This window comes from Gordionus sp. m RMFG-2023, chromosome 4 (assembly GCF_954871325.1).
Source record: "Gordionus sp. m RMFG-2023 chromosome 4, tfGorSpeb1-WG-v2, whole genome shotgun sequence".
NCBI classification, from domain to species: domain Eukaryota; kingdom Metazoa; phylum Nematomorpha; class Gordioida; order Chordodea; family Parachordodidae; genus Gordionus; species Gordionus sp. m RMFG-2023.
In genome coordinates this window covers 4,287,701-4,359,789 of record NC_088778.1, presented here as the reverse complement: position 1 = coordinate 4,359,789, position 72,089 = coordinate 4,287,701, and the positions used below count along the sequence as shown (strand labels likewise).

The 72,089-nt window shown below is 27.6% G+C and overlaps 3 protein-coding genes across 4 annotated transcripts; all 3 read left to right on the top strand.

The window, feature by feature from the left end:
* The first annotated feature begins 8,015 nt into the window (after positions 1 to 8,015).
* On the top strand, positions 8,016 to 11,926 carry LOC135928245 (N-acetylated-alpha-linked acidic dipeptidase 2-like). Its single transcript, XM_065464649.1, has 3 exons — positions 8,016 to 8,131; positions 10,391 to 10,534; positions 11,746 to 11,926. The coding sequence occupies exons 1-3, from the start codon at positions 8,058 to 8,060 to the stop codon at positions 11,924 to 11,926; spliced, it is 399 nt and encodes a 132-aa protein (XP_065320721.1). The 5' UTR covers positions 8,016 to 8,057.
* A 305-nt stretch (positions 11,927 to 12,231) lies between these two features.
* LOC135928244 (putative N-acetylated-alpha-linked acidic dipeptidase) lies at positions 12,232 to 20,166 on the top strand (the record flags this gene model as incomplete). The annotated part of the gene is made up of 9 exons (XM_065464648.1): positions 12,232 to 12,366; positions 12,589 to 12,778; positions 14,551 to 14,737; positions 16,087 to 16,292; positions 16,536 to 16,682; positions 18,246 to 18,313; positions 18,512 to 18,685; positions 18,855 to 19,104; positions 19,512 to 20,166. Coding segments are annotated over 9 exons (1,965 nt in total), but the record flags the coding sequence as incomplete, so codon positions are not given.
* A 15,918-nt stretch (positions 20,167 to 36,084) lies between these two features.
* On the top strand, positions 36,085 to 69,143 carry LOC135929174 (tetratricopeptide repeat protein 17-like). 2 transcript variants are annotated; one of them, XR_010572502.1, is made up of 26 exons: positions 36,085 to 36,216; positions 36,255 to 36,520; positions 36,564 to 36,672; positions 39,047 to 39,163; positions 40,315 to 40,424; positions 41,019 to 41,172; positions 41,629 to 41,768; positions 42,198 to 42,370; positions 43,078 to 43,160; positions 47,824 to 47,990; positions 49,257 to 49,448; positions 49,642 to 49,770; positions 50,854 to 51,139; positions 57,328 to 57,408; positions 57,856 to 58,083; positions 58,235 to 58,373; positions 58,882 to 58,955; positions 59,803 to 59,968; positions 60,557 to 60,642; positions 61,101 to 61,173; positions 61,591 to 61,720; positions 62,902 to 63,286; positions 64,248 to 64,421; positions 64,781 to 64,924; positions 67,726 to 68,767; positions 68,916 to 69,047. XR_010572502.1 is itself a non-coding variant. In XM_065465707.1 (25 exons), the coding sequence occupies exons 1-25, from the start codon at positions 36,115 to 36,117 to the stop codon at positions 69,066 to 69,068; spliced, it is 3,861 nt and encodes a 1,286-aa protein (XP_065321779.1). In that variant the 5' UTR covers positions 36,085 to 36,114; the 3' UTR covers positions 69,069 to 69,143. The 2 variants fall into 2 exon arrangements, 1 of the variants encoding a protein (XP_065321779.1); XM_065465707.1 differs by lacking the exon at positions 67,726 to 68,767 and having other exon boundaries at positions 68,916 to 69,143.
* The last annotated feature ends 2,946 nt before the right edge of the window (positions 69,144 to 72,089 follow it).

The window sequence follows — 72,089 nt, the reverse complement described above, 5'->3', positions numbered from 1 at the left end:
CGCCTTCTAATACAGATCTATATAGTTGGTCTGATTTCCAGCCTTAAATGACTTACTTTACGCACTGCAACAATTATCTAATAATTCCGATATTGACTCAAAAATTTTAGCATTTTGGGTAGGGGATATCATTACCGATTGGAACAGTTGCAATAATGGGAACGACTATTCAAATGATTTATTGAGTTATGCGTCTCCTGATATGCGTAATTTTACTGATCCATCCATAGATTTTAAATCATCAACTTCAAATGATAACATTTCACATACAGTGAATGGTAAATCTGAATGTAAATTATCAAGTTTCTTAGTTGAGGCAATTAAAAAGCATATCGTCGTTTTAGCTTTTACGATCGTATCAACTGCGAATTTCGTAGATGATTAAGCATATATGTATATATCATTTTTAGGAAAGATATTATATTATTAAAAATGGTGTATTATTATAATGTCATTTTATTTTATATTAAAGTTAAATATAATAAAACCAATAAATGATGTAGGGCATTAAACATTATTTTATTAAAATATTATATATCTTCTTATTTTTATCCTTATACACAAAATAAAATTGTTTTTTGAATAGCCTCTTAGCTTAATCAGTAAATGTATATGTCACCTATTGTATAGATCTAAGTTCTAATCCTAATAGGATCAGTACTTTCTGGTTGTTAGTAATTTTTACTTTGACTTGTCACTTTCATTTTCCTCTCATTAATAATCTTTAAGAATAAGTTATACCTTTAAAATAAAATCCATTTAAAATCTATAGCATATTTTCCATTTAAAAAATTTAAAAAAATTTATCTAAGATAAGAGCATGAAATTTGTTTCCCAATTATAATGTGAATTAATAATATCCATCAAAAAAATATACACGCCAATTTACTTCTGATGTCCATTATGCATTATTTTGGCCCACCGACCCACTCATGAAAGGCAAAATTTTTATAAGGCCAGAAAAATTCGTGGATTATTTTGGACAATAAAATTATATCTTAAGTATCTATTTATAAGTAAACGTCTTATTGTTTAACCTGTGGCTTTATTTACAAAATCAAGCCAATAAATCGGCTATAATTTAAAAAAATATGAAGTGTTTTGATGATAACGTTATGATATATTTTGAAAAACATATGTAAGTGAATGCGATGATAAAAAATAAATAGCTAATTCGATAAAAAGGTATGTGATATTTTTAAAATTTTATTTATAATAATTATCACTATTTGGCAATATCTAATAAATCATCGCTGCGAAGAACCAGCTGTTAATTTGATAGCGTTAAATAAACCCATACTAGTTATTTAATTATATGTAAATTAAATTTAATATTATATAAAATGTAATTATAATAACTTGTCTTTTAGAATGGAACATTAAAAAATTGATGAAATAAAAAAAGCAGACGATAATATAATTTATAAAAACTAGTGCTAAAAATGTTACTTCAAAAAAGGAGCGCAGGAACACGCGTTTTTGACTATTTAAAAAGTAACCCTACTCTAGGCACGTTTTTCGCAATATTTTTTACTTCCAAACAAGCAACGATTTATATTATACAGCTGTTTTTTTATACAAATGAATCTTATAACAAGCCATTTTATTTTGGAGACATTACAAAAAAAAAGAGAAAAACTATTATAAAAATAATAACGAATTCGAAAAAATAAAATAATGTATTGTTAAAATAATTATCACTATTCGCATTATCTTTTAAATCCTCCCCCGCGAAAAATCAGCTGAGATTTTGAAAGCGTTAAATACAACGCTCGAACCTAACGCGTTTACTATATATTCAGCCGTATTTATTTTCATAATTTTACATAATCGTCCAAATTTATAATTCAAAATCTTTATTTAAAAAATGAAAAATGCCAATATATTTTTATTTATTCTATTTTAATTACTCGTCTTTCCTCTAGTAAACGATTATTAAACTGCTGGCTGGGGCTGGCAAATTTATTTTGAAAAATAATATGGAAGTTAGACAAAATTTGGGAATTTTAATTAAAATATGTTAGAAATTTTGATGACAAAAACTTGTTATCTAAGAATAATAAGGGGGGGGGGTGAGGAGATGGCAATAAAAATCCCTTCCTATTTATTTAATTATATGTAAATTAAATTTAATATTATATAAAATGTAAAAATTATAACTTGTCTTTGAAAATGGAATATTTAGAAGTTAATGAAATAAAAAAGCAGACGTTATTAGTTAATAAAAACTAATGCTGTTATTACTCGTAACGTTGGCGCGTTACTGGTTATTCAAAAAAGTAACGGGTTACTTAACTTAAAAAAAAATTAACTATTATACACAATGAAAATTTTTCCCTATATATGTACTATAAATTAAAATTATGCAAAAAATATTATATATCATTTTATAACATTTTTTTTGTATACATAATTTATAAAATAAAATAATACAAAAATCTATATATATAATAGCCATATTCAAGAAATGAACGTTTTCGTATCTTGGTAATGTTAATTTTTTTTTGTATCAACTTTCATATCTTCATAACGTTAATTTTTTCACTTTCCTATCTCATAATGTTAAAATATTTTTTTTCCATCAACTTTCCTATCATCTTAATGTTAAATAAATCGAGGGCTATTATTATCTCGCTAATGTTAAAACTTTTTTTAAAAATTTTTTTATGGCAAAACAGAGATTCGACCTCGCGACCTATCGTTCAGAAGGCAAACGTTCTTCTTACCATTGAGCCCCCCCACTTCAATATTATATTTTGATATATTTGTGTATATATATGAAGCTTTATATACTTTGCGCATGCGCCTAATTTTGACGTAATTTTTGAATTTCTCACCAATATATTTTTACCGTTATTCAATTAATTATACCGCCAACAATATTGGAATCTCTTGAAATGACATTAGCTACCCATTTTTATCATGCTTCCTTCATTATTGATTAAAATTTCATAAAAGTAATTATTAAAATTTAGATCTATTATATTTAGCTATTTGACAAACAAAAATAAATCTCACAATACACCCTGACATTAGCTACCCATTTTTATCATGCTTCCTTCATTCTTGATTAAAATTTCATAAAAGTAATTATTAAAATTTAGATCTTATAACTATTCTTTAAATTATATTTAGCTATTTGACAAACAAAAATAAATCTCACAATACACCCCAAACAATATTGGAATCTCTTAAAATGACATTAGCTACCCATTTTTATCATGCTTCCTTCATTCTTGATTAAAATTTCATAAAAGTAATTATTAAAATTTAGATCTTATGATCAGGCCGAGCCCAGGCCTGCAATAAAATTTGTTTTAGTTCATCTGACTCATAGTTAATAATAAAAAAATTCCCAAGCCCAGCCCCATAATTCATCTAAAAATACAATCAGAATATGAAAGTCGCATAGGCCTTGGTTTTTTGATAAGGCCTGGCCATGTCTGCGAAAAAAATTTCCCGGCCAATGTTATCTCTATTTTAAATTTTACTTAATATGATATCTATTGGAATATAAAATTAAATTTAAGAAATTGTTATTAAATTACAATAAAAAATAAATGAAAATTATATAAAAGTTGCATTGGACTTGGTTTTTTGATCAGGCCTGGCTATGTCTGCAAAAAAAAATATCAGGCCAATGTCTATATCCCATATTTAAAATTAAAAAATTTTCAAGAATCTCTATTTTAAATTTTACCCAGATATTTCTAATACCCATAATGCTCGCGGGTTACATTGCAACAATTTTACCTCTTTTTCTCTTAAATTTTAATATTTTTATAAAATATATTAATAAAGCATATTTCTTATCATATACACCTAACTAATTAGTAATTACCCACAATAGAAATAAATGGAATATTAAAATTAAATTTAAGACATTGTTATTAAATCAAAATAAAAAAAATGAAAATTTTATGAAAGTTGCATGGGACTTGGTTTTTTGATCAGGCCTGGCTATGTTTGTAAAAAAAAATTTTCAGACCAATATCTATATCCCATATTTAAAATTAAATTTTCAAGGATCTCTATTTTAAATTTTAGCCAATATGATTTCTATCACAATTTAAATTTTGATATTTCTAATACCCTTAATGTTCACGTGTTACATTGTAACAATTTTACCTCTTTTTCTCCTAAATTTTAATATTTTTATAAAATATATTAATAAAGCATATTTAGTATCATATACACCTAACTTAATAATTACCCATCAACCCGTCATTCTAATTAAATTAAGTTAATTTTATTAAAAAAAAGTTTCATATATATACAAATATATCAAAATATAATATTGAAGGGGGGGGGGAGGCTTAATGGAAAAAAGTTTGTCTTCTGAACGATAGGTTGCGAGTTCGAATCCCAGTGTTGCCATAAAAAATTTTTTACATTAACGAGATAATAATAGCTCTCAATTTATTTAACATTAAGATGATTGATAGGAAAGGTGATAGAAAAAAGATATTTTAACATTAGGAGATAGGAAAGTGAAAAATTAACGTTAAGATGATAGGAAAGTTGATAGAAAAAAAATTAACATTACCAAGATACGAAAACGTTCATTTCTAGATTTAGGAATTTTTTTGTGTTACCAGTTATTTGAAAATAATATTTAATTTTTATTCTTTGTAACGTTAATAAATAGAATACTATGGAAAATAGACAATCTCCCAAACAATTAAAGGAAAGTATCCGCAAATTACGGAATCACATAAAATCCAAATATAATAATCCTAAATTAGTTTCATTAACTACAACTCATAATCCTAATTCAAATTTATATCTCCCAATTGATTTATCAATTAAAACTGCTATGATTAGCGCATGCATAAGCCGTTTTCATCAAAAAATTAAACAAATCTTCCCTACCACTTACACTTCTATTTTGGGAAATAGAAAAAGATTAAACATAACAAAAGAAGTTTTATTTTCCAATAATTTAGATAAAATATTTTTATTTTAAGGAAAGTGGTCGTAAAGTGCGAAGTCATATAAAATCCAAGAAACCCAAACCTATAGTAGCTTTAGTACCTACACCTCAAAGTATTAATTTAAATAAACCTTTTCCTATTGATATATCAACTAAAACTGCTATGATGCGGGCATGTGCTGCCCGTTTTCGTCTAAAGCTTAAACAGATTTTCCCCACCACCTATACATCTATTCTTAAAAATAGAAGTAATTTAACACATTTTAATACTAATGATATTCACTTAATAACTGAACATACTTGCGGGCCTATGAATATCAATGTCAATTTTGTTTTTCCATGAATTTCATAGCTGAGAGACCGACCGACGGTAAATTCACACAGTGCTGTCATAAAGGGAAGGTTATCCTTACCCAAATACCATATCCTCCTTATTTAAAAAATCTTATATCAAACCCTCAAGATAAGTTACATAATAATTTTATGAAGAACATACGTTCTTATAATTCAGCAGTAGCTTTTGCATCGATGGGCGCAAAAATTTCGGAGCTTACAGGTAGTGGCCCTTATTGTTTCAAAGTGCACGGCCAAATATATCACCGCACATCTAATTTATACCCACCTTCTAATGCTTTGCCTACTTATGCCCAGTTATACGTGTTAGATACGACACAGGCTATAGATAAGCGTATACACCATCCAGCAAATAGTAAATGTAATAAAGATATTATGAAGCATACCTTCACGCGGTGGGGAGTGAACATCAGACTAACAGGAGCTCTGGTAAATAATGATAGTATTTAGGGTGCTAATAAGAGATATTGTTTCATTAAAAATAATATTCCCCGTCATTTTTGACGGGTTATCAACTAGTAATATATAATATAAGATATTTTTGTAATATTTTTTTTTATATTTAATTTAGAGTCAGGCATTGTTTTTCTGGCCAAAATGTTGAGTTAGCCATTTTTAAAAATAGACTCAAATCGAGGTTTTTAATACTAATACTTTGGAGATGGATTTTTTAAAAATTTTATTTTATAATAATAAGTTAGAAAAATACATTTTTAAAAAGATAGAAGGATCTAATGTTAAATAAAATAATCATGATCCTCAATTTAAGAGAAAATTATAAATCGGGATAAATGGTTCAAAATTAGGATCGAATCCAGGATCGTCGATACTTTGATCTCTATCCTTTAAAAACTCTGTAAAAATTATTTGAAAATGGTTAAACATAATCTCTTCGAATAGTTGTAATACATAGGAATTTCTATGGAATTGAAAGATTAAAAATTTACAAAATGTATTGGGATATTCTATAGAATAGCAATATTAAGAAATTATTAATTATTTATTTTAATTATATATGTTTTAGATGGTCATGACAACAAGTTTTACATTTATTGATAATGCTAACATCAATACCAACAGAATTTTATTATTTAACCTGATATTTAAAACTAAAATCTATGCACAATTCTCGGGTATACCTTTGCTTTGCCAAACTCTTTTTATCTCAGCTCGAACTGTTGTGCGTAAAAGTACGTGCAGCCCCCCCCCCCTCCAACGAGTTTTTCAACAAACTTAATTTATTCCATTTATATGGAGATGAAGAATACCTAGCGCAGACGTGTTGAATCTTTAGCTGTAAGTAAAAGCGCTTTAAATCATGTATCACGTGATTTTATAAAAAAAAAATTAAGAAAATTAAACAATTTATTTGAATGTAATTAAAATAATAAACATATAAATAAATTAAAATTATAATTTTAAAAGAAAACCAAAAATTATGTCATTTAAACATTTTATAATTCAAATGAATAAAGTGATAGAGAAATTTATATGAATAAATATGAAAATATTAAACATTTTTTCATATAATATATTTATGTGAATTTAAAATTTAATTTAAATTTAATAAAATTTGACATCTAAAATAGCAATATTCACATAAAAATAGCGCTATTATTATCTCCCCAGTTCGTTAAATATTAGTCTGTAGATCCCTTCATATTCATAACTCACTCAATTCGGTGAATCTGCATAGATTAGTCTTTTGGAACGCAAAAATCTATGACTATGATTTTACAGAATAATCTTTTTTGCAATTAAATTGTTATATCTTGAAAGATAAATATTTTAAAATTTGTCAATATTTAAGGGAACCACGATCATTTTGGAATTTAAAAAGTACCGTACCACCTCTTATAATAATAATGCATTGCTTTAAATATATGTTCATAAAGTTGACCCCGCCATTTTAGATTTTCAGGTTCGAGTTCGATTTTGCACCCGTCACCGTTTTTGAGATATTCAAAGATTTAAATGGGCATCTCAAAAACGGTGATAGTACAAATCAAACTGAAAAAAGGAGAAAACTACAAATCCATCGGAGATAAATCATCAAAGATCTAAAATGGCGGGGCCAACTTTACGGATTTTTTAAATCAAAAAACTTTTTTTTAAAATAATAATAAAAAATATACCAAAAAAGTTTTCCGTGATTTCAATTAAGTTAAGCGTTATTTAATAAAATTGGCTACAAATCCATCCGAGATAAATCATCAAAAATCTAAAATGGCGGGGCCAGCTTTATGGACTTTTTAAATCTAAAAACTTTTTTTTTTAATAATAATAAAAAATATACCAAAAAAACTTTTCCGTGATTTCAATTAAGTTAAGCCTTATTTAATAAAATTGGCAAAATTGTGAATTTAAAATTTTTTTAGAAATAGGAAAAAAAAAAATTTCTTTTATTTATTTTATTTTATAAATGTTTTTGCATATTTTTACTGTATTTTACTTTTGTCTAATAATAAATAAATTAATAAGTCAAGATCAAATCGATTCAAAATCTATTAACAGCGATGAAATTAATCAATATGTTCTGGATAATATAAATGCATCGAACATTGAATCATATATACGGTAATAAGTATTTTGTTTATCCTCCATTTTTTTAAAATCTAATTCATATGTCGTGATGGCATATGCAATCAATGGGGATTCGATATCTCTCAATTTTAAATCATCTTATTAAGGCTAAATTTTGCATTTGAAAACAAATTCTGGTTTGGCCAATGTATTCCAGTATATGCGTAAGTAACTAAATTATGAATCAATGACCCTAACGGATGGGGGGTGTACTACTATTTCATACAATTTTCCTGGGGGAAATATGTACACACTTTTAAGGTAATTCCTTCATATATGAAAATTTTGTGTAGCCCCATGATGGGGGTATTTTTATTTAAAAATTATTTTTTATTTTTAAATTTAAAAAATTAATTATTTCAAAATTTCGTTTTTCGCATAATTATTTTATTTATTGTTCACAATCCCGTTTTTGTTTTTATTAATTTTTCCCCAAAATTTATGAGATACTTGCATTTATTTATGTTTTAAAACCAATTTCCTTCCTAATCATGATTTACTTTCAATGTCAAACATTGCCCCAGATATCAGAAACCTGCAGGCCCGGCCCTAAGTTCAGCCCCGAAAACATGGAATGGGCCTTATTTTAGTCATTTTTAAATATTACCGAGTCGGTACAGGTATAAAAATTTAAAAAATACCCGGGCCGGGCCAAATATCTTAAAGCCAGATATCTTAAAGCCAAATATCTTAAAGCCAAATATTTGAAATCGCTTATTATTATCTACAAAACCGTTGGATTGTGCAAATGGTACCTCTGTAGGTCTCTGCCAGAAAATGTTAACGAATAAATGACTAAAATAAATGGGACGATAAATGAACATTTATTTTGGAATAAGAGCAAAATATATTTTTATAATTAAATATTGGTTTCTACGAATCATGAAAAGCTAAGTATTAAAACACAATTTAAGAAAAAAAGAAAGTTTTAAAAAAAAATGAGAATTAGATGTTACAATATATTTTATTTTAAATAATTTAGTTTGCTTTCTAAAGTGTATGCTAAAGAAGCTGTTTTAGAAGAAAATTTAGCATCTTCTTCTGATGATATTATTCATGTTATTGATGAAGAAAATGAAATATGTTTAGTATATAGAAAGATGTACATTTTTCTGATGTTTTTGTTTCTCATTGTAATATTAATTAAGAAGATTAATGAGTAAAATCGAGCTGAATTTAAATCTTGAATTTAAGCCTGATGAAAAATTATTAATAATTTATTAATTTTTTCTTAACAATGGAAAAAAATAAATATTATAAATTTAAAGTAGAATTTTTCAAAGGAAATCATAAAATTCACACTCTTAAAGTTTTTAATTTTATTTAGCCATTTGGACCGGGGTTATATGGCAAATGTTTTGCTCTTTTGTGAAAAAATTTTATTTTATAGAATAAAATTAATTGTATTGTAACACAAAATATTAAAAGAAAATTGTTCTACCTTTTATACTGTGGGCACTAATTTAGGATTAATTTAAAGTTGTGCTTTTAACTATTTACCGAAATCGTGGGGTAAGATGGCAAGCTCTTTGGAGTAAGATGATAAATGAATATCAAATTTAATTCATTAAATCTAAATAGAAAATTTTGGTAATTTGATACGTAACTCCACAATAAAGATAAAAATTAATAGATAATTCCTGGCACATATAAGATATGCTCATTTGAGACAATTATCGCATTGTGTCAAATCTTCGCGCATTTTAAATGACAATATTACATCTCTAAAGATTTTACAATCCCCTCTTTAACATGATCCTTATATATTTTATAAAAATTGAAGCATCAAAATTAACTAAAATAACCATACCTCCTACCCTCTTTCAACCTCTATTTCATTCTCTCCTCCCTATGTGGCAAAAGTGCTTACTCTCATAATTAAATAGTGATTCAGTTATAGACTCTTCAGCTGTTTCTAGATATAATAAGCGTTTTGGGTTATCACTATATAGGAATAATGCTCTCAAAAATGATTTCCTATATAGAAAGAAACCCATCTTTACAAATATAATCGGTAAAAATATTATGGTATAGCGGGTAGATTCCATCTGCAAAAAACCTATTTAAACTTTTTTAAGGTCGTTGTCATGGGAAATTATTGCTTCACAAATTAGCCATTTTACCTCTTATGTAAACCCATGGGAGATTTATTAAATGACTCTAGTAATTTTAGATGCTAGAAATTTCGGACCAAGTTTTATCTAGTTTCTTCTGTCATTCAGTGATTGAACAGAAAATCTATGTGAACGATAATCCTTAAAGGTCTATTTAGTGTCAAGTCTGGCTCAAGTCTTAATATACGCTCATATTCTATTTTTGCCATATTCTTTCATTTCTTCACCGGCCTCATCTCTCCCCTTTTCCAACAATCGCCAACTTTTCTAGTTTTTGGGTTCAAATCATAATATGTTTTTATCCTAAATAAAGTTTTCTCAAAATATGTGCTTAAAAAAACTGAACCTAATTAGTTTTCCTTTTTTAATATTTTTTACTAATACAATTTTTTTTTTGAATTATAAGTGATTTCAGTGAAAAGGTTCATGTGGCAGGAACTGTAGGGCAGAAATATTCGGCTGAAGCTATTTACACCGAATGGCTCAATTTCAAGCTCGATACAGTCAAAATTCAAACGTATCATGTCATGTTGACCTATCCTAATGAGAAGTTTCAAAATAATGTTTTTTTTTATCCTAATTTAAAAATTGATGGATATACGGTTAGTAAAAAAAAACAATATATATTAATCTTAATTGAATGAAAATTTTGTTAATATTTTTTTTCCACTTATTGAAAACGATATAACATAATGTACGTTATATTATAATATATCCTTGGGATTTCATGAATTTCCAGTAACCAACTATTTGACCACCTAAAAGTTTTATTATTACCGTAATTTTTAGAATTTGCTTTGAACTTTTATATTTAATATTATTTTTTTTCAAGTAATTTAAAAGTTAAAAAAAAATAATGCTCTACGTAAAAAATACGTTGAAGTTAACTAGGTTGTTAAAAAGCCAGATTTGAATCGATTTTTAAAAATGAACGTTAACATCTTAACCAAAATAGTATTATGTAACCCTAAAAATTTCGGCAGCAGAACAGTTTGGATGTCTATTTTCCGAATCTCGAGGCTTACATAATAATATATTGGCCAAAATCTTTATCGGGTCATTTTTAAAAATCCACCTAAATGGGGCTTTTTAACAACCGCTAACATATGTATAAGAAACCTTTCACAGTTGAAATCAAAATTTTTCATTATTTTGAAAACTATTTGCTTTTTCTGGTCGAAATAAATTTACAAATGCGAAAATATTTTTCAACTGCATAATTTTTTTGTTAAAACCTTTATTTAAAAATTAACTATGGTCCATTCATTTAAATCTGTATCAATAAAAAACAGCTGATGACACGCCATTTTAGTTTCTAATGTAAAATAAATAAGAATATAATTTGATGAAAACCTTAAAAAAAATATAGAGTTTTTTCCCAAGGCAGAGAAATCTGTTGATATAATTTAATCGGCAGACCTTAATGGGCATGTGTAGCCTAACATAAAATCCTTCATTTCGGCTCCCCTGTGTATTTATATATTTTTCCCTTCATTAATATTTTATTGAGGGGGCTTCATTGCCGAAAGTCCGTAGATGTATAATAGATGGCTATTGGAATGACTAGAATATTTAGATCTGAATATTTTTTTTCTCTTTAAATAATTTCGGTTTGGGAAATCAAGATTCTTATACGGGAAACCAACATGGCATGCTCCTAGCTGATTTTTTTTCAAGTAATGAGAGCTTATGCATTTTATTAAATATATCGTCAGTCTATGTAATTATTACAATGTAATTGAATCATTAACCTACCCTTAGAAAAGACAACAAGGTTTCATTGATTGACACGGGGGGTGACGTTAAATGGGAATCTTCCGGGATGAACAATTATTCGTCTCTAGATCAAAATGAGCCAGAATTGATTCCTCCTTATAACGCCAATTCAGCTGATGGAAATATTGAAGTTACTTTTCTTTTCTTTTTAAATTTTTTTTCTTGATATTAGACCGTGTCCATCTAGACTCCTTAATATCCGACTATTAAGCCGGTTTTTTTAATCAACTTAAATAGTCAAAAAAAAATACGTAAATAAAAATGCAAAAAAAATTATAATGACATCAAATATTAAAAATAGGGTATCCTATTCAAAAGCTTTTTAGCCTATACTAAAGAAGCAATTAAGTATCCAAATTAAGTCGAATCACATGACACATCGTTATGGATGATGCTAAAAATAATTGAGCGTTTTTTAAACAAACTGGAATGACTCATTTGCCATTCTTTCGTAACTATAATAAACATTAAAAAAACAAGTCGGATTTAGTTTACGTCAATTATGGTACCTACGATGACTTTTTGTATCTGAAAACCCGTTTAAACCTTTCATTGTCAGGTAAAATTGGTTTAGCCAGATATGGTTCCATCTTTAGAGGCTCCAAGGTTATGATTATATTTATTTGTAATTTATACACTCTTAAAATTTTTTTGATCTATTAAAAAAAAATACATTTACGACAGAGTAGGTTTAATTATGAGTTTATAACAACATCCTTTCCCACGCACCACATAGCCATTTTATATCTCCTCTATTTCTTTCTAAACCTTCATCCCCAAACATCACCTTCGTCATTTCAATTATAGATTTATATCATATTTTAAAAGGTCAAAAACGCAGAAGCATTTAAATTTGCTGGTCTTATCTTATACCCCGATCCTATCAATTTCGCTCTCGAAGGTATAGAAGTAAATGTAGTATACCCTAATACCTGGTGGATGCCAGAATCAGATGTTCAGAGGGGAAGCGTATCTGATTTCAGTGGAGATCCTATGACTCGGGGATATCCTTCTCTACGTAATTTTTTGATTTTGTTGTCTGTCAAGATTTTCGGAGTAAAATAAAAAGTAAACTACTTTACTAAGGTATTAAAAAATGAATTTCTAAAAAATTAATTAAATAATTAACTTAGCACAGAAAAAATGATTTGATTAAAGAAATAAGGGAGTGAAGGAAAGGAGAAAGGAAAGGAGAAAGGAAAGGAGAAAGGAAAGGAAAGGAAAGGAAAGGAAAGGAAAGGAAAGGAAAGGAAAGGAAAGGAAAGGAAAGGAAAGGAAAGGAAAGGGAAGGAAAGGAAAGGAAAGGGAAGGGAAGGGAAGGAAAGGGAAGGGAAGGGAAGGGAAGGGAAGGGAAGAAATTTAACTCAAGTATTATTTTTAATGAATAAAAATTTGCAAGAGAAAAATTTTTTTTGGGAATAAAAGTCTAAATAAGGATCTTAATAATTTTTATTGTTTTCGTGAGATTGCACACAAATATTCCAAAGATATGTTTTGATATTATCCATTTTTTTTCCAAAATTTTATAAATGAAAACTAAATATATCTACTTATCATATAAAAATCAATGTCCAAGCTGTAATTTATTTATCTTTTATAATAATATCAAATTTAAATATATAAAAATTATTTACGCTAATTTTGGGCCTATTTATAATCATATTATACTTTAAAATTTTTTAAATAAAGGTATATTTTAAAATAAAAGTTTAATTTCTGAATCGAGCGACATTTATAAATATTCAACTATACATGATATTTAAATATTATTGTCAACATGTACCTAATGATTCATTTTTTTTAAATATCAGTCAACCAATAAAAATTGTTCACTGGCAAAGGAAAGCCGAACTTGATAAAAAAAATATCACAATTTATTAATTCTAAAATAGATTGATCACAAGTCTGGCATATATTTGGTCACAAATTTTTTTTTAGGAGAATTTACTTTCTAATGTATAGCTCATTTTTTTTTATTTTTCACTTGGACAACGAAGGTTCTATATATTGCGGAGGCTTTATCGGTAAAGATCAGAGCGGCCCGACCCAAAATGACCCTTTAAGAATTTTGAAAGAGTATTTTAGTAACAGCCCTAAAAAAATTGGACTTCCCCGCCCGCACATGATAAATTTCTGTGAAAGAAATATCATGAATTTTATAATATTCAAGGTTTACAAAAGAATGCAAAATTCTGGGATGGTCCTAAAAAATATTTTTCAGATATCGCCCAATTAGACCTGATTTTTTATTTTTAGCCCTATCTAACCCGTTAATCTAGCTTTAGGGTTAGCTAGGGCTAGCGGATATCTGATGTATATTTTTCTCGCCATTTATAACATTTGTTAAAATCCAAAAATTATTTATTATCTTACAAATTGATGTTTAAATGCCCTTTTTAAAGGTTTTAGTAGTTTGTCATTACGTTATTCACTATATTTATCTAACAAGAATATTTTTGGATTATGGAAGATCAAGGTCATTTAGTAGGGTTTTGCATATTTGCGATATTTAGCGTGGAACAGGCCAAAATTTTTAAAGCCCTATTCCATTTATTAAATTTAAAGGGCCCAGGGAAAACCACATCTGATTTGGGCTGAACTACGCTCAGAGCTGAGCTCTAACCGACAAATTCTTTACCTCCTTAGAATTTTACTGAGGTGCTAGATTTGCTTGCACAATTAAAAACGAATTTCTCATTCCACCATTTGTTATTCCTAAGTTTATTATTATTTTAACTGACTAAACAAAAATATTTTAAATAAGTCTATGTTTTTTTAAATTTTATGTAGCCTCTATGTATAGGGAAATGCCGCCAAAAAATTCTCTACCTTCCATACCAGTTTATCCCATATCATACTCAGATGCCTGGCACCTATTGAGTAGCATGGATGGCGCGATCGTTCCTAAGGAATGGCAGGGTGGCTTAAATTTTACTTACAAAACTGGACCTGGATTTATTGATTCTAAATCTGAATGGTAAAAAAAAATTATTGAATCGTGTTTTAGATTCCTTATTCTCAGTTAGGTTTGAAAAAAAAATTCCTTGAAGATTTTTTATTTGGCTAAAATATTTAGCAAAACAAAAAATTAATCAAAATCACAAATTTTTTAAGAAGAAAATAAACTTGGCCCGATCCCAAAGGAATTTTCATTTTTATTTGTCCCGAAAAGCCCGACACTAATTAATTGTCCGCCCAGCCCGGTCCGAATTTATTTAAATATAGAAAAATTTAATATATTCTTACAAATATAAAATATTAGGGCCTTGTTTCTTGCAAATATATTAATTTATTTGACAAAATGTAATGATTTCATATTTAAAATTTTAAGACCGGCCCGACCCGAAATTTTTTGAAAATATTATGCTACCTCCAAACCAAAATTGTTTTTAGAAAAACCCAGCCTGGTCCAGATATCTATAATAAATGATATATCTTCTAGATTTATTATAATATGTTGAGCCGTTAAGGCTGCATTCATAGTTGGATACGATCCGTCACGATTTAACAACTGATCGATTCTTGAAATCTGTTTATTGGGATCAATTTTAGTTTTGTTCATATTGATTTCATCTTTAATTATATTCAGGATAATAATCTATGAATTACTGATTTTAAATAAAGAAAAATTGATCTCATAAACAGATTTTTATCGATCAGCTGTTAAATCGTGACCCAATCATCCCGCTATAAATGCAATCATCTAAGAATGACGGTTCAGTTCTGCTAGGAAGACAATTTGGAATTTATTTTATTTTATAATAATATATGAATATGATAAGCAAGCATAACATTGTTTATTTTTTAGGCATATTATAATAAAACGCACACATTTTTTTTTGATTTCATCATGCTTTATTTTATCATAATACTTTTCAAAAAAGTGAAGACCGCGTATATATTAAACCCGGGAGTATATTAAGCCCTGGTTAGAGCGAGATGTAACCTTTTTCGATAATAATATAATCTAAGGAGCTAATTATTCAGAATAATCTAATGCATAATAGATAATACTGTTATGATGTTTATTCATTGTGAACATGATCACGATTTTTGTATCTGCATAAAGGTAACTTTTTACTTTTTTTCAAGAATCAAAATTATTATTTTAACTACCCAAATATCTTATATGAAGAGAATAGAGAATAACTCTCCTTTTTATAGAAAGGTTAAAATAAAAGTGTTGGGCTTATATTTAAAATAATCATAAAAGTACATTGAGAAATTATAAAAAGAATTATGAATTTGAAAGAAATATATTACATTAGTTATTCAATAATCTCTTGTAAATGTAATATAATAATCCAACCATTCCTCCTACTAAAGGAAGGTTAAACTCGAAATAAATTTAAAGAGGGAAAAGAGACCAATCTACAATGTGATAGGGCGTATAAATGGAGATATAGAACCTGACAGATACGTAATTATAGGTAATCACAGGGACGCTTGGACATATGGTGGCAGTGATCCTGTAAGTGGTACTGCTTGCATGTTAGAAATTTCGAGGGTGTTTGCATTATTACATCAAAACGGTATCATCATTATAATTAATTAAAATATGGATTAAGGAAGGGGGTATGTCCTGATCAGGAGAATGTTTATCAAAACATTAGGTAAGTTCAGATCATTAAGATTTTTATTACACACATTAACTTTATTAAATGTTATAATTTTTTAAAAAAGTCGGATCTTTACCATTTCAATTACAAAATGTATACTAAATTTGTTTCTTATTATATCCTTTAAAAAAATTAATAACATTTCACGAACATGAGGTTGGTATCCTCGAAGGACTATAATTTTCGCCAGTTGGGATGCGGAAGAATTCGGATTGGTAGGTTCCACTGAATACGTTGAGGAAAATATGAAAGTTCTAAAAGAAAGAGCAATTGCCTATATAAACGTCGACAATTGTGTTACAGGTCTTTCTTTCTTTCTTAATCAAATTTTAAAAATAGAACCTAAAAAGAAACCTAATCCATATGTGCATAGAATCTAATCCAGAACAGAATTATATATTTTTTTAATCCTAAACCTGTACTATTATTAGACCTGTGCGTCGCCGGTCAAATACGCTGACAAAAAGTGGCAGAGCTCAACACGCCACCGCCGATGTAAAAATTTGGCGGCCTGGTAGAGTGTTACATATTTTTTATCATTAAAAATAATATTTATTTTATATATTATTTATGAATTGTAATAAGAAGAAAAATAATATTAAATATTTTTTATATTACTAAAAAATGCGATTTTATTTTTTAAAATAAATAAATATTACTTGCTATATAAAAACATTTGATTTTTAACAAAATGATATCTTATTATTAGGGTAGTAATAGGTGTTAGGATCACTTTTGGATCCTCGTTTTCAATCTATAAACGTAATAAATGAATATTTAAAGGAAAAAAGTATTGTTCCAGTATAACTTTTTCAAAACGCTACATCTCTGTTGCCTTACACGGACGAGAATTAACCTATAGTGAAACGATGGAAGTTGCTTCAGAATTCGATCTTCTAAAGTCATTGTCTAACAAACATTCATTCATAACAATCTGGAACAACAAGTCTATTTAACTAATCTAGAAAAAAAAGTGTTATTCAATATTTTGGCCTTATAATTTAGAGTTAAAAGATGTCTTATATTTTTGAAAGATAAGAGCATTGAATCTTCCTAAATTTTCAATATTAGCTAGAAAGGTCCTTTGCCTTCCAGCTACGAGCATACCCAGTGAGCGTGTATTTTTAATAGCTGGCCTCACTCTGAACTCTAAAAAATCATATTTCCTCTAAATCTAAATAAATCAATATTTATATATGATAATTATAAACTTAATAAAATCGTTAAATTATAGTTGTAAACATAATAAGGAATAAATTTTATTTTAAATATGTTACCAATGAATTTATAATTTTAATTAAAAAATTTAAATTAAAAAAAAATTTGACTCCGTCGCGCCACCGCCGATTTTTTGTTGCAGCGTCTAAATTATTCACCGCTGTCAGCCAATCGTTTTTAAAAAAGAAACGCCGCCACTGATAATGTTGTCGGGGCATAGGTCTAACTATTATTAATTGTCCACAAGTATAGGAAATAAACATTAGATTTTTTTTAAAATTAATCATAAATATCTTAACCTTTTGTTTGTTTTAAACGGAATTTGAAAGCATTCAAAAAAATATTAAATTTTATGATCTCCAAAGATTTGTTGGGACAAAAAAAATCTTTGAAGATCATAAGATATGATTTTTAAATAGTAAATTATCCAGAATTTACTATTTCGATAAAGAAAAAAAAAATAGTAAAGAGCTTTTCAAAATTAAAAATATGGAATTTAAGATTTTTGATAAATTTGGAAAAGATAATTTTTAAAAAAAATTGCAACGAATCCGAAGCCGATTCCAGAATTGAACATCTAAATGAACCCGAAATAAATTAAATAAAAACTCAAATATATCAATATTATTTTTTGATATACTAAATTAGGAAACCATTCGGTTAGAATAAACGCGTCTCCGCTTTTATCGAAAATAGTGTACGAAGTTTCAAAAATGGTAAAAAAAAAATATTTTTCAAAAGTTATCTTTTCACTGGTATAGTGATTCTAATTTGAAGTATAAAATGATCCTTTTGAACGAATTATTTGTTTTATTTATTCGGATCTGTTGGTTAATATTTGAATTAGAGTATACTATAAAATATATGTATCATTTAATTTTTGCAAAATAAATATGATCTCATAAATATAACAGATACCCAATCCTGATATGACTGAAAGAAGTTTAGGCCTTAAAACCATTTATGACACTTGGCTAGCAAGTTCTAAATCTGTGAGTGGAAACCCTAATATAGGAGAGTTAGGTAGCGGGAGCGATTTTTTCTCTTTCATGTTTTATGCCGGTGTGACTTCCATGGATATACGTTATGTGTATAATGAGGTAATGTGCAACAGAGTAAAAAATTGAAATAAATATCAAAACCACAGATATCTACATATATATCGATGTCGATAATTGATACTTAAATAAATCCTATATAATGCCAAATATTAAAACATTTATTAAATTTTATACAACAATATATATATAGGAAGAGATGAATATACCGAATTACCCTTTGTACCACACTAGATATGACACTTTTTACAATGTTCATAAACACATAGATCCAGAATTTATTTATCACAAAGCGGTAAGTCAGTTAATAGCTATATTAGTTCATTACTTATCTGATTCTCAAATCGTACCCCTATCACCTGCCTCTTATGGTGATTCCCTAAAGAAATTTTATAGAAATATAATTAAGGACTTCGGCTCAACCCTTGAATTCAATAGGATATGCATGAGTAAATTATCTCACAAACGTTCATATAATTTAATTAATTTCTAAGGATCCTTAAATCATTTTTATAATTCCTTTTTTTTTATTTCTTTTATTTTTTTTAAATTTACATATGTCGCATTATCCTTTTTTTAAAATAAAAATCTTCCCCCCAACTGATATTAACATTTAAGAATCTATATTCCCCTCATTTGAATAGTAGATTTTCTCTTTTAATTGCTTATTCAAAAATTGTCGTAAATCTTTAAATTCAGGAATCTTTTATATCCTGGTCTTAAATAAATAATGGAATTAAGTATATTTTGGCATGTAGTAATTCGAAAGTTATTTATTCTGGTTAAAATATTTATAGACATTTTAAAATGAATATAATGATTTATTGTTATTTTAATAAAAATAAATATTGTTCAGATGATCTAATGGCTGCCATAACATATTTCGATCGTAAAATGACAATTTTCCAAAATAATTCACTATTACCCTCCTTCACCAACACCACTTCGTCAAATACACAAAATTATTCGGTCATACAGACCCGTTCATTGAACGATAAATTAATGCTAATTGAAAGGGGTTTTTCAGACACATATGGATTGCCTCACAAACCTTTACTTAAACACTTGATATTAGCGCCATCTAATACAGATCATAATAGTTGGACTGGTTTTCCGGCCTTAAATGACTTACTTTACGCACTGCAACAATTATCTAATAATTCCGAAATTGACCCAAAAATTTTAACGTTTTGGGTGGGCGATATCATTACCGATTGGAACAATTGTAAAAGTGGAATTGACTATTCTAATGATTTATTGAGTTATACATCTCCTGATTTGTGTAATTTTACCGAACCATCCATAGATCTTACATCATCAACTTCAAATGATCAATATATTTCACATATAGTGAATGGTAAATCTGAATGTAAATTATCAAGTTTCTTAGTTGAGGCAATTAAAAAGCATACCGCCGTTTTAGCTTTTACGATCAAATCAACTGCAGATTTCGTAGATGATTAAGCATATATGTGTATACAAATTTTGGAAAAATTTAGGAAAAATAATATATTTAATTGTATTATTAAATGTCATCTTATTTTATATTAAAGTTATATATAATAAAACCTCTTAATGATGTATGGCATTAAACGTTATTGATTTTTTATGTGTCTTATTAAAATATTAGATATCGTCTTATTTTTATCTTATACACAAAAAAAAAATTGCTTATGAATCTTGGCCCTAATCAGTAAATGCATATGTCACCTATCGTATAGATCTGGATTTCAATCCTGAAAGGGCCGGGTTATTGCAGTCAACTAAGTAGTTTTTTACTATTAGCGAATCGCTTGATTCCCTGAATATATGTTTAAATAAAAAAAATATGACTTATTGCATTTTTATCTCATTTTTTAGCAAATTGCTATATATTGGTCAACCTAATAATATGATTATCCTCTCGAGTTCAATATCTTAATTTATAATTGCTTCCTCAATAAAGGTATAGTAATTATATTTTCCAATTGTTTTAGGTTCATAATTATATTTCATAGATTTTTCTTCACTTAAATCATAAACCTTTGAAAAAATACTGTTCATTGTTAACTGTTACTTTCGAAAATTAACTAGTTCCATTTTAAAGTTACTTTATAAATTTTTTGAAATCACTTATATATTTTTTTTATTTATTATATAAAATTATTATACCATTCATCAATTTTAATCAGGGACGAAAATAAAATTGGAAAAAAATAATTGCACTTCAAAAAATATCTCACAATAATATTTAATTTAAAAAAAGGTAGAACAATAAAGGCCAATGATTGGGTGGAAACACAGTTCCCTAACTCCAGTTTCATAGCTGACAAATAAAAATTTTAAAGGATTTATTATTAAATAATATAAAAAAATTTTTGTAAAGGTCGAAACCGAAATTGTCTTTAAAATATTAATTTTAATTCCATATTTTTTATAAAAATCCATTCAAAATCTCTTGGCATGTTTTCCATTTTAAAATTAAAAAATATTCTTTTTATTTTTATTTTTTAAAATTATCTAAGAGCATAAAATTTGCTTCCTAAATATGTATTTTTGCCTACAAAAAAAATGCATATAGATTAAATATTATTCCATATATATGGATAAATTTTGGCAGAAACCTAGTTTAGCATAAATTGGAAGAGAAGTAGGAATGGGCATATTTTTATTTAATTCACGACCCAGCAAGTCACTTTTGCAATAGCAAAAAAAATACATGCCAATTTATTTCTGATGTTCCTTTTTTTGGCCCGAGCGACCCATTCACGGCAAAATGTTTATCAGGAATTCGTGGAATTTAAAAAAAAATATATAATTGTGTCTTAAGGTTTCATTTATAGTAAATGCGTTATTGTTCAAGCGGCGGCTTTATTTATAAAATCAAGCCAATAAATCGATTATAATTTTAAAAAAATATGAAATGTTATGATGATAACTCTATTATAAATTTTAAAAAACATATGTAAGTGAATGCGATGATAAAAAATAATAGCTAATTCGATAAAAAAAAGGTATGTATTTTAAAAATATTATTTAAAATAATTATCACTATTGGCAATATCTATTAAATCATCGACCCTTACTAGTTATTTAATTATATGTAAATTAAATTTAATATTATATAAAATGTAATTATAATAACTTGTCTTTTAGAATGGAACGATAAAAAAAGCAGACGATAATATAATTTATAAAATCTAGTGCTAAAAATGTTACTTCAAAAATGGAGCGCAGGAACACGCGTTTTTAACTATTCAAAAAGTAACCCTACTTAAAAAATTAAATATTATAAATTATTACAAAAATAATATATTATAAGATAAAATATTTTTTGTGATAATTTTTTTATTTATTTTTAACAATAATTAATTTTTAAAATTTTGATCAGATAATTTCATTCAGGTTCTCATTCAATTTTTTTATCACTCCTCTAACTGTTGTGCGCACAAGTGAGTGCAGCTTGCCCACAAACGTGTTTATCACGCGACTTGATTTAATCCAGTTAGATAGAGATGAGGAATACCTAGCACAGCTATATTGAATCTTCAACGATAAGCAAAAGCGATTCAAATTCACTTATCCCGTGATTTTATAATTTTTTTTATAACATAATTATTCAATTTATTTGAATGGACATGAAATATTAATCATAAATAAATTATAATTTTAAAGGAAAACCAAAATTATCACATTGGAATTTATGACATTTAAAAATTTGATAATTCAAATGACTAAAGTTGATTATTAGATAATTGAGCAAATTTATTCGAATAAATATGAAAATATTTAACATAAATTTAATAAAATTAAGACATCTAATATTTCTAAAATATCAATATTTACAACTATACAAGTGACACTATTATTTTCTCCCCAGTTCGTGGAATGTTATATCTTCTTGTCCATACTCACTCATTGGTTATATAGATTGGTCATTTGGATCGTAAAAATTTTGACTATGATTTTTACAGAATAGTTGTATGTTTTCGATTAAATTGTTCATAGTTTTTGAAAAATAAATATTTTAAAATTTGTCAATATTTTAGGGAACCGTGATCATTTTGGAATTTAAGAATATCTACCAGCCTTTTAATAATAATACATTGCTTTAAATTTATGTCCGGAAAGTTGATCCCGCCATTTTAGATTTCTTTCAGTTCGATTCGTATACCCATCACTTAAAGAATAAATGGGCAAAACCAAACTTTAGGGTAACTCCTCTAATATTAGAATTTACAAATCCTGCCCATTTATTCTTTGAATATCTCACAAAGGGGAATAGTATAAAATCAAACTGAAAACGGTGAAAAAATTAAATCTAAAATGTAAAACAAAATTTATTAACTTTTTAATAATTAAAAAATTTATCTATTGCGCCCAATGACATATAATGTTACCTAGACTGGCGATGAGTTCATTATAAAAGTGTGAATCAATGGAAAACAGCTGAGGACGTTATTTTGTTTACCCATAATTAAAAATTTTTAAATTAAATTTTTAAAAATTTAAAAATATATTATTCCATGGTTATATTTATAAGGAATTTTTTCTCCAATATTTTATTAATTTTGTAATTTTTAATATCTTATAAAAACTGGGATTTTTTTTTCCGGGGAATTATTTTCCTAGATTCAATTTATTCCTATCCTATGTCTAAAAGCAAGAGAAAAAAAAAATTATAAAAATTTTAGACTACACTAATAAAATGAAAAATATAAAAAATAAATAAATTTAATTTACATTACAATTCGCTCCCCTTTTATAGGGAAGCTCCTAATTGTAAAAAAATATATAAAAAATAAAAAGTTATAAATACATTTCATTAAATAAATTACAAAATCACTCCCGAAAATAATTATAATGAAATAACTCATAAATCGCAATTATATAGTGATTATACAAAAATTAAAATTTATAATATAATTTTAATAATTCCTAATAAACGATGAATTTACAAATATTTATATTCAATCATTATATAAACATTTGTACACATATTTCTTAAAGCTATGGTTATAAAATAAAATTTATCGGAAGTTTATAGCTTAACTAGAAGTCATTTAATAACAAAATATACAATTTATATCACCTTAGGGTAAAGATGCTATTGGTTAAATTATACGTTTAAAATGTTCCATCTGATTTAAGGTGTTAAAAGATAATCATTAAATGTTAACATCAACACCATAATAAAGATACTTTTATGAAAAAGTAACATTAATAAATCGTTTAGGTGTTATTTAGAATAAAATTTTATAAATAGTCGAGGGGGAAAATAAATTGAAATGCGATTTTCCTAAAATGAGCATATTTGAATAATTTTTCACATTCCTATATTAAATTGATAAATTGAAGGTAGTGCCTATTAAGACTAAATGGTGAACAGACTTAGGTGGTATGGGCACACAATGAGAAGGCCTATAAACTATATAAGAAATAAGATTAAGAGTTTGGAAGTGATGGGCAAACGTAAAAGTGGAAGGCCAAAACTTCAATGGGGCCATAAAGTTAGAGCCAATATGAAGAAATATAAATTAGATAAAAGAGATTAACAAAAGGTGGAGAGAGATATTGAAGAAGCTTACCACCAGAAAATGTGAAAGCTAAAAAGAAAAAAAAAATTATATTCATGAATTGTCAAAATTGCAATATTTTGTCCAATTAAATAATATAGTTATTTTAAATTTTATTTTAACCACTTTACTCCGATGCTTAGCCAAAATGTCATATTTCGCATATTATTAACAACTACTAAATTATTATAGGTAGTGAGCTACACGTTTTTTATTTTGTAGATTAAGAATTTGATTACTATAAATATAAATGCAAAGAAACATGATAATGTGCATGTAAGTAAAATTGTGTTTATTTATATTTAACTTTATTATCACTTACTTTTTCATTTTATACATCGTTTATATACATTTTTATAAGTCCAAATTAGAATACAAACGAAAAACAAAAAAGTAAAAATATTATAAAATATAAAAAGTAAGGTTACGCCGTACATAAAAAATAAAGTTATAAAAATAAGGTTACTCAATAAAGTTATAAAATTAGATTACAAAAAATAATAAAAATTAGATTACAAAAAATTCAAAAACAAAAAGTAAAAGAAAGAATTATATTATAACTCAACATTCTACCTCTTCTGATAATTTCATCGGAGAAGTCACAGAGGGTTTGTTGTCCAAGTGGTTTATCGTTTTGGTAATCAAGTTGTATCACAAATCATCATAACGTTGGCTTGTCCCAATCGTTGGTTTGTTTAAATCGATTTTGCACGTTGGTTTGTTTAAATCGCAAACTTGATATCCTTATCGTAAGTTGTCTCTATTAATCATAGCTTGTTAGGTAGTACTCAGTTGTTATTATTATCATTTTTCAAAATTGTTATTATCATCAATAAGTTGCGAATAATAAGAAATAATAGTTCATCATATTGGATATAAGAATAAATGAAGAATGATAAATCAATAAGATTGTTATATATAATGTTTTCAGCGTTTTAATTCTTTGCGTTTTAATATAAATATTTATTTTATATTTTAAGTTATATAGTCTTTTAAATAAATAGGTTTTTTTTTAATTCGCACAGGTCTAGAAATAGGTGTTATATCGTTATTATCAATAATTTTTATATTTTTGTCCACACTTCCCTTAAAAGAATCCTTAGAGTCATAGTTAATAATTGTGTTAAAACAGTTTCTAATTCTTATTTAATCTAAATGTCTCCTCAAAATACCTTTCTCAGTCTAAATTTGGAACATCATATCACTTTCTTTATTGTGATTATACCTTTGCACCATTTATCATCACCTTGTACTTTATACCAAACAAAATCTCCTACGTTAAAAGTTCTATTTCGTGGTAAAGTAACGTTTATTTTATTCTCCTTCTCCTCCATCGGTTTTAATAAGTCCCATTTAATTCTAATATCTCGATTTATGCGTATTTCTGTAATTAAATAAGAATTTGCTAAGTGCAATATCTGGGTCAATTTTAATATTCCTTTTCATATGTGTTTTGAACGTTCTAACCATGCGTTCAACCTGGACATTGGATTACTGGTGATAAGCAGATGTAAGCACATGTTTAATACCAAAATTGTTGCAAAATTTTTCAAAATCGTTACTCGTAAAGTTAGTGCCGTTATCAGTAACTATAGCTTCAGGTATTTCATATAGCGAAATAGTTTTAAAGATTTCTTTTAAAGTAACGTCAGTCGTAATATTTTTAACAGGAATAATAATTGGAAATTTGCTGTAGGCATCGACTTTTATCAACCAATTTTTTGTGAAAAACGGACCCGCATAATCTATGTGTATCCTTTCAAACGGTTTGGTTGCCGAAACCCATGGTTTTTGTATCTTTATAGGATTATCATGATATATATTACAATCGTCACAACTTTTCACTTCCATAACTATATCATTATTTATACCAGGCCACCACATGTAATCTTTGGCTAAGGATTTGATTTTTCCTGCTCCCAAGTGACCTTCATGTAATGACTGCAGTATATTTTTTCTCATAGAAGACGGAATTATGATTTTGTTGCTTTTGTAAAGACAATCCTTAATTATACTTAATTCCAATTCAATGTTTTTATAAATATTATTCATTATAGGCCTGTTGTTATTAATATCACTTATGACTTGTTTTAATTCCATATCCTTCAAAGTTTCATCACGAATTTGATCAAAGTTAATAGGTAAATCCTCATATTCATTTATTATAATTACATTTTCAATAGTTTCATCACGACATTCTTGTGGTAATCTCGAGAGACAATCAGGAACAACATTATATTTACCGGCTTTATATTTAATATTAAAATCATATCCTCCTAATGTAATATTCCACTTCTGGAGTCTTAACGACATGGTGCTATTATCCTTAAAACCCTTGGTAAAAATGTGAACTAGAGGCTTATGGTCAGTAATAATTGTAAATTTTGTGCCTATTAAATATTCCTGGAATCTCTTTATAGCGAAAATTATAACGAGAGCCTCACGCTCAATATTGGTATAGTTCATTTCAGATTTTAATAAAGTTCTCGACGCGAAAGCTATAGGTTTTTCTTTACCATCTTTTTCAATATGAAATAGTACAGCTCCTAAACCACATTTCGATGCGTCAGTGGCTATCCCTATAGGTAATTCAGGGTTAAAATATGTCAAAGCAGGTGGAAGACTAATTAACTTTTTAAGATCATTAAAACTTTTAGAGTGTTCAAGGTTCCAAGCCCATTTTTCTTTGTTGATAATCTTATAAAGAGGATCGGCAATTTCCGCAAAATTGTTCAAAAATTTTCTATAGTAGCCAGCCATTCCCAGAAATGTTGATAATTCAGCAGCTGATTTAGGTTCTGGCATATTAATTATTGCTTCAATTTTGTCGTGATTAGCATGAATCCCCTTAGCGTCAATATCATGACCCAGGAACCTCACTTTGTTTTTAAAGAACACACTTTTGTTAAAGTTAGGTATTAGCCCAAACGATGATATTCTATCAAACACTTTTTTTATGTTGTTAAGGTGGGTTTCATCGTTTTTTCAGTTATAAGTATATCATCAATATAAAATATGACGTCATCCATATCACCGAAGATTTGATCCATAATCTGTTGAAATTGCAGATGAGGTCTTAAGCCCAAAAGGAAGTCTAGTAAATTGGTAATATCCCTTGTGCGTAGATATGGTTAAAATATTTCTGCAACTTTTATCAATTGGTATCTGTAAGAAAGCATTTTAAAGTCAATCTTCGTAAATTTCTTTCCTTCTGAAAGTTTAGCAATTAGATCATTGATTCGTGGTATAGGGTATCTAAAATCTTCTAGAGCTGGGTTTACAGTGTCCTTAAAATCAGCACAAAGCCTAATGCTCCCATCATCTTTGTAGACAGCGGTAACAGGACTTGCCCATCGGACATCATTCACCGGCTCAATTATTTTATCATGTATCCATTTTTTAAGTTCATTACTAACAAGATCAATTTTTGAATAAGGAATACGTCTAGGCGGTATAATTTTAGGTTGGGCATCTCTTCTTAAATGTAACTTGACACTTGCTTTGTTGATTGGCCCATTATTCAATTTCGATTCACACTCTATAATCAATTTTTTTATTTCATCTTCGTAATTAGTGTCAATATTTGCTATAAATTTATTTAAAATATTTTTGAAAGCATTGATCCATGTACGTCCCAACAAGGCATTTTTACTTGATTCGACGACTACCACTTGTAAATATTTTGAGATACCATCATAAGTCACTTTAACTTGAGTAGTTCCGATGATTTTGATTAAATTCCCATCATAAGCAGTGAGTTATAGCTCGGATTTCTTAAGATCTCTAATACCAAGTTTTTTAGCAAGACCATGAGGTATAATAGTGTATTTGGATCCAGTGTCCACTTGCATACAAGTAACAATATCGTTCACTTTTAAAGTAGTCATAAATCCGTTATCTTTGTCATTAATCATGTCACCAGATAAATTGTTGACATTAAAATCATTATCATCTTTGTTCTTTACAAATTTCTCTTCAATAATTTCTTCAATATTCATGTTGTAATTATTGTTGTATTGTATTTGATTTCTATTATTTTCGTCGCCACCTCTATAATTATTTAAGTTGTTGTTATATTGTATTTGCTTTCTCTGATTATTATCATTACCTCTATAATTATTTGAATTGTTGTAATAAGATTGGTAATTGTTACGATTTCCGTCACCGTATTGGATATGTTTTCTTTGATTATTATTATACCATGTATTATTTCTACCATAATTCGATTGATTATTATTATTATAGCGATAATTGTTATAGTTATAATTGTTATAATTATCGTGGTATCGCGAATTATTATTACCATAATTGTATCTAAAATTATTGTAATTCTTATTTCTATATCTATTATCATAATTATTTCTAAAATTATTCCTAAAATTATTATCACTTCTACTGCAAAAATTTTTATCTTTATCGGACTTTTTATCCTTATTTATATAACTTATATCATTATCCTCCGACTTAATATTACTAGAATCCAATTTCACCCCTAATTCCACCATCTGATTCAATGTAAGGTCAAAATTTTTGGAGAATTTGTATTTAATCTTATCGTTTAAGGTAGATGTCCGTAATTTCTCTTTCAATCTAGTCGTCCAAAAAATTACATTTTTTATGAAGTTTCGATACTCTGATGTACCACAGCATAAAACTCTCTGATGAGTTTTGTTGAAGAAGATTAAATTTATTAATTAAAGTATTTATATCTTGCACTGGTAAAAGGTAAGTTAATTTTTTAATCACAATTTTATGATCTAAAATGTCGGTATCAGAACGAATTGATTTAATATTGTCAAAAACCTCATCGGATAAATTATTAAGCAAAGTGTTTATTTTAATAGAGTCCGATAATTTACTGGTCGAAAAGTAATTTAATATTCTGTCTAAATAAATTTCGGTAAGAGGACCCACTAACTTAGGAATCTTATGTATAAACTCTTGTTTTATTTCCATGTTTTATTAAGTAAGCATTATAACATTTATTATTTTAGCAATTCATATTTTAGTATAGCTATTCATGTTTTGGTAAATATACAAATAAATTCGATGAAATCATTGTCACTATAGATATAATGCTTCCCATTTAGCAATTCGAAACAAGAAATCATGTCTCTTAAATTTATAAATTCAAACAAAACGTCCTCCGTTCCAACTATTCTGGAATAATTAACGTCACAGTTGTAAGTTAAGTCGAAAAGGATATCATAGATTGAAATATGGTAGGGGATATTAATTATCTTGAACGAACATAATATAAAAAAATGAATTTACTTTTCAATCTTCTTGTATATATAGGGAGAAAAAAATTTTTATTTATTTTTTTTTAAAAAGAAAAACATTTAATTTCCATTAGGTGAGATTCTTTTACCTCTAATGGAGCACCATGTAAAGAAACATGATAATGTGCATGTAAGCAGGGGTTCGAACCGAACCGAACCGCAAAACCGGAATGAACCGTTATGATTTTCTGAACCGTAACCTTAACCGAACCGTTATGAAGAAAATATTAAAAGAGCAAACCGAACCGTTGTAAATAATTTGAACCGGTTTAAACCGGTTCAAAACGGTTTTAAAAATAATTAATTTTAAATTATTAACCTAAATTTAAAATTTTAATTTTCCTTGGGGGCATTTTTTAAATTGGTGATTTCTTTTCAAATTAAATATTTCCATATTATCAACATTATATATCAAATTAAATATTTTTATATTATCAACATTATATATCAAATAGTACCAGGTTTGTTGTTTTTTCTTTAAATACTTAATTTATAAGAGATTAGACAATTTATCTGTTAATTAGATAAGATATCTTAAAATCAGACATAATTATTCTTGGCTAAATTAAATTTTTTATCTCATTATAAAAACTTGGATCATAGAATTTAAATGACAATAAATAAAATAGTCAGCAATATTTTAATGATATAATAATTTTTTATTTATAATCATTGTTTTTTTAAATTCAGAATTCTAATATTATAAATTATTTATTATTATAATATGTTAGTTAGCATTTACCATTATCATATATGCAAAATAAAAAAATATGATTAAAGAATGGCATTTGTAATGAATATTTTTCTAAATCTGTATTTTTAAATAATAAAAATCTTACTATAAATCGTTTAAATAAGTTAATTAACATTGCATTAAATTATTTTTATACTTTTATTTATTTATTAATGTGTTTTATATTTAAATAAACTTACAGTGAATTAAAAATAGGAATTACATTTTGATGTTAAACTAAATATAAATACTATAGTTTAACTTAAATTACCTATTCTGTCATATTATATTAACATCTAACAGAAATAAAGTACTGACCAATTTTTATATAATATTGTTTTACAATAATTTCTTATTAATTGATATATTCAAAAAAAGTTTATCTTAGTTTATATAGAATATATCAGAGTGGGTAATTTGAATTAAACTATACTAGTTATATTTAGTTTAACATCAAAATGTAATTCCTATTTTTAAATGTAAGTCTATTTAATATAAAACACAAATAAATAAAAGTATAAAATAATTTAATGCAATGTTAGTTAACTTATTTAAAATGAAGATTTATAGTAAGATTTTTATTATTTAAAAATACAGATTTAGAAAAATATTCATTACAAATGCCATTCTTTAATCATATTTTTTTTTATTTTGCATATATGATAATGGTAAATGCTAACTAACATATTATTTTAATAATAAATATTAGAATTCTGAATTTAAAAAAAATATGATTTTTCTAAATAAAAAATTATTATATCATTAAAATATTTATTGCTGACCATTTTATTTATTGTCATTTAAATTCTATAATCCAAGTTATTTAAAAAAATAAAAATGAAGGTAAAATTTTTCTATTAAGCTTTTTTATTTATTCTATTTATATAATAAAAGATTTTCATCTATCATCATATAGCTTTTTAGTTATCTATTAAATGGTTCGGGAAAAGTCAAATCCTTTGCGTTCCTTTTTAAATTAGATATCATAAAAAATCAATCTATTTGTAAAATAGAAGATTGTGGTAAGATCTTAACTGGAGACCATGCTGCAAATCTTGAACGACATATAGAAAGATTCCACAATAGGGAATTCAAATTATTAAGAAAAAGAAAGAAAATTTGACTATTAAAAAAATTCAAATAACGAAAACGGCAAACCAGTATAATACAATCCCAGATGCTTTTAAGTCCAACACTACTACAATACAAATCAATATAAATAAAGAAACTTTAATCCGCTCCTGCACCGAGCTAATAACAGTTCACGGTAGGCCAAATTGACGACAAAGCATTTCGAAATATTATAGATCCAATAATTATAGGATTGGGTGGAAATTTAACTATCAATTCGGAAAATATACGCAATATTATTAAAAAAATGGCGTTAGATTTTTCGGAAAATATAAAAAAGGAAGTGTATCAAAAACTTATTTCGTTAAAATTAGATATAGCAACTAGATATGATAGGTCCATATTGGGGATCAATATTTAATTTATAAATAACGGAAAAATAAAATTAAGGACTCTATGCATGAAAGTGATTAAAGAACGACACACATCAGAATATCTTAAAAAAACTATTCTAGATGTTTTAAAAGAATATGAAATAAAAATTGAGCAGATTTACACAATAACCACCGATAATGCAGCAAATATGATTAAGTTAATTAAGCTATTAATACTACACGATGAAGAAGATGATGACCTTAAGATTATTTAATTAATGATGATTTAAATAATAATGATATAGATAATGATGATTTAAATAATGATATAATTCATGATGAAAATAAAGAACCTTTTAATATTGAAAATATTAATCTTGCATCAAATGGCAGACCCATATTAATAGGTGTTAGATGTGCTTCACATACATTTCAATTAGCAATTAATGATTGCATTAAAAATTCAAATGAAATTGTCATTATAAATAAAGCAAGAAACATCTGCAAAAAAATAAGAAATCAGACAACAATGGCTATTCTCTCAAAATTAAATTTGAAAAAACCACTAATAGATTGTTGCACAAGATATACTCTATCTATTTAATGTTGGAGAGATTACTAGAGTTAAAAAGCTTTTGCCAAGAAATATCGCTCCAAAGCGATCAAAAATGTTTATCAGATAATGAATGGGAAATAATTAGTGACATATTAAAAGCTTTATATCCAGCTTATGTTTTGACAAAATATTTACAAAGTGAACAATTGACAATGGGCGATTTTTATGCTGCGTGGATCAAATGTCTCATGCAAACGAGTAAAGTAGACACTCCATTTGCCAGACTTTTAGTTTCTACGATGAAAGCATGAGAAATAAATTTTAAAAATGAAGTTTTTTCTCTGCTATTTATCTCGACCCTAGATATAATGTATTTTTAACTTTTGAAGAAAGAGAGATCGCCAGAAAACATCTTTGTAAAAATTGGAACTTGACACAAAATCTAAATAATCAGAATATTGAATTTCTAAATACTATGCCTACGTGATCGTATTCGAAGGATAATTTAGATGATGATTTTGAAGATTTATTAAAGTTGCATGAAAGTTTTAAGAATAATTCTCAGGGCATCGAAAATTATAATAAATGTATAGAAATAGAATATATAATTCGGTCATTTGATAATAAATAGAGATTAGAAAAAGATACTAATCTTTTGAATTATTGGGAAAATGTAAAGAATAGTATGCCAGAACTTTATAAGTTAGCTATAACTGTGCTAGCAGTTCCAGCTACGCAGGTCTCCGTAGAAAGAGCATTTTCAAGCCTTAAGTTTATACTCTCTGCGCAGAGAACTAAATTATATCCTGAAATATTAGAAAATATTTTAGTTATCCGTTCGAATTCTCTTTTTAAACCTAAATAGTATAGTATACATATTATTTTATTGATTATTGTATTTACGCATGTTTGTTTTTATCTTATTTATTTATGAAATAAAAAAAACTAATTTGTCTAATTTATATTTCCTAAATTTAATAAAAATATCTATTAGATTATCATGGATAAATTAAATAAGAAATTATAAACTAAAAAGATTTTTCTCTAAAATTAATATATACATGGTTAATGATTAATTTTTTTTAAAATTAAATTTATAAAAACCGGAACAAACCGAAAAGAACCGTTATAAATTATAAACCGAACCGAACCGATATGATTTTTTTTAAAAAAACCGAAATGAAACAAAACCTTTATAAAATTTTAAACTAAAAACCAGAACGAACCGAACCGTTTAACTAAACGGTTCGAAACCCTGCATGTAAGTAAAATTGTGTTTATTTATATTTAACTTTATCATCACTCACTTTTTCATTTCATACATCGTTTATATACATTTTTATAAGTCCAAATTAGAATACAAACGAAAAACAAAAAAGTAAAAATATTATAAAATATAAAAAGTAAGGTTACGCCATACATAAAAAATAAAGTTATAAAAATAAGGTTACGCAATAAAGTTATAAAATTAGATTACAAAAAATAATAAAAATTAGATTACAAAAAATTCAAAAACAAAAAGTAAAATAAAGAATTAGGTTATAACGCAACAATAAAATTTAATTTTTTTATAATTTTTTAAAAATATTAAGGAAAGAATGCAAAATGCCAATCTTTTACCCAGGTTTCCCCTAATCAGTTGTCTTTGAACTCAGCTGTTTCCTTTATTACGTTTGAATTTCTTTATAATTTCGTTACTAGTATTGTTAAAACGCTATGAGTTGCGAGTCAAAATTATTCGTTGTTTTTTCTACTCCAATTCAAAATTCGGGTGTTTTATTGACCTCGACCCGAGTAGAACCTAAAAATATGACCTCTACCCTAAATCTGGGTCTCTTTTTTCGACTCAGATTTAAAGTTTGGGTCTTTTTTTATAATTTCGACACAAAGTTGGGGTCGGTTATTTTGACCCTACTCGAAATTCGACCTGAATTCAATTCGGGTATAATTGCTATATTGTTTAAATTAAGTTTATAAATTGATTATATTTATTTTATTATTTTGATTTTAATTAAAATAAAATATAGTTTTTGGAAGATAAATCAGAAACATTAAAAAGTGGCAATTTACATATTCATTATTTTTAAAAATTTTACAAGCATTTGGGTAACAATATAAATTGTAAAGATAATAAATTAAGATATATGTAAATTTAAACCATATTTTTAAATTTTTTTGAAGTAAATGAGTGAAGGTATATTGAATATGAAGATGTACCATAGAATAGTGACAATTATCATATTCGTTATTTTCTAGAATTGAAGCAAATAGGTAAAAATATAAATTTCAAAATTAAAATTTCAATGATGATGAACCAAGAAGAATGACAATTATAATAATCGTTATTATTAAACACTTTTTTGAAGCAAATGGATAAAATTATAGGTATAGAAACATGTTAAATTAAGATTTCAGTGAAGATGTACCATGGAAAAATGACAATTGTCATAATAAATATTTAAAAACTTTTAAAATTTTTTTGGAGACAATGCATAAAATATATAATATTAACATGTTTCAATAAGGATATACCATAGAAAATTGACAATTGTCATCATAGACTTATATTAACATAAACTGCAGCGCCAATATAATGTTGTAAAAAATCGCTCATTTGGTAGCCATTTGCTAAGAAGAAACATTCATTTTAATATAAAAATATATGTTCTATTTGTTCCAGACAGCTAAATTTTTGATGCTTGGTAACATTCTTATATTTAAAAACTAAACTCCTATCCAATAAAAAATATTTTCTACCTATGCCGAAGGCTGGGCAAAAGCGGGCTGAAGACTCGCCAAAAGGGATGGGGAGCTCCCACTTAGGAAAATTTGGGATATGCCTGTAATAAGTTTTATTTGATAAATTATATATTTGATCGCTATTTTGTAATATCATTTTATTATAATAATTATAAAAGTATTAAATATATTTTCACAATATTTCCCTATTTCATTAGAAAATATAAATGTTAACCATCTAATAAATTCATCCTTCCATAGCTTAACCATCTAGTCCACCGGTCTTAAATGTCTACTCTATTTCCATTTTAAAAAAATTTGGGAAGCAAGATGCTTCTTGACCCTTCTATTTTCCCCACTCATGTAGACGCTGGAGTTTCTAACAATATGTATTTTTTAATCCTAGGGAAATTTATATTTAGTTTTTTTATATTAATTCAATTAGATTTTAACTTCACCAAAGGAATGAGGGGCACTACTATTTGGGATATTCTCCAAAATATTATTGGACAATGTATGTCTTCTTTTTGCAAACATTTTCCGGTTATATTTTTTATATTTGTATTTTTTTATATAAAATTTTTATTTTCTTAAATTTTTGAAGTATAATCATTAATTCAATAACTTAATTTAAGTTTATCTCTTTTAAATTATTGGATACCATTTTTGGAGAGAAAGGGAGAATTGGAAGGAAAGTATAGATAGGGGACAAATATATTAACTTAAATGATATTTACCAAAACAGGGAAATTTCTGAAGGTACAAAACTAATTCACGCTCCCCCCGAAACGCATATGAGCTATTTTAACCAGTTAAATTGATAGCCCCAATATTATTTAAAAAGGGCACTTAGTTCACTTTCTGGCCTTGAATTCAGAATAGCGAGAGTGCGAAAGCGATTTAACAGATCGATTTTTAAAATCTGTTTATGAGATCAATTTTTATTTATTAATATTAATTATCTCTTTAAATCGATTCATAATAATTAATCTAAGAAATATTTATTTTAATAAGGAAAAATTGATCTCATAAACAGATTATAAAAAATTGCCAGCTGTTAAAGAGATTGCAATCATGCTATAAATTCAAGGTGACAAAATGTTTTCAATAACGTTCAACGCTATATATCATTACACAGATATTTATCATATGAAATTATTTATATTTTTAACTTTTTCCTACATCCAAATAGTTAACATAATATGTTACACGCATTGGCTTGTAACTGATAAACACAAAATACATGCTCAAGTAAAAAAAAGTAGTAATTATTATCTAATATTAACTAGGCTGACTCAATATATGCATTAAAACGTCCACATGATTTAGTAACTTTTTTGGAGCAAGAGAGGCGTGCTTCAAAAATGGAATATTTAAAAAGAGAATTATTGCATCAGAAACTTAATTTAGATATATCTAATGATGTTAAAGATCTGAGTGATATTGATACCTGGTTCTATAAAAAAGATGCTGATTGTCAATTAGCTGCTAAGCCATTGGTTCAGTTAGACTTATTTGCAAGCACTCTCATAACTCCAGAATCTCTTGGATTAGAGTATCTACTTTGCTTTTAGATCTTATTTAAATTTATTTTATAGCCAGAATGATTTTATACCATTTCATTCTGTTACCAAAACACCTACCAAGCCAGAATGCTCCAAAATTATAGATCTTCCATATAATGATTTATCTTTTGATTATCTTGAGGTACTATAATAATTATTTGTAAGTATTGCTAATATTTAAAAATTTAAGAAATATTACATTATTTTATCATATTGTTTAATTAAAAATAGGATTATTTAACCTTTTTTATATATTAATATTTTATAAAGCTGTTACAGGAAGTAAACCTATTTTAATTTTTATATTATATAAATATTATTAAAAGTATGAATTTAAAAATTAGATTGTTAAATTAATATAAGTCAATAATTAAAATGTTTACTAGGGATGTGCTTTGGATGGGTCCAAAAATTGGGACTGCTACCAATCCAACATCATTATTTTTGGTTATTTTATTATTATATACATATATATTTAACATTTTTTATTTTATAAATAATTTCCTAATATTAAAAATGAATAAAAGAAATCAAAATTTAATTTATTTTTAATTTTAATGTTTAAAAAATTGGTAAAAGAAATTCCATGTCCTAATTCTCTTAACCTCTTGGGATATGGGTGGAATTTTACATTTTTTTTGTGTACTTTCATATGTGGTAAATATTTATTTATTTAATGCAGTTACATTTAATTTTTGGTGAAAGTATTATATTTAGTAATGCTGTTTATTTATCAATTAAAATTTTTTATTGATTTTGTAAATAAAAATTTTATAATAATAAATTTTTTTTTGTCAGTTAAAATACTTTATTTAAAAAACAAATTTTCACAAATTATTCTTTTACATATTATAATTAAAAATATATATATTAAAAAGCAAATAAGCATATATTATAAATGAATTAAAAAAATATGTATATATAAAAGAACTAATTTAAAATAAAAATTTAAAAAAAAGGGTACAAAAGTTTCTTTTATTTTAATTAATGTACCGAGAAAAATATAAATAGTTATTAAAAAAAGAACCATCAAACATTTTTTTCCACCATTATTTTTCTTCTTCTTTTTGGTATATATATTAGTTTCATGGTGACTATTTTTTTTATCCTTATTATATTGTAATCAAAAAAAGTGATAAAATAAATTATAAAAATAATTTTGAATAAAAGAAATTTGAAAATAATTGGGAGATTTAGTAAGAAGTCTGTATATATAAGTGTTTGTACATGGTTTCAATGTTTATTTTTTTATAAGTCATTAAGAAACGAATTTTGACAATGCTCTAAATCATATGAGAAATTGAAAATTTCAACTGTTTCATGGTTTACCCTTGAGAAAATATTGATTTGACATTAGATAAAAAAAATAGATGGCAAATGTAAGTCATAGAGGTATAGTTTATTTGACCGGTTTTATATAAATATTGAATTGGAACGTGAAATGGATAGGCACAGCTCTAGTTACTAGATCATCTATTTACTTAATGATAGATGAAGATATAATATAATTCCTGCGAGCCATGTTTTATTTGCATTTTTTATGGAATTTGCTAATTTATAGGATAATTATAAATTTATATGCTAGCACACTATATATATTTTAATATTAAATTTTCTATATAACAAACTTGTATTTTTATTTGAATAAACAATAAAAACGAATTCAATATCAAATAATGAAATGGATATTTTCCTTTATAGAAATAGGAGCCTCAAGTTTATGTAATAAGTTTGCCCTATGAGGCCTATCTTATCAAGTGTTGCCGAGCAGACAGATTTGAGTCGATTTTTAAAAACGGCTAACTAAATATTTTATCCAGAATAATACTCGGATTTTGGTTATATTGGGTAAAAAAGTTTGAATTAGCGAAATCTTAATTAGCTTTTTTAAAATCGCTTTAAATCGGCCGTTTACCAGCTGTGCAAAACTGATTCTGACGGAATACTTGTTGCAAGATGTCAAATACTTGGATGCAAGGCTTGCCAAAGTTGGCAACCTTTAAGCATTAACCCTCCAATTAACAAGAGGACTGGTCGGAGATAAAATATTGATATCTGTTGTTAATTAATCAAATTTAAATTTTTCGCGATTTTTTTAAGTTAACTGTAAGTTCTTTCTTAATAATAAAAACAATGGAATAAACAATAGAGAAATAAAAACGGGAAAATTGTGGGTAATTTTCGTTTAAAAAAAAATTTGGAAAATATTAAACATATTTTATTAGACACATTTTTATATGGGATTTATTACGAGAAAAGAAATTACTATGCGTAAAATCGGCATTGATTAAATTTTTTAAAATATCGGCCTATCCGATACTTTTTCTAAAAGTCTAATATCGGCACAGTTCCGCTACCGATATTTAATATCGATACAGCCCTAATAATTACCCTCTATAATGCACGAATGTTTATCAATTATAAAAAAAAATATGTATAGTTAAGGCAATATTTTTTGAAATTTAACTTTAATATTTCAATTTTATTTATAATCCTTTGTAAAAATGCATAATCAGTCAATCAAAAAACGTAATACATTAACCATTCCGCCAGAAAATTCGATAAAAATAGTTTTGCCGTTTGTTGAAAGTATAGCCGAATACGGACATCTTATAAATGAAGCATTGTTTAAGGTAAAAAAATTTTTAAATGATATACTTTAATAAAACAAAGAAAAACAAAATATTGTAGTTTAAAAACCTCAAAAAAGACAAATATTCAAATCATTTGATTGGGGGGTTTTTTTGAATATATAATAAACTATTACATATTTTAATAAATTAAATATTTGTTTATTCTATTAATAATATACTCACTCACGTTTTCTAAACAAACACGAAAATTTTTAGGGTATATAATTAAATCCAATTATGAAACTTATCTTTGATTTGCGTTTTGACTCATAAAAACATGGTAAATTCGATCTTATATATTACACGATTGCCTAAACCTTTAAATTTTTTTTGTAGATAAAATTTATATGTTTTATTTCATCTTCTAAAATCAAAAATTTATGCTTATTGTTATTGTAAATATTTATCAAATAATAAAAAATTTTAAATTAAAAAATAAATTCTAATCATACAAGCTCAGCAAAATAATTCTTTCTCTTGTTTGCAAAATATATAATATTTAAAAAAATAAAACGTTGATAGAATCAATCTATATATTGGTCTATTGATTCATTTTAATTTTTTTTATATTAAATCAATATCCCTGTTAATTATAATTCTTTTTTTTGTTCACTAAATATCTAGTATTAATTTTATCATGAATTAATGATAGAAGATATGCCAGCATTCTTCCTTCCATTCTTGTTAATCGTATATTTGATATGGAGTCAAATCGCTCTTCTAGTTTTTTTAACTTACGAATATAGTGAAAATAAACTCTTAGTTTTTTTTTGAAGGTAAAACCATTTTAGGAAATTTTTTAAAAATCGCCTCAATATTAAGGAAGGCTGCCTATTCAAAAAAAACACTATTAGGCTTTCTCAATATTTTCTTCTTTTGGGGAGAGGGGGGGGGGTTGGGTGGGTCTTAAATCTAATTTAAACGATGGCGCCCATTCTTAGAAACATTATTGGTTCTATCTAACTTATTATCCTTGATAGCAAATGGGTTATTATAAGAATATTTTCCCCATCTTTTAACTATCCGTTTGAGATCAATTCCCTTCAAATATAACTCTATATTAGCCAATATCTTAATATTTTTGATTATTTTAAATAAAATTAAGTTTTTTTTAATATTAATAATATAATAATGCGCGTTAAAATTTAAAGAATCAAACTTCCTGGATACTCTACGACATGGCCACTTTTTATTGGAGGATCAAAGGCGAAGCATCCAAAGCAATCGAATGTGTCAGACGCTCTCTTAGCTTCTCTTCTAAGTTTAAGAATCAAATTTTGTTATATATTGCGGGTAATGTTGTTAATTGTGCATAAATTAATGATAAAATGTCTAATATACATAATTGGCATATGAATCACTAAAATAGATGATGTCTCGAAAAAGCGATTAGTAAAGATAGTATAAATATTTTAAGCATTTAAAATTTGATGTATAAATTTAAATTATAAAAGAAAATGTTGGAAGTATAAGCATATGCAAATAAAAAAATTATTTTTTATCGTCTGCTTAATATTTTTCGAATAATTTCCATTTAAAAAAAATAAGTAAACGTTATATAATAGCTTCAGAGATTTTTCAGACCGAGGCTCAGCCTGGGAAGGCTCAGGTAAGCGCGATTTGCTCAAGCGGTGCGAGATTAATATCTAACGAAATCACTGTTATTTTTTTTTGAAATATTTATATAAACAGCTGAGGCGATTTCACCATTTCGCTCTGTATTTTTGTAAATTATACCTATTATTTATAGGGTTGATTATGTAAATTACCTAGCGAAAAATTTAGTATCGTTTGAGTGTATAGCGCTTACTATAAATGCAGCCTTAGCCTAATATATTTGTTATCAAAAAAAAAGTCAGTACAAGCCAATAGCTATGACAAACTTAGCCAACATTTTAAGCCGGGCCGGTTACCCGGAAGACGCATTGCACGTCCTTTTAACAATAAAAAACTTGTCAAGACCTTTCAACGATTTTCTAGTCCCGTATATGCTTGGAAACCTATATGCTGTAAGTAGACTTCTACAATAAAATAACATGAGATTTTCTAGTATAAGAAATAAAAAATTTACAATCATAAGCGTTAATTGTGAGTATCGAAATCTTTTTAAGACATTTAAAACAAATATATATTTATATCTTACATCCCGTTATCATAAAAATTTTTAATTGTAATTTCTTGCAGAACTTTGCGACATTATAACGATGCCTCCTCATTGTGTCTGAGTTAAGAGTTAAAGAAGATTTATATCCTTTAGATATGTCATCCTTTAAAAGTTGCTGTTAAAATTAAAATGCTACATTATTTTATATATCATGAATTCCTTGACAAATCAACATGCATGAGGTTATCACCTAAGATTTTTTCAAAATTTTTATTAGACCGAACCCAAACCTTTATAGGTCGTTGTTCGGGTTCCTACTAACAAAATAAATGATTATATTATTTTGCATTTCCTACGTAAGCTCATGACTAATTACACGGAATCGATCGAAGCGTTCAGGGAAACACTGAAACTGAGGCCTGGATTCAAACCGGCTATACAACGCCTGCACGCCGTTTTATGTCACAATAAGCTCATACAGGCACTCGAGGACCAACATAAGTTTGTTCTTTTCTTTCTTTTTATCTCTAGAATTTTTTTAGGACATTTGTATGTGTATAGTGAATTTATATAAATTTACTTATTTTTAAGTCTTCTTTTGAGTATGAATTATTTTTAAAAATTATTTATTAAATTTCAAGTACAATAAATTTAAATTTATATTATAAATAATTTTAATAAATTTATTTTCAATAGATATTTATTAATTTTTAACCATTTAAATTAACGAAACTTTTTTAGTTTTATATTACATAGTAATTTTAAAGTTTTTTTAAAAAATAGTCCTTATCACATATGATAAAAAATAGCGTATTTTATTTAGTAAGTTGGATTATTTCTTAAAGAAAATGTTTTGTCTTATTATATATTTGCAAAAATTATATTTCCTATTTTTTTTTTTTTAAAAACCAAAATGTTTTTTTCCCAAAGTTCTCTACAACAAACTCTCAATAAACTTCAAGAATTTCAAAAAAAGCACGAAACGTGGACAAAATTGTTCGAAAAAATTGGCACCGAAATCGTTCCTTTAGATATCAGGCTCAAACAGCTGTCTGTGTACGAGGATTTAATCACGTCCAACCCAGAGGATTACGATATGAAATGTATTTTAGGATATTTTTTTCCCAAATACCAAAGATATTTTATAGATGTTCTGAGTTTCTGAGCACGTTCATGTTTTAGTGACGTCACTGGTTTCTTTAATTAAAAAAAATATGTATATAATTTTAGCTACCGTTATGAGTGTCTTCCCTTGGAATGTATTTAGTAGAACTAATCTTTTTTTTATGAAAATAAAAGAAGATTGTTTTTATTGATATTTAAAAAGAAAATGTGGTTTGTGAGTATAATATTAGGTTTATATTCTATATCCTTAATCTGAAGAATGACTGAAAAGGTATCATTTACATGGCCTGGCCCGGATTTTTTTTTTTCAAAAATTTTTTTCGCTTCAGCCCGGCCCGTATTTTTCTAAAATATATTGTCTTCATTTATATAGCTAATTGACGATTTAAAATATTTGGTTTTAAAATAACCTAGCCCAGGAATTAAAAAAATTTTTTTTTGGCCCGGCCGTGGTAAATACTGTCCAAGTTTAAAACCTGTATATACATATATATATATATATATACACCATCATAGTTATAAGAGTTTAGTTAACTTTTCCTAGCTTATCGATTTAAATTAACCATATGATCATTCTCTACCAGTTAGAAACTTTGGTTTTCTTTTCAACGTTTTAATACATACAAATATAATAATATAATAAAATTTATCCAATTTTTTTTAAAAATCGAATATTTTCTTTTAGCATTCAATTCAAAATCCCTGGAATTCCCAAAGCATGAATCCGACGACGAAGATACTGGAGGCTTCAATTACAAACGCACTATTGTAATTATAGAAAAAAAAAATTAAATAGTTATTTTCATCTTCTGGCACACCCCGTTCTAACCTGAAAATAAAAATTAATTAGAAAGACCCTGGTAGGGTTTTCTAGGCCTCTACTTTACACAGAATATTTATCTTAGAATAAGCTCTAAATACCAGAGACGATATAGTAGTAAAATGTATGTGTATCTTGATACATTTTATATAAAGTATCTGGTTCTCGATACTTTATAAGATGCATTTTGATATATTTTTATTTAACACCTTTTTATATTAAAAATAAAAATATTTGAATTAAAGATAAACTATTTTAGGTATCTGTTTTAGCTACTTTTTGAGATACATTTTGATAATATTTGAATGCGAAATTCATTTTATTTTATATTAGCATATAATTAAAATAAATATTTTAAATTTTAAAAATAATAAAATATTTAAATAATATTAAAACTTATATATTTGTTGTATGTCGTATGGGGATTTGGAATTCGTGGGGATTCGGAATCTCTCAATTTTAAATCATTTACTAAAGGCGCTTTAAAAAGTTTTAAAATCTGATTTAACCGGAAATGTATTCTAGCATGTCTATTTACCCTATAAATGTCGTATTAGGATATGGAATCATGTGGGATTCGGAATCTCAAAGTGTGGATTCGAGATCTTGAATCCCCACGTTTTATTCGAAAAGATATTTAAAAAATATTCCGAATCCCCAAAAAAAATAAATAATATAATTACTTTTCCTTCCTTTTTTTTGCGGCCGGCACCATATAATTAAAAGGCCAAAATAAGGGATTTAAAAAGAGAATTTAAAAAAAATAAATAGTATAAAATTAAGGCACATAATTAATGAAAAGGGATGAGGTTACGACATTTTTGTTTTAAAAAATATTAAATATTTTCACATAAACTTGTTCTTGAAACATTCGCAACTTTTATTCATGCGACCCATTTTGCAATTGCATAACGATGTTTTCTCATAGTTTATGTGACATTCCGGGAAGCTCCTAAATATTTTTAGCACTTTAAATGAAAAATTAATATATTTTATGTTCATGAATTAATTTGAGGAGTATATTTGGTTACTATGAAAATAAAAATTTTTTAAAAAATATTTAAGGAGATTCGGAATCTTTTTTTTTTAAAACAATTAAATTATATTTTTTTGCCGCCTGGCTGGCACCAGAAAATTTTATTTTTTAGAGATATATTTAAGAGTATTACTTTTATGCTTTAAATCATTAAATACTAGAAAAAATGGTTTATTAATATCCGTAATTAAATGTAAAAAAATAAATATTATTTTTAAATTAATAATTTAGACAAATTAGAGGAAGAGAAAGAAAAAAAATTTTAATATCATCATTATTTAATTGTTTATAAACATTTTTTTTTTCATTGATAAAATGGTTAAATTATTAAGAAATGGATCTTTCATGGTTTTTAGAAGTCTTGGTAGTGTATGAGGTAGTAAGAATTTATCATCTCTTATATTCCATGTGCAATTAAATAAACATTTGTATTTTTTTTTGGTTAAAATTTTTATTCATATTTTGAAATTGGAAAAAATGACAAGAAATCAACCTAATTTGCTAAGCATCGACCAAAATTTATTAAAATGTAATAAGACCCCCCCCCCCCCATTTATTATTTTATTTAATATGTATACGGAATCACGAGGTCGAGTTCGATATCATAAACCAGAAATCACTTGGTTATGGATGGGTATAATAAAACAATAAAAGAATTAAATATAAAAAAAATTTTAAGTACCCCCCCCCCTCCCTGGTTCAAATTTTTAGAAGCAGTTGCTTCGAATCCTCAAGGTTTCCGATTAGGTTTCACTCGTTCCCAAAAAAAATTCCAGAAAAAATAACATCTTGAAAAAAGTAGTAGATATATATTTTTGAAATAAAACTAATTTTCACATAAATATAGATTTATAAAAAAATTCGAAATTAAAAAAAATTTATTTATTGTAACAATTATTCAATGCAATTTGGCATTTTGTTGAACATTTAAGATGACCATTAAAAAAAACATTATCACATTAATGAATATCGAAAATTTTGTATAATCTAATCAATATAAAAATAGTTTAAAATTTTGTGCCCTTCGTTTAAATTTCCAGAGAAGTGAGGATTTATTGTTTTGTTTTTTTTAAAATGACTATTAAAAAAACATTATTACATTAATGAATATCGAAAATTTTGTATAATCTAATCAATATAAAAATAGTTTAAAATTTTGTGCCCTTCGTTTAAATTTCCAGAGAAGTAAGGATTTATTGTTTTTTTTGTTGTTCTCTAAACATTCGCATCTTTTATTGATGCAACCCATTTTGCAATTGCATAGCGATGTTTTTCCATAGTTTGTGACGTATCGTGAAGCTCCTAAATATTTTTTAGCAATTGAAATTAAAAGTTAATATATTTTATGGTACATGAATTAATTTTAGGAGTATATGTGGTTACTATAAAAATAGCTTAAATTACCCTATGATTGATATATCTTTGTTGGGAACTTCAAAATCATTTAATTTTATAGTTTTATATATATATTAGGGGCAATAAATAGTGTTGAAATTCTTCCAGCAACACGTTTCCTACCCATATTTTATTTTGTTCAATTTTTAATACTTTTCCTTCTAAATTTTTAGGACAAATATTAGTTCTATCTGTCCTATGGATAGGTAATAATACGTGATCACCTAATATAAAGTTATTTTGTCCTATTATTTGAGAATAAATTATTTTTTTGATGCCCACGATGATTTAAATAAGAAATAAAAGAATGGGGCTATATTTAAAATTTTAGAAATACTATTCCCAATATTATTGCTTTTAAACTATTCACAAAAAAGTATGCCAATTAGCAAATTTATATTGTGTCAAGCTGCAAAAATATTAACTCCATGTTAAAAGTAAGGTTTTCTAAAAATTAGGCTGAGTCGAGGGCGATCTTTTTATTTTATTTAAAAAATCATTAAAAGCTAAATAATTTTTTTATAATAAATCGATAGCGATTTTTCTTGAAATTAAGGAAATGTTAGATTACATTTTTTTTAACGATTAGGGAAAGAGGGGAATATTAAATAAAAAGATATTTATATTCACAGATATGCCGTCACTTTTTTTTATTGTTTACCAAAGAGGAAAATTATGTGAATGTCATATATTATATCGCTACTAAAATAGCAAATGTTTCAAACAAAGATTCGCGCCATAGTCCGTATTCAAAAAATGTTGGCCATAAAATTATATGGAAAAATAGTTGTGCTGCCAATAATATTGAGAATAGTATTTCTAATATTTAAAAAAAGGGCCCCTTCTTTTATTTACTATTTAAATGATCGTGGGCATCAAAAAATAATTTATTCTCAAATAATTGGACAAAATAACTTTATCTTAGGTGATCACGTATTATTTATCTGTCCATAGGACAGATGGAACTAATTAGTACTAAAAATTTAAAAGGAAAAGTATTAAAAACTAAACAAAATAAAATATGTGTAGGAACGTGTGCTGGAAGAATTTCAACACCATTTATTGCCTCTAATATATATATAAAACTATAAAATTAAATGATTTTGAAGTTCCCAACAAAGATATATCAATCATGAGGTAATTTAAGCTTTTTTTATAGTAGACACATATACTCCTGAAATTAATTCATGTATATAAAATATATTAATTTTTAATTTAATAAAGTGTTAAAAATATTTAAGAGCTTTCCGGAATGTCACAAACTATGGGAAAACATCGTTATGCAATTACAAAATGGGTCGCATGAATAAAAGTTGCGAGTGTTACAAGAACAACCTTATGTGAAAATATTTAATATTTTTTAAAACAAAAATGTCTTAACCTCATCCCTTTTCATTTATTATATCCCTTAATTTTATACTATTTACTTTTTTTAAATCCCTTATTGGCTATCTAATTATATAGTGCCAGTCGCAAAAAAGGGAAAAAAAAGTTTTATTTTATTTTTTTTTCATAGGGATTCGGAATATTTTTATTCCGAATAAAACTTGAATGCCACATAATTCCATATCCCAATATGACATATATATAATTAATTTCCATTTAAATCTATAAATTTTAGTTCTCAATAGTGAAAGATATTTTTCTCAGTGTATTTTGCCCATGACGCCCATCCATTATTATAAATATTGAGTTCACAAAATTATTTTAAGCTAATAAATTTATTTAGAATTATTTTTATATAATTTTATAGATATTCCGCTGACTTATCATTAAAAATTAATTATAAATTTAGTGTAAAAAAATTTTTTTTTTGTTAAATTCTCGTTTTCAAATGAGAATTTATTTGAAAGAAATATGAAAATAGGAGACTTTTTTATATATGATGTTTTAATTGAATAAGAACAAAATAATTATTATTCTGTTTAAAAACATTGACGCACCCTGTGTATAATAAAAAATTGTACCTATATACAGATACATTTGCAAATACATCTAACTATATACTTTTTTTAGGCGATGTATCTGTAGCTAGATTCATTTTAAATTGTTTATCTATATTGGTATCTACCATTTGAAAAGTATCTTTTAACAATAAACCCTTAATACAAATGTTTCATTTCGCCAATATTTTTTATTTAAAAAAAAAGACCCCTTGATTATTTGAAATATTTTATTAGAAATCTAATGCTAAGGGTCGTTTAAATAAGCTCGAACAAGAGAATGAGGATGACGAGGACATTGCAAATGGGAAGGTGGAAAGTAAAGAAAATGACCAGTATCTCTCGCCAGAACCAAAATTTACGGTCGAAACGACTAAATGGCACAGAGCTAAAAGCAACAAAGAGTACGTGTCAAGTTAAATTAATTCAAAAATTAAGCGCATTAAATTAATAACAGCTAGTGAAATTTACATTAAAAAAAATCATTTCCTTCGTAATATTCTGTGTACATTTAAGAATATTATAACAACATAAACTTATAACCTATTATAATAAACAAGCGAATAAATGTGCCATCCATTATCATGTAGTTAATATACGGCATTTCCATATTTTTTTAAATTTATTTGGAAATAAAATTATTTGACTTGCAAAAAATTGTCAAAAATATCCTCTTCCTTCCTTCCTTCCTTCCTTCCTTCCTTCCTTCCTTCCTTCCTTCCTTCCTTCCTTCCTTCCTTCCTTCCTTCCTTCCTTCCTTCCTTCCTTCCTTCCTTCCTTCCTTCCTTCCTTCCTTCCTTCCTTCCTTCCTGCCTTAGAAGACAAGATATTTATGCAAGTTAAATAATTTTATTTATAAACGAATTCCAAAAATATGGAAATGTTTTAAATATGATTTGCACAATGCTTTATAATCTGTGCATTTTATTAATATAGTAAATGCATTTAAATTTATTAAAAATATATGAATTAGGGAGAAATATAAATTAGTTAATATTTATATGTTACGAGTATGAATAAAAATATACTATTTAAATGCAAACATTCTTTTAGGTCTGGGTGGGCCACATTTGACAGGAGTATATTACTATCTTACAGTATAAGAAAGTTTATGGTGTGTTAGCAATAAGTTACACTACTTGGGATTACTTCGAGAAATTTCTAACCGTTTATAGCAAGTGGAAAAGAGAAGGAAATGTTCCTTCAGAGTAGCTTCTCGATCCAAGAAATAACACGAAATTGCCAACTTAATTGTAAAATTTTTTGCAATGTAGTTGAAGGGGAAGGGTGGAAAGGGAGTAGTACCCAATCATGGATGGTGCCCTTTTCCGGGTATCATTTATCTATCGCGTCCGCCGTTCGAATTTACTTTAGTATTTATCGCTCTGGGATGAACGTCTTCTTAAAAAATATATCATAGATTTATATATATTTATTCACAATATATATTTTTAAATCCGATTATAAATAATATTAGTTTTAGTATATTTATTTTAAATATAATATTGAATAATAAAGACATTGATATTAAATGAAATACATAGATTTATTAACTACAAGATAATGGATAATACTTTTTTTGTACGCGCTTTATTGTTTATTTGTTCAATAATGTGGGGTTAATCAGTCTATGTGCCTATGTATGACAATTACACTTACAATGTTTAAAGATGGTATATTCCCCCAGCTTCGCTTTCTTTACTCACGGATCGTAGGGTAGTTATAGAAGCCGAACTTAAACGTTTACGGAAAGCGTCATCTCGCGATCATACAACTTTTCTGGACAAGGTGGAATGCTCCCAACTTTTCAAACACTTTTTACCTATTCAGAATAGAGACTATTTCAGGAGTTACAAGTTGACGTATGAATCCCAATTAAAATTATGTTTTTTTTAAAAAAATTGCTTTGGAGTAAAATTGATAAAGGTAGAGTTAGATTTATAACTCCACTAGGGTTCAATTATTCCTATAAATTTTTATATTTAAACCCCCACCCCATCCCACATACTTTTATTTTTTTTTAAAAGTCAAAAATTAAATTGAATCGTAAATTAGGAACGTAATGGACACGGAAGAAAGTGAGCAAGATGAAAAAAGAAACTACCACAACGCTAACAGGGAAGATGACGACTTTCTCGGCGTGGCTGCCGGCTATATGGCTCCCGAAAGCAAAGGATGGACGGAGTAAGTTGCAAATTGTTATGATAAGAATTAGGAAGGAATGAGAATAAAATATATTTATAAATGGCCTTCAGTGAACAGAGCTGTGCCAGTCAACCAGAGCTAATATTCTTGACATTCTCCCAATCGAATCTGTTCTGGGTTATTATAGGATAGATTAGGGAACATACCTTCAAACATCTATTTATAGTCCTAATTTATGCTTTTTTATAAAAATTCTAGCCTGGCCTGAGGCGAAATTGGTCATTTAACCGCTTCTGGCTCTCGAAAAATTATATTTCAGGCCCGGCTCTGGTTTAATCCTCTGACCATATTTTGTTTTGTTTTGATTAATGATCATTAGAGCTTGCCCATATAATAATAAAGATTGTGTAATCAATTTATACACCTCGTCACGATAATGAGTAACAGTACTGATTGTAAATTATACAAGAAGTAATGCAATTAGCTGAAAAATAATTTATATGAAAGATTCTTACCTCATCTGTACACTACATCGGTGCTTGAAGTAATAAATAGTTGATTCGTATGTAATATCAAGTTAAAGACAATCGTAATATTATAATTGGTAATCACTAATATAATAAGTATATCCATCATTACAATTCAACGTGCCAACATTCTCGAAGTAAATTCTTAATTCCTAGATTGGTTAATCCCTGGTAGTAAGTGTTGGGTCGATATGTTGGTAGCCCTTAACTAGAAAAAATGTTTGAATACGATCTTTCCATTGTAAATTAGCAACGCCATTTTTTAATAATATAAAGTACATTATTGAGAAAAACCAATCAGTAGATAGAATAAAATTTTATGATGGCCGAAACGTGGAATAACGAGACTTACAGGTTGGGAGAGCCAATTTACATTCCAATCAAATCGAAACATCCATTAATAAATTTTACCACAAGGGAGAACATATTGTATTTATAAATTACCATTTAGAAAGGATGTTTTTATAACGTGAATACAATTAATGTATAGAACGGTAGTTATTTCTGTCACTCGGTTTTGACATAAAAATGAAAGTTAAAACCCTATAATAATCAACCTGAAATATTATTACCTTTCTTTTTTTAATACTTTTAGAACCTTAGCATTGTTGAATCACAAGCAAGGTTTGGCTTTACCTCTCACAACCTCTTTCGAAGATTCCGAAGCATCGTTAAACAATCAGGAATTAGAGATAGACCCAGAGCCCTATCACCATTCCTTTCCATGGAAATCACCAGTGTGTTCCGATTTTGGGAAGATAGATTGTAGACCATCTCAATGCCACCAGAATCTGACAAAATCGCTGAGCGATAAAATAGAGGCCTACGAGAAATGGACAATGGGCCAGCCTTATATCGATATAGACCTTTCTTTGTCTAAAGTTTGCCATTATCTATCCATGCTATGTATTGTATAACTAAACATTTCTTTTTACTTATACACAAATTGTTAAAAAAGATCTCAGAACTGAGATGTCGCTTTTGGATAATTAGATCATTATTACAGGGTAAATAGATATTTATATGTATATGTACTATTATTTTTTGGAGATGCCTCCATAATCATGACTTGCATATTTTTCTAAAGGGTTAGTTGGAATGTTGCCTACACACACTATTTACCCTAGATATACTATTTTTGGCTACTGACGATTTATTATTCGTATGTGCAAGATTTTGCTAGATAAGTGGTAGCACAATTGGGTAGAGGATTTCCTCATAAATTATACCGGGAAATATTTAAGCCCGTTTATTGCACCTGAAAAAATAGATTATTAAAATTTAAAAAGCGATTTATAGATGTGGAAATAAAGTTTAAAAATGGTCCATAAGTACTATGCTAAATACCAATATTTATGAATAAATTTTAGTTTCGAATATTCACGAAAAATTTAAAATTTTACACGAATTTGTAATAATTCGATCGGATAATATTTCCCCTTATTTCTATTCAATTAATTTTGTGATTCGTATTCCTCGTAAAATACTAATCGGATCGAATAACTATTAGTTCGTTTTAGATATAATATAATGCATTTATATATGTGTAATGTCACATAGTCGATAAAGCTGTATTTATAAATTGAAGTATTTGCACACTGCAAAATGCAACCCTTTTTTTACATTCATATATATAGCTTTGTAAAACAATTTGTTTTAAAAAAATAGTTGATAAATTATTGCCTTTTAAAAAATAAATTTAAAAAGGATTAATAATTATTTATAAAAATTTTAACATATAAGGTGGCGTACTTAAAGACTTTTAAAACGTAAAATACATTTGATTTTAAACCGGATATAAGAATTCTGATTATTAGCCCAATATATCAAAATCATTGGAATTAGATTAAAATTAATATGTGCCAAGTTGCTCCACGAGGGAAAAGAATTCTAAATCTTGAGAGATTCCATACCCCGTTTTACACGAACGACTTATTCAACCAATATGTACTTAATCCTAAAATAAAAATAGATGCTTGGCATTTAACGCCATCTAATGGACACTATTTTATTAATTTTTAAATTATAAATAATATTTTCTTAGATGTTTTAGTTTTGTAATACGTCTAACTTTTTCAATAAAAAATAAACGCAATACTTTTCCTTATTTGATTATGGTTTGGCAAATTTTCCAAAAAAAAAATGTGTTTCGAATTATACAAAATATACTATATATTTTTTAAAATTCTATTATACAGTGTTGTTATGATTTAATGAAACAATTAAACTTTTCAAAAAAAAAGTAATGTTTTTATCTCAACATTTTCTTTCAAGTTTTTAAAAGTAAATTTTGTTATTATAATTTATATTTGTAAATTTTTAATGAAACATGTTGTGTTTTAACCTGTGTTAAACGACTCGTTTTGAGTTTTTTTGAAAACGGCTAACTCAATATTTCATACAGAAAAATATTACGCAAGCCTGAAGATTTTACTTATAGATGGCACGAAGGTCTAGACATCAATTAGCAAAATCTCGAGGATTGGGCAATATGTCTTCTGGCTAAAATATTGAGTTAGTTGTTTTTAAAAATTCGCTCAAAACGAGTCGTTTAACAACACTTGTACGATTAAAATTAATTTTGCAAATATAATTAAAAGTGAAAGAAAATGTTGAGAAGAACATTATTATTTTTAAAAACTTCCGGTAATTTAACTTAAATTAAAACTTCTAATAATTCTTTTTTTAAATTTGCGACAATCTTAATTTTAAACTTCTAATAATTTTTTTTTTCCGATTAAAAACTATATTTCTAATTTTTTTATCGCTAGTATTTTAAATCAATCTCCAGTTTCAGGTTTGTCAATATAATATTCGATTATTTACTAACTTTATATACATAGTTTTTAGATGCACCTATGAAACTTCATATTCTCTCGGGGAGGTTATCTGAAATAACAATTAGGTACCAAAGTTATTCACCTACCCCATCAAATTCTCTTAGGTGTAACTGACACAAGCCGATGTCAATATTCGAATATTTAAGAGCAACAAAATTTTGATCCTATTCGTTTGAAGAAAAAAAATGGTAATTGGAGCTATGAAAAAAATGGAATTGGCTAAGATATGGCTGAGAACACCAATTGACGATCAGCCCAATGCAAAGACAATTGCGCATGATCTAAATTTATCCATTGGTTCAGTTTATCGTTTCAAGCAGGAAACTTTCCTTGAATATTGTTAAGAGCTGGTTAAGAAAATCAAAGTATGGAGGTGGGGAAATTTGGATAGCTGTAGCTTATTATAACAACAGTCGAAAGGGGGAAGAACAATCTCCAGCAGAGATGTTTTTAGGGCGGCGAACCAGGATATTATTGGATTTATTAAAACCAAAACTACATCTAGAGGTGGAGAGAGAGATAACGAAGAAACCTGAATTTATGGTGGGGCAAACCGTGTGGGCAAAAATATATGGAGGTACAAGAAGGTGGGAGTCAGGGGTGATCGTAGAAAACATTGGAAATAAATTAAGTCGAGTAAAGTTCTCTGAAGAAAAAGAAGGAATAAGGCATAGGGACCAACTAAAAAGGGGACTGGAGCTAGGAAGATTACGATCTGGTGTTTGAAGCAAAATGATATTATATGGCATATTATATGAAATTAAAAAGGAATGTATTTGTCTATGTAATAATACCATGAAATATTTATATGTATATATGTAACGTTTTTTTTGGTTAAATATCAAAATTAATATATCCAGAATTAATCATAGATCCATTAATATAACATATAGCATTGTTTAAAAATCCTTAATTTATCCAAAAATTAATCATAGATTTATTGATATAATATATAACATTGTTGAAATTCCCATTACGGGATAATATGTATCTTAAAATAGCAGTGTGATGTTCCAATCATATGATACTTAATAAACGCAATTGAGAAATAAAAAAATAAAAAACTACTATTTCTTCTTTTTTCAAGGTTTTTATAACCCAACATAATAATAATAACAAAATTATAATATTGATAAAAAAAAATAATATTGACAACAAAAATTATTCAAAATGACTTGCTATAAAAACAAAAAAAAATATTTACAACACGCCCCCCATTAATTACAATTAAACCTGCTATATAAAGAGAAGAAGAAAAAAACTAACATGAAAACAAAAAAAAATAACATTGACGAGAAGTGAACAACACTATTGTATATATATTATCACACATATGTTTCCCCTTTTTTTTTATTTATTTTACAATTATATATTTATCTTTATTTTTTCTTATACTACCAAAAAAAAATCCTATTACATATAATAAAAATCTTCTTACTGTTCTCTAAACAATTCCTCTAACTCCTCGGCCGATATATCAACTATCGGCCATTCTTCCTGCAATTCAGCGTCGTTATTAGAATTTGGTGCTGACTCCCGCGACGGTTTCACTACTGCCACCGGTCGCTCAGTCTCCAACTCCCCAGTAGTTGTTTGTATGTTTTCCGCCCTTGTCACCGCGGGTAACACGGTCCGAACTGGCCAGGCTCCTCGTCTCCGCTCCCCACTACCACTTTCATCCCTTGCTCCTATGAAATTTCTTCTGCCGCCATCATACCTTCTCACAAAAGCATGGCGGGGCCCGCGGGGGCATCGAACTTGCAAGTGACCTCGGCCTCCACAGATGAAGCATAATCAAACATTCCTTATTGTGCGCCTGCCCGAATTATTGGGTTCGGGCAATTTGGACTCCCGCCCCCCTCCGTTGATCATTTCAAATGGCGCTATTTGTCTTCTTCGCGGGGATCTGGGAATGGGTCTCGATTCGGGATACAAACGATTTCCCTCTGCATCTACCCTGCCCTGGAATATACTAATGCGAATCGTGATATTCTTCCAATACATACATTCATGGATGGCTGCCATTCTAAGTCTCATTATAAAAGAAAGGTATAATAAAAAAAATATATAATGTACTTTTAACAACTTCTTGAATACAAAACGAATTTCTTTACAACTAAAATTTGTTAATAATTTATTTTCTGAATGAATTTAAAATATAAAATTTTGGATACTCCTCCTTTTATTCTTTCCAATAACCCTCTTCAAAACAGGGCAGGGTAGATGCAGAGGGAAATGGTTTGTATCCCGAATCGAGACCCATTCCAAGATCCCCGCGAAGAAGACAAATAGCGCCATTTGAAATGAGCAACGGAGGGGGGCGGGAGTCCGAATTGCCCAAACCCATTAATTGGGGCAGGCGCACAATAAGGAATGTTTGATTATGCTTCATCTGTGGAGCCCGAGGTCACTTGCAAGTTCGATGCCCCCGCGGGCCCCGCCATGCTTTTGTGAGAAGGTATGATGGCAGAAAAAATTTCATAGGAGCAAGGGATGAAAGTGGTAGTGGATATTACGACGACTCATCTGATTATATAATAAAACAGAAATTGGAAGAAGAAAGACAACACAGAACTTCAAAATATAGCTAAATTGTTCGGTAATAATAACGGCTATACCATTAAAAACATAATAGAACATTTATGCACATCTAAGGATGAGTTAGTCGTCTATATCAAGATGCATCAAATCAATGGAATGGAACCGGAAAAGGTTTGAAAAAGAACCCGATTGATGGAATTTTCCAGATATTATATAGCCTAAAGATGATGAACGTGCGATTTCAAAATATATTCTATTTAGATAAAACAGGCTTCAATTCCCATTATGGATGGGCATCTCTGGGTAAGAGGCCATCCGTCAAACTCCCTCCTTTAAAGGGGAAAAACGTATCGGTTTTGTGTACCATAGGAATTAATGGTCTCAAAAAATGCACCATTATTTAAACGGGGCATTTACAGTACCTGGGTGAATTATCATCTATTTTGCCGTTGAATTCACTCATAATTATGGAAAATGCGCCTATTCATCGTGCTAATGTAACTCAAAATGAACTTAATATAGTATATCTTCCACTCTATTAGAGAAATCTAAAGGCTTTGGCAATAATTTCTGGCCAAAATCTTGAGTTAGCGCTTTTTAAAAATCGGCTCAAATCGGGCGATTTAACAACACTACTCCACCCTCCCTAACGTTCGATCAGTCTACGGCCGAGACTCAGTCTACAGCGAATACAAATACGTTTAATTAAAAAAAAAATTATTATACCGGTATTGCAAATAAAGTTTTACGACTTATTTAAATCCATAATAATTTAATTTTGACATAATTTTATCACTTTTTTACCTTTCTTCCCATAATCCTCATTTAAATCTTTTTTACTATCCTTTTTTATATACAAAAACAAAGGGGCTAATTAATTTTTTTTTAAAGTTTCTATAAATGATTATTAGGATCTTTGCCTCTCCCCCTCATGCCCTTTTTTGATGGGCCTTCGGTCGGATTTACTTTATTTATTTATTTTTAGCTTTCACCTTTTCTGGTGGTAAGATCCTTCAATGTCTCTTTCCATTTTATATTATTCAAAAATATTTATGAAAGCGAAGTTGATATTTGTGATAGAATTTTGTTTAAGTAAGTTTCCTCGTAATATCAAATTTTAAAAAAAATATATTTACATTCTATATACTGAAAATTGACTTAAGAACGTAACATAACGCTTGATCTTACGAATGAATGATGTTAAAGGTTAGCAAGCCATAAATCGAGCGTTTCGATAATAAAATTCTAATATTTCCAATGTTGGTACTTCAATATGTTTCTTAGCCTTATATAACCTTTTTTACACAGTTTCATGGTCATGAGGGTCTATTTTCAGGAAATAATAGTTTCACATAAGTATTTTATTTTACCCTTTACAATGAAATATTGGTGTCCGGCATCACCTTAGCTCTCCCTTTTAGATGGAACTCATGGTGGTCATAAGGTTCCTTGAGATAATTAAGCATTATAAATAATGAAAGTTGAAATTGATATAAAAAATAATCATCCTTTATTATATTTGTAATTTAAAAAAGATCATGATACGATATCATAAATTTTACCTCTATTTAAATAAGGTATTAATTTAATAAAAATTTGAATCTTACTCCTCGATGACCATATCAGATTCGATTTTTAAAATGGCTCTTAGGTCACATGTAACGATAATGATTTAGCCATTTTTATAGGATCTACTCAGTTACATCGATACAGATTATGAACTCAACGAAGAGGAAGTGGGGCAACGTATATTGACCGCTTTGAAAATGGTATTTTATCAATTATTAGAATCTAAATTGGGCATAACAATTTTAATTTATTTATTTAAAACTAACTTTAAATATTTGTTAGCTTGAATTTATCTCCCCCCCTCTTTAATTGTTTTATTATTTTTTAATTATAATATTAAAATTTTAGTCAATCCATTTATAAATGGGCTAACTTTTTCACCTATTTTCTCCGATATACACTCGTAAAATTGAGCAATAGTCAAAAAGTTATTCTGGCAGTTTTTGTTTTAAAAATAAGAAAATGGACGGTAATATATATTTACTTTGGGAGGTGTAGTATTTAATTTAAATAAACAATATAAAAATCGTTTGGTAGGTTGTGTGTTTTTTATGATTTTATATTAATATCAAATAATTATAATAATACGAGCAACATGCTGATATTTTAAATGGCACTTTTTTTTAAAAAACACACATTTACTATAGGGAAACGAAAAGGATTGGTCTCTTTACAACCTAGCAGCTTTGTATTGGAGAATCATGGGCAATGTTAGCCAATCACTAGAATGCCTCCACAGATCTTTCTACTACTCTCCTCTAAAATACAGGATAGTTCCGTTATTCAATATGGCCGCATTACTAGCCAAAAATCTTAGGGCTTATAATCATAGTCTAACTCTCCTTAAAGAGGCATCTACCTTAGATAAGTATGACGTAAGTTTTATTTATATATATATTACATGATTGCAAATCAGGAGCATATCTGAAATATACCCAACACTATTTATTAATTTAAGCACCTAATCTAATTAATCAATTTTTGGATTTAATTTTAAAACGATAAATAAATAATAAAATGATTTAGACGAAGGTGACCATGTTGATGGCCCATCTGACTTACCTAACGGGCAATATGACGGCAGCTTCCCATTACTACCAAGAAACATTATTTTTAGACGCTCCCCTCAATTCTCCTCATTCCATCAACAAAGAAGCCCTCATAGGTCTTGTAAACAAAAATGTCTATCTATACTAATCTTTTATATAAAGTCCGTGTGCATATCAGAGTCCTGCGAGGCCCACCCGTCAGCCGAGCGCTGGAAAGTGTCGGTTTGCGGGCAGGCTCGGGCCGGAAAAACTGATTCTGCACTTTTAAATAAGTTTATTTTTTTTGATAAGCTAACTCTGTATTATAAAGATACAATTTACTTGTAGACAAGGTTAAGCTTAATCTGCAAAAATATATCCCATTAAAGGGCTTTGGGAACTAGTTCGGAATTCAAAATTTTAATCCGCCCGGTCCCAAAATACCCCGGATTTGATTTGGTTGTTCAAAAATAGGCCCTGTTTGGTTCCATGTTTGCACAATGTTCAAGAAAATATTTTCGATAATTTTGAAGCCTAAACTAGGTCGAAAACCCTCATATCTATCTATATTTGTGTATCATGATTTATACATTATTTTTTTTAGAACCTAATTATTCTTAATCAATTACTTTCTACAATTAATAGGATTCGAGCTGGTAGGCTGTAGATTAGCTTTCCCTGATCAGTACAAAGATTTGGAACAATCACATACATTAAACGTATATATAAATATATATTTATGCCATCATTCTATCTAAATGAAATCTATTTTCGCTTGATTTCAAATATTTTATAATATAATTTTATAAAAATCGAACACTTTCGAGAAACGTAAATGTACAGAAATTTATTTAAAAATATTTTTTTAAAACTTCTTTACATAAGTTGTTCTTCGGTTGCGACTAGTTGTAATTTCGAAAAAAAAGTGGGCGGGGCAATGACATATAATAATGCCTAGACTGACGATGCATTTGAAAACGTCATTGAATTCCAATCAGCTGGACCCGCCATTTTGGTGACACGTATAGTAATTATTCTCGTGTTAAAAACTACTATTGAATCGAATAACTTACCTCCTTATTATCTCAATGGTCAGGCAATTCTTTAATAAAGGTTGTGGGAGACATAGGAATAAATTGGCCTCTCGTTTACAATTTTTAATAATGATATTGGTAAATCAAAATTGCGTCCACAGCTGTTTTCATTGATGTACACTTTTAATGAATGCATCATCAGTGGGGCGGGAATAATTCTCGATTCCAATATATACACAGAATCATTAAAAATATTTTTTGGGCCATTTCCAGAACAGAGCGTTTTTTTTCGAAGCCATTTTCTAGGCATGTTTTCACGCTTAATTTTCATGTTTTATATTCCGAAATAAAGGGATAATAATTTGTCGAAATTAAAAAAAATTTTTGTGTGTAAATTAGCTGAAAATATAATCGTTGTTCTGTCTCGAAATGTATGGTATTAGTAGTAAAATATTTGTTTGCAATCAAAGAATATCATCCCATATGATATCAAACATTAATTTTAAAAAAAACATCGATGGGGAAAAATAAGGAAACAATTTACGACGAATCGCTCGAAAATGGCGAATACAGCGATTATTTTGATTACGATGACCGCATGCTCAATTTCGAAACTTTCGAAAGTTTCAACCTGACCGAGGAGAGTGCCGATGAAAATGTTAACATGAATACTCACCACTTTAACAACGTTGACGAAGGTTTTTTTTTTGAATGATTGCTTTTTTATTATAAAGTCCTATCTAGACCGAAATTTTAAAATCTCAAATAAGAAATAAGAATTTTATGTTACCCTTTTTATCAAGATGGCGGAGATTTTTTTAAATATTATTCCTATCAAATTTATATATGAAGAATGTTTCTGCTATATTGGTCTAGAGATGATATCATTTTACATATTGTGACATCCTAAAAAAAAGTGGTATTAATTTAGGTCCAAATATTCTAATTTATATCTAATTATGAAATTGTTCTATTTGATGGGAAACATCTTTCTTATTGTTATTTTACATATAGGTCTCATTTACAGTAAACTCGTTATACTTCAAGCATCGCGTTATTTAACGCTATCGAAATCACGGCTGATTCTTTATAGCGTTAATAATTTTTGAAATACGCGTTGCAACATCTGTTTTTCAATATTCATCGGGCGTTATCATCATAAAGATCCATATTTATAAATTATACTGATTTATTTGCTTGATTTTGTAAATAACGCACCGCTTAAACATAACGCGTTTACTATTACTTACAAATGTTTTTTTTTTAAAAAAAAATTACGAAAACAGATAAAAATCGTGTTAAATCTAAAGAAGATTTTGTACCAATACTGCCAGTGGCCGAAAAGTTGTTCGATCTACCTTCTGACACTAACGTTTTATTCTATATTATTATATATATTTGAGTTAAATTTATATTCTTCATCAGAAGTTTCGAACAAGGAACAGGAACCCTCAGAACCCGAGTCAAATTTAAGAACTGGAAAATACTTTCTAAAATTTTTTTCAGAAGGAATCAGAGCCCGTTTTAGTTCAGCTTCTAAACCTTGATTCTTATTAATGCGAAAGTGAAATGAAAGCTTTTTCACGTTAGTAATATAAAAAAAAATTGTTTTATTCGCATTTTACCGATAATATTGCCTTTTTAGTTTTTTTTTACCCCATTTTTTAAAATATATTTCGCTTTCCCTGTGCCTTAATTTTCGACATGGTTTGGCCAAAAAGTACTCAAATTATACTCGAACATAGATACTTATTTTTATATCGGAGATACTGTCTAATCCTGCACGTAATTGTATTTTTTTTCTACCTCTCCTAAAAAAAAAAAATTTAGGATCCTATTCACCAAAGATTATTGGACGAAACATTACCCATTGTGCTCAAACCGAAAGATGTCGAAATATTAAGTATTTTATAATATTTCAAATGTCTATTTTTTTAAAATATTTTTTACTTAAAATGAAAACCTCAGTTATCCTTTACGATTAACATTATAAGATAAAAATTTTAAATAGGATCTTGTAACGATGGCAATGAAACGTTGATTGTTCAACGGGTTACTTGTACAAATTATAAACATAATGTTAAAAAGCCCTATTTTTGAATCGATTTTTCATTAAGATATTAGCCAAAATAATATTATGTAAGCATCGAAATTTGGGAAATAGATGTCCAAACATTTCTGTCAGTTATATCAATTCATGTCTGTAAAATAGAAGGGGAACTAACTTATAGGCTCAAATGATTTTTAATTCCATTTATTGATTCTTGATTTTAATCATCAAAATAATATCGTGCATTTATAAACATTTTTCATTGATAAGATCCGTTTCTTCATTACAACATACCCAAATACGATATTGGTTTGGAGAATGATGATTGCCTTAATGCGATAGCTATCGATTTTTCCAATGTCCCGAGCACTTGGCTTTCCATACCCCAAGAACTGATCGAGTGAGTATTCAATAAGTCGCCTAAGAATTAGAATATTCTATCTCCACTTTTTGTAATTTTGCAAATTTTGCAGGGATTTAAAAAATTAAGTTTTTATTGTTTTCAATAGAGTGGTTAAAAAAAAACCTTGTATCGGATTTAATTTGAATTATTTTATAAATATTTCTGATTTAAATATAAATGTCACAATCATAAGTTAATTGTAATAATTTACATACAAGTTTTCATTTCTTATATAGCGAATTCAAATTTCCGTGAATAGTAGATATTCAATTAAAAAATATTATACTGATAGATAATTTTCAATTGGTCAAATAAATTACAAATTAAATGGTGATTAATAAAATATTATAAAGTATTCGACGTTTAATTAATAAAATATTATAAAGTATTCGACGTTTAATTAATAAAAAAAATAATTAGCTATGATAATCTGATAAAAGTTGTCATGTAATCATTTCTAACATTTTTCTCTTTCCATCAGGAAATGATGGGCGATTTTAAGTAAAAGTTAAGTTGAATAAAATAAAATATGAGTGTTAATATTCGCATAATATGTGAAAGAAATAAATTCATTAATTCAATCCGCCTTGAAATTGCGTGAAAATTATATCGCCCTCGAAAGATTTGAAACGTGCTTCCATATAAAGATTACCTACCCGTTTTATTATAGAGAACGGTACCTCTATGTACTGTTAGCAAAGGAAAACAGGTGTAGTAGAGATTATTAGTTCCGTTTCTGGCAGAATTATAAGACGGGTATGGGCCTAATATTGTATTTTATAGCCGGACCTGGGTTTTTAAATTTTTTTAAAAAACTAATTACGATTAAATATGGGCCAATTCTGGGCTTAAAAAAAAAATTTTTTTGGTCTTGGATCAAAAAAATTGATAAGAAGGCCAATTTATATCTCATCTTAGTTTTAGTTCTTGTTCATAAAGTAGGCATCGAGAGTTTAATCTTTTGATAGCCGGTATTATTAAACCTATTAATTACCATCAGATATTTTTTATGGCGTGCTCGGGCATCCTATCATTTAGGAATGAGATGACTGAAAGTGACTATCAAATCGATTCCAGTCTATCAAGATAAATTGTATGACAATTGAAAGAATATTTTAATGATGTAATAGCATTTTTTATATAAATAAATTAAAAATTTTTTCGTTACCATCCATAAGTTCATCTATCTCTCAAAATTTGGTAGACGAGTGCGTCAAATTTATCAAAATGGACTCTCCGCATCCTCCTTCGCATTTGAATGCGGAGCCCATCTGCCACCTCTCGAAGGCGCATTTCAATAAGCACCATAGAGCTTCACAAAATGGGGGAGAAACAGATTTGCTCCATATTTTAAACGCGCTCGTTAGAGAAGCCCGCCGTAAAGAAATGCTAGCGGCGTCTAACAACGAGAAAGGCTCGCTAGTCCAAATGAGATCGCTAAACTCGGAGACCGGTTTGATTCCGATTCTCAAAAAAGTAATTTCCGCAAAACTGACCAGAGCCTTGGCCGACGCTGACAGCGTCACGGATGAGTCATTACTTTCTGATTCGGAGAAGGAAAAGGTTTTTTTTTTTTAAATATAGTAAAAATTCATATATTATAATAAATTGGGGAGTAATCAAAGGTTACATTTTTATATCATCGTTAATAGTTTAAAAACCATTATCCCAAACTCTCGCATATTTACAAATGCAACATTTTATATAGTGGAAAGGGAATTAATTGGTAGCGATAATAAGATCTATGGAACATAAAGTTTTTAAAATCGCGTTAACAAAGCTTAATACCAATGGCACATAATTTTACCTAGACTGACGATGCCTTCGTAATAAAGCTTTTGAAAGCATCGTTGAATGCAAATCAGCTGGACCCGCCATTTTTCTAACGAATATAGTAATTATTCTCATGTTAAAAACTACTATTAAATCGATAACTTGCTTCCTTATTATCTCGATTGGGAATGAATTGGCCTCTCGTATAAATTTTTTTAGTAATGATATGATCAAAATGGCGTACCCAGCTGTTTTTCGTTGAAGTACACCTTTAATGAATGCATTGTCAGGCTAAGGTGTTATATGTCATTGCTAAATACTGAAAAAGGGGTGAACATTTTTTGGTTTTTCGACCCGCTTATTTGATACAAAAAATATTTTCTTCTTTGCTATAGTTTATTATACATAAAATCATGATTAGATACCTTAGTCGAACAATTTTACGGAACTCGACATACATATTTTAAGACCCTTTATATCACGATGGTACCCTTGTACCAGTGGTCTTTTTTTTAAATAGGATTATTTTAAATTATTTGGGACGTTATAAATATGTCCCCAAAATTCTTTGTCAAAATGTACGTAAATTTTTATGCTTTTTTGGAAAAGAATAAATAATTTTTTATAAATCACGTGATTTGAAAGCATTTTTAGCACTTTAGAGTTAATTAATTGGTAAAAATCAAAACACATAAAATGGCGATATGCTAATTTTCTTATTTTACATTCCACGTGATCAAATAATACAAAGTTTACGAATAAAGCCATAATGGAGGTATTGAAAAGAGGTCTCTCTATTGACCAACCAACAACGTCTTGGGTCGTACCCGCTTTAACCTCTTTGTACTGGAGAGCTAACGGCAACACATCCCAAGCCCTCGCATGCCTATACCTTTCTTTATCTGCTGCTCCTGATAAATTTAAAGTCTGTTTTTTTATTAATCATTATTTGTTTTTTATTTTAACCATTTTTATTTGTTTTTTATTCTGGATATTTTGGGTTTTAAATATATATTTTTTTGAAATATATTAAATGCTATTTTAGATTTTTTTTTAAATAATAATTTTTTGTTTTTGGTATACAATTTAGATTTAATTTTTTGCTTAACTAAAAATATAACTATAAATAACCTAATTTTAGATAATTAAAGTGTAATTTTAACATTAGTGCCTTATAATTATATATTTAATGATGATTTATAGACAACTGGTCCATGAATCATTATTGATATTTGATCATTTTGAAAAAAATATTGCAATATCTTTTATTTTAATCATAAAAAGGCTTCCTCATTGGTTAGTTTGGCTAACTTGTGCCACAAAACCCAAAATTACTCTTTAGCTATATTCGCTATCAAAAAGGCTTTGCTATATTCGCCCAAGGCTATCATTTCCCATTTTACTATGGCTAATATGCTAGCAGCGCAAGTTTTAATAATAATTTGATTTTATTTTTTTTTTGAAAAATAGAATTTACGATTACATATAGGGTTGATCTTTAAATTTTTGATTGATGATAAATCATTTCTATTATTTTATGGATCCGTGATTTTTATATATGACCTTTATATCCGCCCGCTGAATCCCTCAGAACACTCAATGTCTCAGAACATTCAGTTGGGAAATAGCAATAACAATAAAAAATGCCACCCGCGTCTATATTCTTTATGGGATCGCTTCTTTTTTTTCTGAAACAGATTTATCTTGTTTGGAATTCTCGTGAAATCAAACTAAATTAGAAACCTTTTTTTTCTTTCCCCAATAAAATTATGGTCATTGTTTACCAAGATTTTTTATTTTCCGTTATTGCTGCCCTTCCAATATGGATGCCCTGAAGCATTTAGACTAACTTACGGCGAGGATTCGTGACAAGCATTCCTCTCAACTTGATTTTTAATCTAAAATACACAGGTGGCTTTAGTGTTTAGGTTGCTTGCACCATTAACCTATCTGATCATAAAACATTGAGAGCAGTCTTTATTCGTGATGACTAGCGAAACAAAATATCAAATGCTCTGATATGATAATAATAAAACCTGTGCAGGAGAGAAAATGATACAATTATGAGCCATACTAATTTAAAGGTCCTTAAACGTGTTAATGAATCAGTCATAAACTTCTTTAAAATTGAACCTCTCAGAAATAAAAACTGTGGGGAATAATTTTAGACAAATCTTCCATTTAATCTAATCAATACTAGATAAATCCCCAAAATAGGATTGGCTCTCGCTAAGAACTATGAGCAACGTTTTTTTTTGACAAAGAAGGGCATCTCTAAGAGCTGTCAAATAAAGAAAAGTTAGAACTAAAATATGATACTAAATCTTTATTAAATACTTAAATATAAAGTGAAAACATAAACAAAAGAAAAATAAAATATTAAGTTCGCAAAATAATAACTATAATCATCATACAAGTAAAATATTTCCGATTATATACACTTTTCTATACTATTCATTTACATAGTGTTTAAACAACAGACTTTTTAATCTGAATAATAAATCTTTTTTATTCATTTTTCTTATTTGAATATTACAACACCCTTCCACTTAGATTAGACCCCACATTCTGCGAAATACCAATATTCGTGCATGTATCCCATTACTGTTTTATTTCCTTCGCTCACTTACATCACCGATAGATTTTGTTTCTTGTCTTAGTCTGTTATTGATGAGCTCTTAGCGCTGACAACTAGATTAACGCATGCCTTTAAACGATACACGATTTCTAATCAACGATTATCGATACTACGTCTTAAATTCTCCTGATAAATTAACTTGGTCTTTTGCTTGTTTCTAACGTTCTCTTGTAACTAATGATCATTGCTTTATCTCGGTCAACGATGTGCGATGCTTGATCTACGATTAACGATTGTTTTCCCGAATTCTTGTTTTTAAGATCATCGATTTTGTATCCTTTACTAAAGTTTTGATAAGCAATTGGCGATAATTGATCAACGATTAACCATTGCATCCTGGTATTGACCACTTGTTTTATCTAGTCGCTTGTCACTATATCAACTTAAGATCTCTTATACGATAAATATTTCTTTTATCTTTTGATCTCAAATAAAAATTCGATCTCTATACGTGAGCTCGATTGCGGCATAAAATTTCTAATGACGAAAAACCGTTTCTCTTTGTGAAGATTTTTGGTTAATCTACAACCTAATATTATATAAAACGATCACTTGCACCTATAACGATCTCTTGTGACGACTTCTTTTTAGCTAAACGACAAATTTTATTCTTTTCCGAATTACGACCATTAATATTGATACCATTGTTTTATTGTTCTCATTCTTTGTCTTAGTGTCGATAGTCATTTCATACATCTCCTTCCCCCTTTATTTAGAATTTTTTTTCAGAGTTAATTAGACTGAATTGTTGTAATTGCCCTGGCATCTCCACTCTCCAATATCATTGTCACAGTTGGTATAATTTAGGATTGGGAGATTAGAACCATTGTCAAATAAAGAAAAGTTAGAACTAAAATATGATACTAAATCTTTATTAAATACTTAAATATAAAGTGAAAACATAAACAAAATAAAATTAATATAAATTAAAATTAAAAATTAAGTTCGCATAATAATTATAATCATCATAAAAGTAAAATATTCCCGATTATATATACTTTTCTATACTATTCATTTACATAGTGTTTAAACAACAAACTTAAAATCTTGAACTTTATTTAATCTGAATAGTGAATATTTTTTGTTCATTTTTCTTATTTGAATATTACAACAAGAACATTGTCTTGAGGTTACGCATGTAAAATACCACTAAGAAACGACTTGCTTTAGTTTTTAACTCAAATAGCCAGGGCAATTCTAAGAACATTGTCCTGCGGAGACGCATGTAAAATACCACTAAGAAACGACTTGCTTTAGTTTTTAACTCAAATAGCCAGGGCAATTCTAAGAACATTGTCCTGCGGAGACGCATGTAAAATACCACTAAGAAACGACTTGCTTTGCTTTAGTTTCTAACTTAAATAGCCAAACAAAGAAATTGCACATGAGAAATAACGGAACTCATGAAGTTATAAGCAATTAATTTAAAAAAAAATTACCCCCTTAAATTTGTAGAACTTTGGGAACGCTTCTCACTATAACTTTTTTTCAAGAAAGGGATAGTAAATTTTTTTAAATATAATTTAAAATATTAAACAAGTTTAAATTTTGAAAATAAATGTGATATTTTTATTTTCAAAAAAACATTTAGGCGCGTTTCCTAGGTCGCATTTATAGTGGCATCCGATACACGATTTAACAGCTGATCGATTTTTTTAAAATCCGTTCATGATATAGATTTTTGTATATTAGAATTAATATACCTTCGATTATTATCATGAATAGTTGGTCGAATAACATTATGGGGGGAAAATATTCGAGTATAGAAATTGGAAAACCGGAAATGTATTCCATTCCAGCATACGTATAATGCCTACCCTTAGAATTTCAGACAAAATTTCGCCATTTTTTTTAAAATTTTTATGAAAAATGTATATAAATAAGAGAATACTTTATAAGTTCTGGGCAAAAATTTTCTTAAATTTGCATCACAGTATGGAAGAGGCTTTATGCATGTTGGAATATAGATGACTGAGTAAAGAGATGCGCCTTGATGGAAGTAGGAGGAACAGACTTCGAGGAAAATCTGAGATTACGTGGGTAAAGATGATAGCGGCTGATATGAGGAAAATGAATCTTACAAATATTATAGGGGAATCTAGCTTATTCGGGTAAACCTGGAAATGGCCATTAAACGAAGAAGAAGAAGGATATATACATTAGCGGTCAAATCAGATATTTTTCAAATTCAAATCCTTTCATTAAGTGATTTTTATAATTGAAAGATTCCAAATCCCTCATGGATTCCGTCACCTAATACTAGGGCAACTTAGTTTACACATGCCCTAATACACTTCCTATTAAAAACAAATCAAACATTTCAAAAAAAACGCGCTAAAATATTGCTTAAACTCATATTTGTTTTTTTATATATATTTTGAGGATTAGAACGAACATATATTCCAAGTATGTGTTTTAAAAAAACAAACTATTCTTTAACTTTCAGACAATGCTATAGTTCAATATATATATATAAAAATTCGGCTTGAAAACGGATCTTCAGAAAAAAATATTCTCATATTGGTTCGGCTCGTGTTGGACCCGGAAAAGAATAGGTCTGAATGCAGAGTTCCAGTAGGAACATCATTAACGTATAGATCGAAAATAACAATTTGAGAGGAGTGCTTTACATAGTACATAATGATATATGGATATTAATGTATTGTCCAATTTCAGGCCATGTATATGTTGAGTTTATAGAAATCGTTTAAGTAATAGGCCGAATATTATTTTATTATATATAAAGTTTCCTAACCATATTTATTTTCACAACAAATTTAGGGCGATTTTGAAAACGCGCTTTTATACTACGCCTCGACCATTTCGTTGCAAGATTTCACTCCCGCTCGAGTCAAATTGCAAACCATTCTTTGTTTCCACGTGGATAGAATAGCGGTCTCATTGAAAATGCTCAGAGATAGGGATGAATTATGAACTTTTGGGATGATTTCATTTTTAAAAAATTAAAAATTATTACAAATTAAGGCTTTTAAACTATGTTTTTTTCAATATTTTTATATAAACAAATTTTATATTATTTATATTAGTATTAATTTATATTTTCATAAAAAAAAAATTTTTTTAGGTAAATATTATATTTCTTTTAAAAAAATCAAATAAAAGAAATCTTAAACCATAAAATTAGTTTTGTAGAAAAAAATGAAACATGTGAGTGTAATTAAGAAGAAAAAAGAAAAGAAAGAAAGTAAAAAGATTATTTTAAAGAAAAATACAATGAATGTGGGCGTCCTTCAAGCGTCGAATTTATTTGATTGAAATCATGAATATTAGAAACGTGGTTTAATAATGATATAAGATTTTTAGTTTATAAATATAACCGAAGAAAACGTTGTTATATTTAATAATACACGGGCGGTTTTTTTAGCGATACCCTATCGACAGCCTCTTGAATGATTTTGTCGACCCTTTTTTGACATTCAATCTTTTCCTCTTCCGACAATTTCTTTTTTTCTACGTTAACAGGTTGCGAAGCTATGACCATTTCGGGTAAATCATTTTTTGGCTCCTTGGGGATCTTTTTTTAAATTTATTTAAAATTTATACATAAATAGTCATAGTGTTGTTAAACGGCTCGTTTTGAGCCGATTTTTCAAAACGGCTAACTCAATATTTTAGCCAGAAAAATATTGTCTATAAGCCTCGAGATTTCGATAATATAGGTCTGAAACCTTTGTTCCTTTTATGAGTAAAATCTTCAGGCCTGCGTAATATTTTTATGGATGAAATATTGAGTTAGCCATTTTTAAAAATCGGCTCAAAACGAGCCATTTAACAACGAGTTAGAATATGTTATTTTAGCGATTCACTCTAACATCACAGTTAATGAATTCAGGGTTCAGCATAAATTTTCAAAGAAAAAATGAGTTATCTACTCAAGGAAATCATATGAGAAATATCGAATTCAGAGATGGTGCTCTATAGTCCTAAACTATATATAATTTAAAAACCTTAACATCTAAATCCAAATTGTCGAAATGGGCATTGGATGCTAGCCAGCCTTGACCCATGGTAGCTGTTCCAATTTGATTTTTGAAAAAAAGTAATTATTGCTTTAAGATTAAACTTGCAAATCATAAATGACGCCTCTTTTCTCTACTTAGCCAAAGTTCATGCTAATAAAAATATGTGTGATGTTTATTACACAGAATATAAGATAATATTTTTTATTATGATACAATAACTCTAATTTATTTAATCGAAGATAATCTTTAAATAAAATAAGATTATTTTGAATTTTGAGAATATTTTTTCATTTAATTTGTAAAAAAATTAGTCTAATTGAAAATTGTCATTTTCTGAAGAAATAAAAATGTGTTTTAAAGGATTTCATTGAAGGTTTTATTTCTAATTTATGGTAAGAATGAAGAACTAGAAAATAACTTTTAAAGCACACTAAGATCAAGTCTGAATCATTGACATACTCACCTATACTAATGATTTACTCATTAAAATGCATTTTGAAGCTTCTGAGAATATAAATCAGCTGACACATACAAATCAGCTACTTGGCTTTCAATAGAATTGTTTTTAATAAATTTTGATGCTAAATTGTTTATATGGGGAAAACAAAATATCATGCCACTAGCTGATATTTATTTGAATAAATCGCTAGTATAGATATTATCATTATGTCACTGGCCTCTGAACACATAAAATAATAATAAATTATGCCAGACTTTAGATCTTAACTAAAAAATAATTTCCGGTTCTAAATATTTTTTTAAAAAATGACTTCCGGTTTATAAATTTTATGAAAATGAGTTTTTTTAAAAGGGGAGATGAGTTTCCAGTTGCTGGGTTTCCCTGCTCTAAATATTTTATGAAAAATGCCATCTGGTTTTTAAATTTTAGGAATGGGGTTCCTATAAATTTTAAAAGTCCAGTTTCTATATTTACTCCGATTGCTTGGTTTCCGGCAAAATTTTTTTTACGAATGGCTTCAGGTTTCAAAAATTTTATCTAATTTCCGGTTCCTATAAATTTTAAAACAGTTTCCGGTTTCTTAGTTTTGTTCCGGTTGCTAATTTACCGGTTTCAAACTTCTTTAAACATATTATTCTTTCAATTTTTTTTTTTATAAGTCCAGAAAACTACATTTTAAGTTACGGTCTGGATGGATATCGTAGGTTGACTATTATAGTGTTCTATCTATACCCATTGTTTGAAAAAAATATTTCTTTTTATTAGCTGATCCACAATCTAACGATGCAAATAAAGGATTATTATTTTTATTGATGGTATGAAAAAAAATATATGTAAAACTAAGAATTTACTTTATTGAAGAAGAAAAGTGCATATAGAACACTCTAATACTAATCCGACGATATATAAAAATTTCGCCATTTTTTATTTTCGAACCATAAGAAGAGAGTGAAAAAAGTGAAATCACATGTTTTTAAAAAAAAAACCTGTTTGACATCTTTTTTCGATTTTTCGCAACAATTGCAATTGCCCATATAAGAGTTAGATGAGAGTTTATAACAAACATTCTTAATTTTTGTTTTTTAAAAATAATATTTTGGTAAACAAATTTATTTAATAGGTTATTTATTATTATCCCGGATTTTTTAAGAGGAAGAAGGGAGAAGAGGGCCTGTGTTGAAACTATTCTGCCACGTTAGAGACAGTCGTCAAAACAGAGCCACTCAATCAAGACCTCCCTTGTCATTAACTGACCCCCCCCCCCCAGATGACTTCTTATATAAATGATTCCATTATAAAATAGGATTACTCACTAGATATGACTAATGGATTACCTTCCGGACACTGAGTTAAGAGACCATTTTGAGTTAAAATAGACATTTATATATTGTGTCTTTTTTTTGTCAGGGTTCAAAACTGTTAAACATAGAAATAACAATTACATATTTCTGAACATAAATGAATCATTTATAAGAGAAGGACCAAAACATAAATTAGTCTGGATTTATTTGT

Coding starts and splice junctions, on each gene's coding strand:
- LOC135928245 (XM_065464649.1), top strand. CDS start 8,058: ATGACCCTAACGGATGGGGGGTGTACTACTATTTCATACAATTTTCCT. Junction 8,132..10,390: donor AATATGTACACACTTTTAAG/GTAATTCCTTCA, acceptor TTGAATTATAAG/TGATTTCAGTGAAAAGGTTC. Junction 10,535..11,745: donor TTGACCTATCCTAATGAGAA/GTTTCAAAATAA, acceptor ACCTACCCTTAG/AAAAGACAACAAGGTTTCAT.
- LOC135929174 (XM_065465707.1), top strand. CDS start 36,115: ATGAAATTATTTATATTTTTAACTTTTTCCTACATCCAAATAGTTAAC. Junction 40,425..41,018: donor TCTCTTAGCTTCTCTTCTAA/GTTTAAGAATCA, acceptor TCAAAAAAAAAG/TCAGTACAAGCCAATAGCTA. Junction 64,422..64,780: donor CTGCTCCTGATAAATTTAAA/GTCTGTTTTTTT, acceptor AATCATAAAAAG/GCTTCCTCATTGGTTAGTTT.